Source organism: Pseudopodoces humilis, chromosome 2, assembly GCF_049639895.1.
Source record: "Pseudopodoces humilis isolate 2021_Gansu_Grassland_sample_001 chromosome 2, ASM4963989v1, whole genome shotgun sequence".
Classification (NCBI taxonomy): domain Eukaryota; kingdom Metazoa; phylum Chordata; class Aves; order Passeriformes; family Paridae; genus Pseudopodoces; species Pseudopodoces humilis.
This window is the reverse complement of record NC_142201.1, coordinates 75,460,965-75,522,659: the sequence shown is the minus strand read 5'-3', so window position 1 is coordinate 75,522,659 and position 61,695 is coordinate 75,460,965. Positions and strand designations below refer to the sequence as shown.

General features: G+C 38.3%; 1 protein-coding gene across 1 annotated transcript; it reads right to left on the bottom strand.

Moving 5' to 3' along the window:
• Positions 1–11,804: 11,804 nt before the first annotated feature.
• Positions 11,805–44,296, bottom strand: PGR (progesterone receptor). Its single transcript, XM_005516205.3, has 9 exons — positions 44,247–44,296; positions 42,673–44,058; positions 41,282–41,433; positions 30,245–30,361; positions 23,357–23,659; positions 21,833–21,977; positions 18,449–18,579; positions 15,241–15,398; positions 11,805–13,805 (listed from the first exon to the last, which is right to left on the bottom strand). Exons 2-9 carry the CDS (start codon positions 43,830–43,832, stop codon positions 13,650–13,652), a joined length of 2,322 nt encoding a protein of 773 aa, XP_005516262.1. The 5' UTR covers positions 43,833–44,058; positions 44,247–44,296; the 3' UTR covers positions 11,805–13,649.
• Positions 44,297–61,695: the final 17,399 nt, after the last annotated feature.

Genomic DNA, 61,695 nt, shown 5'->3' with positions numbered 1-61,695 from the left:
AGCGGGTGGGTGGGCTCATGGGAGGGCCTTCCACAGCTCCATTCCAACAGCACTGCCAGCTGGGGCAAGAAGTGAGTGCAGTGGCCTCTGCAAGTACCCTTGCATGCCCTCCCCAGCATCTCTCCAAGTCCCCTTGCATGCCCTCCCCAGCATCTCTCCAAGTCCCCTTGCATGCCCTCCCCAGCACCTCTCCAAGACTTTTTGCCTCGGTTTTTACAGCCCTCAGGCTGGAGTTACAGCTGTGCCCCAGGCAGAGGGAGATGTGAGGTGGCCTGCCTTGCCTTTTACCTGAAGGAACTCACCAGAAACTCAGGAGACTTTAATATCCCTGAAACAATCAGGCTTTGTTGTGATGCAGACTAAAAATCCTGTGTTTCTTAAACAAGATCAAACCAGCCAGCTGATAAAGTTTCCCTGTTCCCTGTGCTTGGGTTTGGACAGTGCAGAGCGCTGCAGGCTGCCAGCTGCCAGCTCCTGCCCCGGGCACACTCAGGCTGCTGTGGCTCCTGCCTGCCAGCCCTGGGCTGGGCAGCTCCTGGCAGCCTCCTTCTGTGCGGGCACTGTGCCCACAGCTCTGCCCAGGGCACGTCAGGGACAGACAAATAAAACATCAAAACCGCGGCTGTAAGTAAAAATGAGATTGTTGAGAAGCTCAGCAGCACGGACCAGATGGAGAGAGTTTTTCCCTTTTGATGCTTTCTAACAACTGCTCTGAGGTGAAGCCTGTATTTCATAGATCTGCCTGCTTGAGGATTTAAGAGATGTGGACTCTGCTTTCAGAGCTGAGCAAAACATCACCTGCAGCCTGCAGTCACCAAACAGTCTGGCATCTTGATGTGATCCTGGTGTCCTGGTCTGGATGGGGCCAGGGAGAAGGCAAGGCTCCCCTTGGGACCAAGGCATGCAGTTGAGCTGGCAAAGCCCCTTCTTGCTGTATTAATTCTGCTGGAAAAGCCTGAGAAGTAGAGGGGCTGCAGCAAGGAGTTAGAGCTGAGCTGTGTCCTGTAGGTGTAGAGAGCCATCCCTGGGGTGCGGTGTGGAACAATAGCAGTGGAAACTCACCATCACTCCCGGGTGCCAGCGGGGCTTTCGGGAATAAGGGAAGCACAGCGCCAGATGCCCTGAGGCACCTTCCCTGCTGCTCTTTGTGCCTGTGCCTGTATCAGCACTGCCACTGCTCCCTCTGGGACCAGCACTAGGGACTGCATTCCCCTCCACTCCTGCTGGAGGCCACAAAAGTAGGAGTGGTAGGAGCTGCCACAAATGCTTGGCTCAGCTCTGTGAGTAGGTACAAGAGGAAATGGAGAATATCTGCATTTTGATAGTTCATCAAAAATGACAGCTCATTACTGATTTTATGTTAAAGATCTGAAATAAAATGGTTGTGTTTTCTGTTGGTGTTTTCTTTCTGCTTTTTTTCCATGTGGATAAAGGCTTCTTGGCTTTAGATCCCTTGATCTGCAGGAGTGAATGCACACTACTTTAGGGTCTAGACTAAGCTCTAAAATAGTTCTCATCACTCATTTTCAGTGTCCCATTTTGCTTGGCATCAGGGAATAACTAAGTTTGTTTGGGGTTTTTCTTAGGGTTTTTTTTTCTTTATTTCTGGGAAACTTCTGTCTGACAGGCCATATTTTGACATTTCAGTGAGCATTTAAATGTAAAAAGACTTAGATTGCCATTGAATCAACACAATTGTGTTGAATTTCCACATTAACTCCAAATTTAAAATTCCCAAGGGATGAGGCATCTGTGCTTCTTACCAAAAAGGCTGAAGACACATTTCATTATTTGGTTGCATTAAAGCACCTTACAGGGCATGATTCTCATGTGTTTGGAAAAATTTGTCTTTTTCAATGTTGACTATGGAGAAAGTGATGTGTGGAATTGCTTTGGTATAGAATGTGTACTGAGATGAGCCAGGCTGGCCACAGCCTCCTGCCTAAAAAGGAGAAACTTCAGTGACCCAAGGAAACAGCGTAGGTGTAAACTGAGCAGGTGGCAAAGTCAGTTCAGGTGCCAGTTCAGGACATTTTCTCATTAGTTTGGCATGATGGATTCCTTCAAAACCGGCCTTTCTAACACAAACACTGCTTACTAAACATGGTAAATAAGGTATCTGCATTTTCATGTTTTAAAGTTTTATTTCATGTTTGTAAAACTTTTCCCATGTCATTTGGATTAATCACTGATACAGAAACAAAGTACTGAAAGATATTCTTGGCTTCTTTTGCAATGGTTGGCTTCTTTTCTATTGTATTTATGGCAACAAGCTCAAAAGCTGAACTAACCTAGAGCAAGTGCCTTTGCCAAAGATCACGGTGTGCTTTTTTAATGTAAACATGCAGGGATTCATGGGAACATTGAGTGACCTCCACAGCCAGTACAGAAAGGAGTCTTAATTCACTTGAAAGTACTTTGGTAATTGGAATACATCTTTCTGCCAGTATAATTGAGGAACTGATTAGTTAGACCCAGGACAGGTGTATTTCATTTAAAATTACTGTTAATGGCTCTTGGGTGCCCTTAGTAGGGATTAGAGTCCCATCTGAATGAAAAACATCAGCGATTTAGTTTTGTTGATGGTCATTGCTTTTGTATTCCTACCAAAAAAAGAACAAAAAACCCCAAACACATGCAAAGGGAAGCATGCAGCACATCTGGATTTGGGGTATTTTCAAAACAAGGTTTGCAGTGCTGTGCTTTGGCTACAGCAGCCACGAGATCCATCCCCAGAAGCAGGTGGGGGGCTGGGAGGGTGGGGGCTCAGCCCTTGGTGGGCTCGGGGCAGGGTGGGGTATGGGAGGTGCCCAACACATCACAGCGCAGCAGAGCTTGGAGCAGGAGCAATGGGCTCCTGGCCAAGCTCATTGGGGATCTCCATGTTCCAGCATGGTACTCATGGCACTCATGGCACTCTGTACACTCGGGGCAGCCCTGGGGAAACACTGGCACTCAGCACAAGCAGGCAAGACAGCTGCACACAGGGGAGACCCGTGAGAAGCCTTTCAGAGGACAATTCCCAAACCCGGGTAGAAGCGGGATAGGAAACCTGAGCTTGACCAGTCCATGGAGTGTTCCTCCAAATAAATTAACTGGCATGCAGGATACAACTGCTTCCTAGAATACAGCACATTCTGTTTGCAAGGGCCTCACAAGAAGGTAACAAGGGTTAGGGTTTCAGTGCACCTGAGCTGGGAGGCTGAGCACAAAGTGCTGGAAGCAGAGACTGTGAAAGCAGTGACAACTGTGAGTCCTGAACTATCACAAAAAAGTCAGGATGCCTCTCAGCAGGGAAAATCCACAAGAAGAAAAGACATAAACCACACTGGGGGGCCATGGGGCACCCTCCAGGCAAATCTAAAGGAAGCAGGTAGATAGGAGACATCTCAGAGACATTTAGGTGCAAACAAATTGTGCTGGGTGGCTGCTATGTAAATATATCCTTACATAAAACCTCATCTTAAATTGTCATTTTAAGTTTGTTATTTCCTACTGTTGCTGTTGGTCAAAGGATGCTTTTGTTTGGTCCTGTGAAGTGCTGTTTCTTTTCTGTAATTAGGAAAAATTGCCTGCCTTGGATGGGAAAAATGGCCATTCCACACAATATCCTGCTCCTCAGACCTTCCCTGGGAAACCTGCAATGAATGCCATAGGAGTGTGTCACCAGCTTCCAGCTGTGATTTGTGACATTGTTTTGTTTCCAGATGGGCCCTTCTCCCTTCCCTCCCCATCCCCCTGAAGTTCAGACCATAAAAAACAAACTAGCACAATTATTTTTACCCTCAGAGCAACACAGAACCAAGTCTGCCCCAGCCAAATCCTTGCTTTAATATTTTTTTCCTCATCTTTGTTTAAATGATGCCTTGAAATATTTCCTAAATGAACTGGGAAACCAAATGTAAGCATGATCATAATAATGATATCTGTAAGCACATCAGCATGAGAAACTCAGGTGAATATTGTGTCTTTGTTTTAGTTAATTAGCTCTGCTGGATAGCTTATATCCAGAGATAAAATCAAGACAGAGTGTTTATCATGGTGACATTTGTGTGAATCTCTCACAAATTTGCGCGAATTTCTTCTGCCTCTCCTGATGGTAGAGGGAACAAAGAGAGCTCTTCACTTTTCACTTTCCCTGGCACACATTTGGGTCAGCCTTCCCTGCAGGAACATCTGAGTGGAACAGTGGTAACACCAAACGCAGTGCAGCTCACAGGGGGTGATTTAGGACTGGATCTCCTCAGAGCATCACCTCAGCCTTGGCTCAGCTTGGTGCCTTCTCCACTGTTGCAGCACCTTCATTACTGACACACAGGAAAGCAAATGATGGTTTTATCTGAATTCCTGCATGGCAGGGTCTCTGACAGCACTTATTTCTTTCATTTAGATAATCACAAAATACCAGCGCTGCCTTCCCTGTGAGCAGCCAGTGATTACTGCTTAACTCATTAGTATGTTTAAGAGGAAGCTCACCTGTGCTTTGCAGAGATGAGTCAGGCTCAAGAGCATCTGCATCATTATGGAGCCTGAGGTGTCACAATAAAAAAAAATTATCTCATTTAGGGGGACTGTTATCTGCTAAAGGTTAAAGCAAAACCTTCTACTTCAAAGGGTTTAGACAGCCTATGTCAAATAATGAGTAACTTTATTTGATTCTTTATACCCTTCTATGTCTGTTACAAAGAACAAAACCTCAAGCTATCCTTGAGCAAAAGAGGTGTGCATTGAGACTGAATTGGGACAGAGCAGAGATAGATACATAGATAGATACATAGATATAGATATATATAGATACATATATGCACACACAAAGCCATTCCACTCAACCCCGAGGAACGTCATTGTGTAAATAAATAATTGGGGCCTAAATAAAGGTACCAATGCAGATGTGCTCAACTGAATGCATATTTACTTACGACCACATTCTTTAACTTTGACACCTTGAAGTTCAAGTGTCTCAAAGACTTAAAGATTATTTTCTTCTGTGTGCTAGCTGCTAATAGAATTTCCACTTAAAAGAGATTAATGTATTTTTGTAGTGACTAAATGCCTTCCCCAGTTGTTTTATACTGCACGGAATGCTTTAAATTAATTAGGAGAATGATTCATCTGTATGGTAAGTCCCAGCCCTGTCAAACTGCTTGTGATGTGTATGTGGAGCATTGGTAACATCCAATATATCAATTCACAAGAACGAGGACGTTCAGAAATGAAACTGCAACATCACCTTCAAGGTGTTCTGCATTATGTGGAAACGATGTCCATAAGTATTGCCATTGTTGGCATGACTAATCCTTCTCTGAGGGCATACTAACACTGCAGCACATCCTTAGAAAGGGGTGGCATCTAAACTAGCAGTCCAGGTTTTTGTCAGTATTTCCTCAGAACAGGAAAGGAGAGGCCTGGTCTCTCTGTTGGTGGAGGACACGTGGTGTTTCCCAGCCATTCTGCCTGTGCCCCTCACCAGGCTGCGGGTCCCACTCCTTGCCTGTTGCACACCACGTCAGAAGGCAATGGGGTGGGAAGTGGAACATGTTAAGGATGAGGAAAGGATCACCTGAGCACTGGAGAGAGTTCCTTAAAAGCCAGAGGTGATGTGCCCTGTTGGTGCAGCCAAGGGACAGCCGCACCAGTCCAGGGCAATGACCAGTGACAAGTTCTTCTCCCCCATGATTGAGGATCCCAGGGTGGATGGATGGTGGATGGATGCATCCTGCACTGTGCTGCATCTTGCAATTCAGAGGGTAGATCTTGGTGTGGGCACGGTAATGAATGCAGCCACCTCCTCTGTGAAGTCTGGGAACAATTTATTCTGAAACCCTGGCTTTTAAATAGTTACAAATAAATGATTACCCAAAGTGTAGGTTGCTGTTAATGGTGTCTCAGGTGTATTCTTGCTGATCTGGACCAGCAGTGCTGTGCCAGCACCTCTACTCCCACAGTGCCACGGCCTCTGCTCCCACATCAGCACCTCTTGCTAGTGCTGCTATGCACAGACCTTCTGCACTGCAGGCCAGGCTTTTTAATAAACTTTCCCTTTGTATGTGTTTATGCCAGCAGATCAGGAATGCATTGTAACTTATTTTGATGCTTCTATAGGCTGGCAGTTTGACCATTGCAGTTTTGATTAAAGTAACGACCTTCCATGTAAGAATAAATATATATATAAATAACTAAATAGGGTTTTGTAAGGTATTGTGTCCTGTCTTGTAGAGGGTTTGAATTGCAAACAAAATGGGAAACAGTTCTGCCCCCCCACCCTACCCCATCCCAGCCATATGGGTTTGAACTCAGTAAATAATGTGTATTATCTCTAACCTGGAGCTGCCAAAGTACTCCCCCCAAAATCAGCCTCCCAGCAGCTGCTCTGTAGGACTGCAGCACAAGTGGCTCCACCAGCCTCGTGCTGGCAGCTGCAGCCCTGTGTCCAGTGACAGCAATGCCATTCTGCAGCTCTATCTTCAATCTAGTGGATTTTGGTACATCTACTGGTAGCTGAAGAGTTAAGCACTTCTCTTACTACTAGAAGCAAGTACATCACCATTTTATTGGACATGACACAATGTAGCTAAACAACACCTTTGCAAAAATACTTGAAGCTATTATTTCAGATATACAAATATAGAGATGAAAGCTCCTCTTCTCAAGAGGAAAGTACAGAAATCTTATACAAGCCTTTTTTTTCCAAAAATAAAAACCATAGTAACAAAGCATAAATTATGTCTATCATGATCCTGAATGTTAAATACAGAGAAATATGAATATCAGTCCAAAGGTGTCTCAAAGTTAAGGATTATTTGTCTTTCTACAGAATTTTTCCATTGAGGATTACAGTCTACAAAGTGTTAATGTATTACACATCCAAGTAACCCATCAGGAAAAGAAGGTGTATTGAAGGAATAAGTATTCCTTATAGGAATGAGGGGAGGATAAATGTTACACATATATGGGAACAGGAATTTAGAGGCTGTAAGAAATTCAGAAACTTAAACAGATCATGCACTGCAGGAGTGCCCAGCTTTGGGCTGTGCTTTTTTCTGTCATGTAGTTTTTCTTAAAATTAATGTCTGTCTTGAGGGAAGGCTTTAAGGATACTTGAAGTGAAAAACTTAATGAAGTAATATTTTCAACATTTCAGATGTTTGGAGTTTTATTTTTGTTTTCTTTTTTTTATGTCAGATTTGTGCAAATTTTTGGCTGTGGGCAGCCAAATAGACACATGACCTGTATTTTGAAGCTTGAGAAAGGGGAGCAGTTTCTGTCTGCTGTACAGTTTTTACCCAGTAAAACCTAAGTTGGCTGTAGCCATCATTAGGAACTGCTTGTAACAGCAACTGCGTGTGGGATTGTGTAAAATAATTGTAAGAAGTGAACTGGCCAGTGCAGTGTGACTGTATTGTAAGCTGAGCTTTAGGATACAAAACATCCAAATTTTTAAGTGAAAAACCATGTCATCCTCAGCTGACCAATGCTTGATGTGAGGTGATGACAGTCCCAAAGGATGATATTCCCATCCATTGTGTGTAATGCCCCACAGGTGGACTGAGCCCGTCCTGACAGCATTCATGTCAGAGTTTTTCTATTTAACAGTGGTAAATCTTTTGTCAAGTGTATTTTTCTTTGTCTACAACAGAGTAAGCTTACATGGGCCATCAAAATCCATGTTTCATTCTTAGGTATGTTGCTGGAATCTGGAGAAATGATTGGGAACAAATTAATTGCAGGTGGCCAGGTGTTTCTTTTTCAAATACTCTCAGTAAGGCCACATCCACACCTTTGTGAATTCATACTGCCATGCACATGCTGGTTTGGTGCTTCCCTTATTCATGCTTCATATAGCCAAGAAAGGCCTGCCAGAATAAATCAGTTTCTTTGAGCAGCACCACGATGAGAACATTGTTCTCAGCTGGAGATATCATAGATTAGAATCTCAGACTGGACATCACTCTACAACACAGGTATGAAGTGTAAGAGCATTGCTATATTCCCATCCAGCATATGAAAAAGAGGCCTCTGAGAGAACTGTACATCCCTGGAGTGAGCAGCTTATGGTGATGTTCATATAAATCTCACCTGTATAACGCAAAGGTCTCTGTACTTCTCTGCCCAGTTATTTCTGATGCGATGTCAAAGGCGCTTATTTATAGTCACTACCAGCTTTTCATCCAATCGAGCCCCTTGTTTGAGGCTCACTGATGCAGTGTTCTTATTTCCTGACAATGATTTATTTCTTTTTTCTTCCTTCACAAAGCAAAAGGAGATTTTAGGCATGAACTGGCAGGGTAGGTATTTGAATTGAGTGTGGGAAAATGCAATAGAGTGAGACTATTTAAATGACACTGTGAGAACTTCCTCACTGATATACCTGAATGCTAAATTAGTGGAACTATTGTACCCATAGAGGTGGAAAGGTAACCTAGTCTTCATGGTCAGAAAAACATGATCTATGACTAAAAGGCTCATGATGGTATTTTTATAATGAGCCCACCCCACACTGGTAAGAAATTGCAATGTTGCCAGTTTTAAAGGATATCCTGGAATTAAATGAAAGCTCACCACTGCTTGATGTCCTCTATATATGCTTTAATTGCCTCATACAGAGCACTGTGGCTCAATCCAAGGAAAAAAAAATCCTAAATGTGAGCAAAAATGTACATCAAGGGAACAACACTGCTCATTTATTTCAAGTTATGCAACTGCTGCATTAATTCCAACAGCACTTAAAGACTATTTTCTGATGGTTATTTATTTTCTCTTTAAGGTAAACAGACTGATAAATTTTACCTTAGTTATTAATATCCATGCAGTCACTTTTTACTGCATGTTTCTGTCCAAGCATTTGAGAAGCTGCAGTACCATTCTTTATGCAAATAATGTCAATCTAATAAATTAATAGCATTCATTGAAAAAAAAACACATAAATTTTAAACCAAAAAATACCTAGAATATTCAAGTATGTTTTTTTTCCTTTTCATCTTCCAAGGGAAAAAGAGAACTAAGCTAAAAGCAAATCTCTGCTCAAGTCAGGTCACCATGACACAAAGCAGTACAAACCAATAAATCCAGCAAGGATGACAGTCCAGCCTGGCAGTATGCTCATAGGCTTCCGAGCTGTGGAAAGTTGGGAGGCCTTTGGATATTAGTTCTGTGGCTGCAAGCTGACTTCTCGGAAGGAAAGAAAGGTCATCCTGCCACAAACAGCATGTAAGGCAAGAAATGTGGCTTGGAGTTGCACTGCATGGGTGGAGTGCAGCCCCATCCTCTCCTGCTCTGCAGATAAACCAGACTTAAGTTTGTGCAGGGAGGAGAGGACAGGAAGGAAGGATCCCTGCAGGGTGCCTGCTGTTCATGCTACCAACACATCACTGATATCTGGGATGAATATTTGGGTGTAGGTAGCAACACAGGAAAGCAGCTCACCTTCCCAATAAAGGTAATGGAGAGAGACCTAATACTCAAAAAGAAAGAAAAAAGAAGGTACTAACAAAGCATTGACTGTCAGAAAATACAAATCTAGGTCTCACTTTCACTGTTGCACATATAGCACGAGAAAGCATAACTGCAGTGCAGCTGAGGAAACAGCTGCAGATCAGAAATTGTTATGTGTGTTTATTATGCACACTTATAACCAGGCCATTCCAAAGTGCTATGAAATCAACTGAAAGCTTCTCAGACCACATGTCCCTCTGTCATGGACTAGGTATTAAGGAACCCACATCCCCCCATCCCTAAAGGCTGGTCCCAGCTGTAGATACAGCTGAGATCTTTGAAAACATGAGCCAAGTGTTTGATCTTTTGTGTTTCTAGGACCACAGTGAGCACAACTGCGGAGCAGCTCGTAGACAAAGAGAACAGCTTGCCAGGGTTGGAGGTCTCAGCTCTCCAAATACAGGTGAGCTGCCCTGCCAGGCACTTCAACCTCCAAAACATTATTTAAAAACTATAAATATGATACCTGTGCAGAACTGAATCACATCAAGCAGAGCTCAAAGAAAGCAGATGACTCCATGGGTCGGTTTGTTTGCTTCACTGAAGCACCAATAGAAGGTAATGATGAAGGGCTTTGGTCAAAATTACCTCAGCTGTACAGAACAGGAGAGGCTTAGCTTCAGGCACAGCCTGCATTATTCAGTGTATGAAGAACTTTTAGTGATAGCTCAAAACAAAAGCCTGTAGAAGATGACTGGCAAGCTTTCTAATTAATACAACAGGTTTCATACCTTTTTAGACCTATTTGTGAATCTCAGGTCAAAAATGCTTTGCACTTAAAAACGTATTAAAGGACAGAAGCACACACAACTATAAAACCTAGCACTCAGTAAAAAAATCAAGTAATGGCTCTCTGAACACTGCTGCAGAGTTGAAAATCATAGTAGACAGTGGAAGGAAGAAATCAGGTGTATGGATGGGTGTCCATAGAATCAGAATCATTTCATTTGGAAAAGACCTGCCAAGATCATTGAGTCCAAGCTTTGACTGATCTCCACCCTGTCAGTTAAACCAGAGAAGTAAGTCCAATCATTTCTTGAACACTTCCAGGGATGATAACTTCATCTCTTCTCTGGACAGCCCCTTGCAACGCTTAACCACCCTTTCAATGAAGAAATTCTTCCTGATACCCAACTTGAACTTCCTCTAGAACAGCTTGAGGTCATGTCCTCTCCTCCTGTCAGCTGTCACCTGGGAGAAGAGGTCAATCCCGCCCCCATCCCCCCAGCTGCACCCTCCTTTCAGGCAGTTCCAGAGAGTGATGAGGTTCCCCCTGAGGCTCCTTTTCTCCAGGCTAAACACCCCCAGCTCCCTCAGCTGCTCCTCACAGCACTTGTGCCCCAGAGCCTTCCCCAGCTCCGCTGCCCTTCTCTGGACACGCTCCAGCCCCTCAATGTCTTTCTTGCACTGAGGGGCCCAGAACTGAGCACAGCATTTGAGGTGTGGCCTCAGCAGTGCCGAGTCCAGGGGGACGGTCACTGCCCTGCTCCTGCTGGCCACACCACTGCTGATCCAGGCCAGGGTGCCATCGGCCTTCTTGGGCACTTGGGCACTGCTGGATCATGTTCAGCTGCTGTCACCAGCACCCCCAGGTTCTTTTCTGCTGTTCATTGTGTCTATGTAACCCAGAGTAAATGACAATATCAAAATGGACACCAAAGGCTATTTTATAATCTGGGCTTATAGCTGGAAAATTTTTTGAACTTCAGACAATCACATAATGATCACAGGACTTTCAGATTCTTATAGTAGACACAATTACTCAATCATTCTGTCATGTGTAGTGAATTCATCATGGTCATGAACTTTTGGGGTTTTTTTCTGTGAGTTAGAGGTCTTTTAGAAATACAATTTGAGAATGTTTTTAATCTTTGTTATCTATTCCCAAAAGGTATCTTTTCTTCCTTTTTGACTATGCCTTTGAGGCAAATATAGCACATTTCAGACTAATCTGCCATGTTTATGGGACACGGTGACATGTCAGCCACTTAGGGATTGAGTAAAAGGCAGATGTAGGCAGATCCATGCATTCCTAAGGCAAACATACTGCCTGCTCTGTCTTTTAATTTCAGAATTAGGGTGATGAGAAGTAATTTTTAGTGTGGGAAGTTTCTGTTATCAGTTTAATCTAAACAGTAACATAGATGGTCTGCTTACTCAGTGGTAAATCATGTGGCAATACTTCAGTTCCAAAAGAATGCATGGAAATACTGCTGTTCCATGAAAATGGAATGGTTGAAATGGAATTTTTTTACTGAGTATCACATTTACTGAATGCAAACACAAAATAAAGAAAACAAAACTTCAAGATGTAGAAATAAAGAATTTTGTGCTATTTATTAAAACATAATTGCTTTAAGGATCACAGTTAAAAGTCAAACTGTACTGAATATGAAAGACATTCTTTTCCTGGGCAGTTAGAAATGACAAACTAGTCAACTAACACAAAAGTCTGTCTATACCACTTTATCTAGGGTCACACATTTGCACCAGCTCTAGTGGGTTTTGCACTACTATATGGGGATCTCAAAAATGCTTTTATTCCCAGTTGTAATACAGATTATTCTTTTTGGCTTTAGGAAATTATGACCCATAAGGACACCTTTAGACATTCCTGTACTTTTGCCCACAGTTTTTTCAAGAACCAAGATGTAATTTTTATCAACAAGCTACATCACTTACACTTTTAATGAAGGGCACCCTGATTTAGCCGGGGGAACTGAGCCTGCATCCCAGGGGCCTTTGTTCATGTGACAAGGATATGTCTGTATAGACAAGCTACACACCACCAGCAGGACACAGTCACACAATGGAGGCATCTAGCAAGTCATGGGCAAAAGCAAAAGCATAAGGCCAGAAGTAACCAAATAAGACTCATCATTTCCTATGTTTACGTATCATTTCTAATGACTGGCAAAATTTGTCATATTTTAATAGACTCATAAATTCTTCTCAATGTTTTTCTATTTCTCTTTTGTTTGAATAAATCTACAATTAACTGCCTTAAATGCATGAGTTGTTTCATAACCATATCAAAGGAACAAATAACACCACATTATAAATTTTCAGCTGAATATTAATTTTTATGGTAAAAACACATCATTCTTCTTGAATGTATAAAGCTATTTGAGTCCAAGTCTCTTTTTACAATTACCCCATGTATAATGCCATGCTTTTAAAATAGAAAACATGTAGCTCCATTAAATCGTACTGAAATGAGTCTGATGTGCATCAAAATGTTTGCAGTCATATTTTCCATTTCTTTTTGCATCTAATCTCACTGTAATTTGATGCTAATGGCTGATTGAGTGTTCAGCATTGGAATTCAAAACATTAAGATTATTAAGAGATGGAGCCAGTGAAAACATCTCTATTTAAAGCTTCTTAAATACAGAATGTAAGAGTTGATGAATTTAAGATTACAACAAAGTGACTTAGCTTCAGTAAGTGATGAACTTTTAAGGAAAAACAACACAAACCAAAGCTTAGTGTGTTTGCATACACATTATTTCAGGTGTAATACACACTGAAATTTTCCTAAACTTTCTGATTTTTGAAGAAGCGTTCCACTGGATGCTGGAGAAAACAGTATGCTGGACTTAACAGTTTCAATGCAACATGACCACAGATGAGAGTCTGAATGTATACTGTGTGCCTAGCACTTTAGTTACTCATGATGGCATTGCAGTAATAAACAGTAAAATATCCATAAGAAAATGTGGGCAATGTTTATGCTAATTCCTCCAAAATCTTACACTATGCACATGCCCACATGTACCCATGCACACAATGTACTAAAATTAAAATTTTGCACTGTGTCATACCAGAAAGTCGAGTGTGCAATGTGTAAGAAAAATGTATAACTGTTGTTAGAAATCTGGAAAGTCTATTCATTGTCATTCATATGCATATCTAAAAAGCAGCTTAGACAAGTTTACAAAACATTTCTCATGACTGTTGTGATTTTTGCAGTTAAGGAATCAGGAACTCACAATATGTACATCAAGCTTGAATGGCTTGTGTATGTTACAGGTATAAAGCAGTCAGCAGGGTAAGCATGTCAAATATGCTGAAGTCCTGACATTGCAAAATCTTGACTAAAATACACAAACAAAAAATGACCCAGGTATCATCTCTATGATAAGAGAAAAGACATTTCACTTCTTGTGAAAGAGAAGAGGTTTCACCATCCCTGCTAGAATCTTGGGTAGCTGGGCAGCAATCACCTCTGACATCATCTCGGGGAATTCAACGCTCAGTGCACGGGACTGGAGAAATGTGTTCAAGCAGAAGAGATGGAGCTGTTTCACCAGCTGGATTTGATAAAATACAAACATGATCAATCAGGCTAACAGTAATGCAGCCACATAAACATGCTGTCAATCTCTTATACATTCATCAGCTGACATCATTCTATACCTTACCCTGTCCTTTCTTGAATCAATAATGAGGGTACTTGTCAGACCCTATTAATGGCAAAAAACATACATATAGCTATGGCATGTCAAATAAAACCACTGCTTCACTAATATTACAAAGTATCACCCTCACTCATGACATACTCAACCAACAACAACAACTACTTGACAAGCTTTCAACCTTTCATCTTACTCTCACATTCAAGTGTGTGCTTTGGTCACTACCTACTATTTAAACCCTGCACTGAGAGACAGCATTGACTACTTACCTATGAGCTTTGCCACAATTTTCATGATGATCATATCCATGTATGCTGCAAACACTGAACTCCACAGACTCTCATCCCTTGAAAGCAATTGCTCAACATGTGACTATTAATCTCTTCTAGGCTCTCTGAGAGGTTCCAATTTTTATTTCAGACCAGTGACCATTATATTGTCAAATATCATACAATTTCTGCTACCCTAGGCTTTAACTTCAACCAATGTCTCCAGTGTGATGATTTTTCTTTTCCTGGTATCTCCCATCACTATATCAGCCTGAGCTGAAACAGGACTTGAATGAAGATACTCCCCATGCACTAAACATCACTTTGCTACTTTGCAGCAAGCCTCTCTCCCTCTTTCTCCCTCTTTTTCTCCCTCACAGATTGTTTTATTCTGTCTGTGCATTTGAAAGGAAGAGACTGAATTAAAATAAAATGCTGATTTGCTGAGTTCTGAAGAATACAAAGATGCAAAGATCCTATCCACCTTGAACTCCCTGGGAGATCCTTACAACCAACATTGAGCTCATAAGTGCCCAGGGCTTGGTATCCAGAATTCTCAAAGATTTCTCAATTCCCAAACACAGACAGATACTGAAAAAGTGGCATAAAATATACACATAAAACCAGTTGAACTAAGGTTGCAAAGCCAATCTTGGTTGCCTAGCACTAATTTTTAGTAGTCTGACTTTGCAACTTGAACTGCCTATTCCTCACGCTATTTTCCTGAACAATTACACACATGCTCACACACACATATACACCACCCCTACCAAAGCCCACAACTGTACCAGTTATGTTACACTAAAAATGAAACAAAATGGTAGCATGTTTCACAAATACTTCGATATTGTATACCATAAAATATATGCATGACACACATACTGATGCTGAATATATAGCTATCTATTCACACAAATATACGCAATAAAGGAATTTTGTTTGGTTTTTTTTCTGTTGTTTAGCAATGCTGACTATTCCTTTCCATAAAATGACTTTTAAGAAATACCTTAACAAGTTCCTTCTCTACATAAAGAGCAGAATCCATTAACAAATAAACTTACATCATGCATGGAATCCATCAGTTTTGTAAGTTGATAGAAACGCTGTGAGTTGGCCACAACGCCTTTCTGGCGCAAACCAATTGCCTTCACCAGTTCTCTGATGTAACTTGTTCTCATCTCATCAAATTGGCTTTGACTTCTTAGACCTTCCAAAGGAACTAAAAAAAAAAAAAAAAGAAAAACCAGTTGGGCTACGATTTACTCTGAAGGCAATGACATTTAAAGTACAGGAAAAATATACAGTATTTCATGCTGCACAATGCGATGCATTATTATGTGCCAGGTTTTTCTTCCCATTCACAAGTTACTCCAAAAACAGTGATACAATTAATTAAAAGGATACACCAGGAGCATTCAGTTCATTTTGCTAATTGCCTATATCTAGAAATATCCCTAAGCTTCAGTTACATGTGTTTGCTGGGAAAAAAAAAAATAGGGTTAAAAGAACCTCTCCCGCCTTTGAGGAAATACGTTACTGATTCATGTTTACACTGCTGAGGGTCTGCCGTCTTCACAGCAAATCTGTGGTAGAGAGATCTAGCTGGAGTGCTTCAAAAAGGAGTCAAGGAATGAACTAACAGCTCTAAAGCAGTGCAGACAGTAAAACTGCCAGGGCTCAGGCCTCCTGTTTGAATCTCTTTTACTTAACAGATCAGAGTCTTAAAGGTGAACAGCTTTTTTAAAAAAAAATATCAAGGAGAAGAAATTGGTTGAACTCCCTCTTCTCTTAAAGGTCAGGTGTGAGAATCAAAATGAGGACATGGAGAGAACACTGAGAAAAGAACCATTTAGTGGCTGCTAGTGATAAGTGTCATGGAAAAAGAATACCTTAATTTTCAAAGCCTGGATTATCCTGAACATTTCTTATAGCAGGTTTATAGAGAACTAAGGAATGTTTTCATATGAAGTGTCTCTGATGGAGTTTAGGGTTAGATGGAAGCTATCCTTGACTCACATCTCTAAACCAGCAATGAAGTCTTTATATTTCCCCTGCAAATTAATTTTAAAGGTATCTTCCATCAATGAATGGCCTTTTTCCTCTGAATTCTGCAAAAACACAGTCACATTCCTGCCTAACGACAAGGAGTTCATCTATTCAAGCTGTTCCCTTCCCCTGAGCATATCTCAAGAATGAGGATGCTTTTATTCAGTGGCACACACTGAGCCAAAATCTTATGCAATGAGACTTAGAAATTCCTTTAAATCAGAACTCTGGAAAGCACTACATTTAAGCCTCAGCCAACTCAAAGGAAAAACTGTAAAATCAAATATAATGTTAAAACTTAGGCTGGGGGTTCATTCAGAATTAGAAATGTATTGAGACTGACGCTCAGTTTAATTCAAATTATCATTTCTTTGGAATTATCTAAAAAAGTCAAAACCAGTTCATCTAAATAATAAATTGAACAGAAGACACAATGAGAGACTAAAGGATTAGACTTGATTTACTGTTAGTATACAAAAGCCTGAAATGGCTGTACTTTCACATTTGAAGAGGATTAAGATGAATATCATGACTAAAATAAAAGTAGTCTTAAAAAAATACAATGAGGTTAAAACATTAACAATGTTGTTTAGAACAACAATGAGGTTATATGGCTTTTTGAAAATACTTTTGTGAAATTATATTTATACAGTACCAAACGTTTACTAAATGTCTCAGCAACAACTGTTAGGTGTGTTCCTTTTCCCAAAGATCAGACAAATTGTATTTTTCCTATAAGACAATAAATGCAGGAGAGAACAAAAGGCAAAACTCATCAGAACAGGTAGAAATACTTTCTTTTTTTAAAATAGTAATTTCTTGTATACACATAAACATATCAACTTAAAGAATAGCTTCTGAGTGCAATGCAGATAATAAAGAAAGGTAACTGGATGAATTCTGTTAGATTGATGCACTCAGAAATGAGAGGGATTGGACCAACCATCATAATGTTTTTTTGAATTTGATATGAACTTTCTGGAATAGAGATAGCTGAAATATCACAAATTTCTCTAACTGAAATTTCAGAATATAGTCAAGGGAGTTTATTTGTGATGAAAACAAGGTGGAAAACATTTAAAATAGGAATACTTTCACATTCTAACAAAGCAACTGGAGTTATATCAGACAGGGATTTTTATCCACATTACCTTTACTGCTTTTGCAGAGTGAATTGTATTTCACTATTCTTTTAGTAATTCCCATGTTCATATGACCTAAATTTAATCTTTTTCAACTTTTCTCTGCTGAGACCAGGGGTTTTTCTGAGAATGGGTTTATGCAAATACCAGACAAGTACAAATTGAGAGTGACTAAATTTTGATTCCCTATCAATTACTTAAACTTTGTAAAACCAAGAAGCAGGTCATGCAGGATTTGCACATCTCTCCTCTTACTCCATTGTGTGTTGAGAACCAAACTTTTACATTCTTTCAACTGTATTTTTCAAAAGTGCTTATTCTCATTTCTAACAGCATCTGTATAACTTTAAAACTTTCTATCTGGGGATTCATAACTAATAATTATGGACTCAGCAGATGCAAATTTTAGTATTTCAGAGAAGATTTTGGAAGTTCACCATTTCCTATGTAAAGTGCAATGCAGCTGTAAGCTGCATTCTTTAAAAGATGCGTATGACTAAGTGACCATGGATTTTGTTTCCAAAGAAACAAATCAAAGAAAAACATTTTCATTTGTTTATATCTGTGCTAAACTTCACCTATTTATAACTATAAAAAGTTGGATAAATGCAAGCATTGTTTGTCATGTTCACTTCCCTAATTCTTTTGAGCAAACATGTTTTAAGATCTTGGTCGAGATAAAGCTCTCAGTCCTGATAATTTGGTAAATATTTTTAAATATATTCTAATACTTTCAGTTGTTTTGGTTTCGTTAGGTTTTTTTAAATCTGCGTAGAGTCACTTGAACTGATGTTACCAGGCAGAAATACTGCACAGTTGTTCTGAAAATGTGTAACACAATATACCCATACGTCAAAAAGGATCCAACATTTCCCTAGTACCTTTATACACAATGAAACCAACAATGAATCACAAATTTTTTGTTCTTTATAAACATTAGAAAAAAATATATTTTAGTCTTAGAATACTAAGATTCCATCTAGGACATTCCCATCTGTTAAGCCAGAGAGCTAAGTGACTGTCAAGTTAAACAACACAGTTCAAAACTCTTTTAGTAGTTACAAAGAAATAAAGAACCTACTTGTGTTGAGAAGTAACAGTGCTTTCATACATAGGAACTCTTCTTGGCTAACTTGAAGTCTGACAAATTCCTGTGGGAGTTGCCACATGGACAGACACAGGGAATAGAACGATGATTCTTTCATCCTCTGTCTTACACCCAGAAAAGGTAAAAAAAATAAATTAAAAAACATGAAAAAGATAAAGAATGGCTCCAGTACTAACTCCTTGAAAGAAAGCTCTTGTTAGCAGATCATCACATTACAAGAATTAAAGACAAGCTTATACACATAAATAATTTCCTGGTTTTTTGCTCCTATGCTAGTTTTTTATTGCAATGAATATGCTACTATTTCGGATGTTTAAACTGTTACTGCTGTCCAGAAGAAATACCCAAACTATCAAAGATGAATGCTAACGACCAAAAATAAGGGGAATTTATTAATTAAAAATACCCTAGTGATTAATGTGAAATGGCTACCTTATTTTTTAAGTCCATAGATCGTTGTATCTCCATAAAGATTTCAAAGCATAGAACTGAAGATAAATCTGAAACTCTGTAGAAAACTTGTATCAAAATAATCTGTAGCAACTCTAGCCTGGTACTTCTAGGAGCAATGATATTATTTTGTAGCATGTTATGTCTTTAAAGAAATTATTAAAATCTCACATGCTGAATAAACAGAGACGTTAACACAACGTTTCCTAAAATCCCACAGAAGTAGCCAGAACAAATTACACAGGAAATACATAAAACTGTGGGGGTTTTTTCAGCACTTCTATACCACTTTTCCCTTTGCAATTTTGGTATATTGAGTATATATTAATGCATATACTTATTAGGAGAGTAATTTTCAACTGAAATTACTGCAATGGTAGCATTACAAAGTTTCTAATCTAAACTGAATTCACTGCACATTAACCTGATGATCCAGTAACTTGGACTGACTTTAAAAGGTTGCATCCCAATCCAGATTAATTCAATACAATAACAGGAAGATTAAATTTTGCTCCCCCGCCTGCTAGGGGGTTCAGATTAGCATTCCAACCTGATTTCAGACAGTAACCTCAGCAATCAAAACAGAAGATATTTTCCATTTTAAAAAGACTTTTTCAATGCATTGAAGTCTTGTCATTAAAGGTGTTACTGTTATCTTGAATGAAAATTATTTCAATGTTGTTCAATGTCTGATATCTTGTACCAGCTCTTAAATGACATAAACATAGAAATTTAATCTTTTAGACATGAATGGACTTGTTTCTACATCTACTTTAAATCTCTTTTTCTATTACCTTTTTGGTAGCATGTCTTCCTAATTATTATCTATCAAGAGCAATAGAAGCTTTCAGGGTTAGCAGTTTAAATGCTGTTCTTACTCAAATTTTCAGACACTGCAAAATAAAAGTAAATCCTTGTAGGGAGTTAATACTAAGAAATCTTTGTCAAAATAGCACTACTGGCTTTCTTGGTTTGAAATTGATGCTACCAAACACGTCCTTCATGAGAAGTGTAACGACTCAGTTCACTAAATGATGGACTGGCTATGACAAGCTTTGGATTGTGGTTTCATGGTAATGATGAAACAACTAAGGTGTGTGTTGCCCCTGCAGAAGAAATTTCCATTATCTCTTTTTACCTCTGGGCACACACTCCTGTGATTCTGGCATTAGTGCCTGCACTCCCACATGGTGAGTCATGTCAGGGATCACCTCTACCTGCTAATGAATGGGTTAGTTACCTCTCAGGCATATAAACTCCTTATTCATTTGATAGTGCAGCCAGAGAGTGTTTGGTGCAACTTAGCTAAAGTCATGAGGATGCACGACCAGGACAGATAACTTTATTGGCAGTGCTCAGCAGTTATCTTTTCTTAAAGTGAACCTGAAAGAACAAGCTTAGACATCATCGTAGACAGCGAAGTTGTTTACATTTTACTGATCTAAAATCTAACTGATTTCCAATAAATAGTTGCAGCAATGATTCAGTGCATCAGTTACTTCTTATACCTCTTTGTTTGTAACATCTCTAGTATGACCCTGAAGTGAGAAGTATGTTATCAGCACCCAGCACAGATGATCTTGAGGTGACAATAAGAAGCTGAGGGATTATAATCAGGGTTCATAAATCTCAACACCATTCCCAAAGAAAGTACTTAAAGTCTCCTTCACAAGGTGCCAGCAGTGGTCCAGAAGTGGAGTGATACTCCAAGACATGAAATTACTGCATAAAGCCATCTCACTCTGTGTTTCTTCTAAATGTAACCATAAAATGTACCAGACTATGCTGGGACAACAATACAGTTAGAAATTCTTTCAACCTCATCACTTCTAAGTACTTTAATTTGTACAGCACAATTAATAAAAAAGGGAGAGGAAAGAATTAATTATGCAACAACTTCACAGTGATTTACAATCATCTGGAAGAGAAAAGGTCAGGAGCTATAAGGTCAGTTCTACTATCTTCTATAAAGAACTTAACTGGGAGGATCTTGCACGTCTATAGATTTCAAAATCAGATGTTTATAACTGCAAATCTACCTCTAAATCCTTACACAGTATGTCTTACACATCTGTTTTTCTTTTAGTTTGCTTCATAGCAGTTGTTTTAGTATTTTAAGGAAAAAAAAAAAAAAACCAGAGAAAAATGTATTAAGGAAAAATAAATATAGGAATTAAATAATGTTTTACTGCTCCTGGCAACCCTCCATGTACTACAACCAAAGAACATAAAATTACGAGTCTGACAATATTAATTTGCAGAGCTAGAAAACTGACAAAGACTGAAATGACAATTATCTAAATTAAACAGCATAGTGAAGGAAAATCCAAGACAAAAAGACCCTCCCCTCCTCTGCAGAAAAGAGTAGTCTCATATAATTTTTCTTTGATACTGAAATTCCTACTTGGTGAATATTTTTTTTTGCAATTTCCTAACAACAAATGTAATTTTCTAACAAGAAATGCATATTAGAAGATCATTTTTATCAGAAAATGTCAAAACTGAGCCTTTAGATGATAGGTGAACTGTTTGCAAAAACCACCCAAACAAAAAAACAATGAAAAAACCCACACTCAGTTCCATTTTGTAAACATTCACTCATGAGTTATTCAGAGGAATTAAAGGAAATCTTCTGACAACATAATTATTATTTATTGTTGTTTTTTTTCTCTTAGATAATTAAAATACTATTTGAACTGCTTTTGCTTGACCATGCACACAGAATTGTTGGGGTTCTCACAAAACTCCACCCAAAGTCACTGAACTTTGATATGGTTGGAGGACTTGGCTGTTAGTTTTGAAACAGAACAAGTAATGAATGAAATCTTGACCCTAATGGAGTCACAATTCCACTGGCACAAAGAAGTTCAAAGTGTTATTCATATAACACAAGAGCGTTGTACTTACTCATTTAGAATCAGATCTGGTGCAAAATACAACATCTGACCACTGACATGTTTGTATGATCTCCACCCCATTGCAAAAACCATCAGACTCATCCAGGAATACTGGATGAGGGTTATCTGATCATCAATATGCAAATTCCGAAAACCTGAAAATGAAATTAAAGATAAAATTCTTCATCATTCTCATTTAGACAGCAGCTAAGTAGGTGTTTTGAGATTACAAATCTGAGCTATCAAATTCAGAACACCTATAAAGACAAGCAGTTTTGGGGATGTAGCTCTCTGATGCTTGGGTATTAACTGCCTGTCTTACCTTGATAGTTAACCTCTTGCCTTTTTGTTCTCATCCAGTATTTCGAAATGTTCACACCAAAATTTATTTTAGCAAAAATTACTGTTTCAGAGGATATGAATGCATCTCTTTTTCCTTCAGTAAAAATATGACAGTCTGTAACATGATCACTGTAACCAACTCACAGTTAATGTCGATAGCTTGAATACCAGTGCTCTTAACGTAAGATGCTGCTGTCACACAAAAGCATCTATATACGAGTATCTTTCTTATCTCTAAAGAGAACTGTATTCAGTTGTGTGCTTGTGTTTGATAACTTTTGCTGTTTGATAAATTTAAAGATTTTCACAAATTATCTGAGTGAAATGAACAGCTTCCTGCCACTGAAAGCAGTGCTCCTGTTCTTCACATGTTCCTGTTACCGCCTTCAAACAAGCTTTGGCACTCATGCTCCTCCTCAATGAACTGGTTCAGCTCATGAAGACACCAGAAAAACACAGAGGGCTAACAAAAATGGTTTCTATTCTTCTCATTTAGTGAGATGAATCAATTCACTCAAAAGGTCTGGTAAGTGCCAACTGCAATGAGAGCAGTGATTGAGACTACTGTTTCCTGCAGCAGCAAAGTGTCAAACTGAGCTCACATTAAACAATATTTTCCAGACTTTCTGCTCAATATATTGATTTCCATGCATTCCAGGATGACCATGATGATTTCTATCACCATACAGAACACATTCATACATAACATGGATTCTTTATTTTTTTTTTAAATCCAGCAGTGGATCCTCATAACTACAGTTAATTCTCATTACCAGTCTGTCTGTGTGCTGCTTAGTCCTAATTGGTATTATTTATAAAAAAATTTCTTTGTTGCTTTCAAAAATTCATTTTAGTAATAAGAAGAATAAAGAATAAGCAGTTATACAACCTTTTTACTTCAAATTAATAAATAATAGAGTAAGTGGGGCTGGGGTAGAAAGGCTGTTATAACAACCACATACAGGAATTCTCTGAGCTCCTGTGCTTTCTTGGAGTGAATCTAAATATTTAGATGGATTCTTTCAAATGTGCTTTCCTATTAAAATATTTGATTCGTTATCTGATAAGCAAAAGCTTAATAATTTTGGAATTTGTAAAAATTAACAGGCAGTCAATAATATTCTCCTTAGACTGCTCCTCCCATGAAATATTTGCTTAACTACAATTCACTTCATATAAGAAATGATATTACCTGGTAGTAATTTAGACCACTTGACTACACAAAGAAGTTGCCTCTCACAAAGATGATTCAGACTGGTCAGCAAGGAACTTGGTGTTTCGGGTTTTGTATTGTCATAACCAGCATAGACAACTTCTGGCTCAATGCCTCGTAAAACACTTATCATTGGGGGAACAAACTGTATTTCTTGATTTGGAGAAAAGGACAGCCTTTGGGTTAGAGACTGGCTTTCATCTTGAAGGGCTGCTGGCTGCTGGAGTGCAACATCTAACGTTCTCACAACCTTAATTTTGTTAAATTTTTTCAATTTTCGACCTGAAAAAGAAAATTGTTGATCTGTTACAAAGAATTAACCAGTAACATTACTATTTTCCACTAGTGTTGGATCACACTTTTAATCTATACAAGGAAACTAGAACTGTCTTCAGAATAAGTTTTCTATTTTTTGATTATTATGTAATTGAAAAATAATAATGGAAAAAATCTTAAGAGCTTCTCCCTTTGTATCCTACTCCCTTCACTAGAGGATGAACAGCACCCGCCCATTAAAATTATTGCCGTAAATTCTAGGTTACAGTAACCTCATAAACTGTTTTCTGGTTCAATTCCCACTGTTCTGTCATATGCCAACAGCTAAGCCAGCTGGCTCTACAATTCGGTTTCTATTTAACGTAAATTAAAGATACTGCTTCTTTAACTCCCTAATATTCAAAACCAAAAATGTTAGTAAGTAACTACTACACACAGAAACTGCTTTCCTCCAGTTTCCTAAAAGCATTTCAGTCTCATGGCTGAATCTTATTTTGATGAAGGGATGAGTGAAAGACCAACAAATATTGTAAAACCACATCAATGCTTAAAAAATATTTCACTTCCTAAAGCATAATTTCCCTTTTTCAGTATTTTGATTGTTATTTCTGTACTGCAGTGGTATGAACCATCCTAACTAAAACAAATTAATGGCTGAACTGCCTTCCAAAAATAAGCACAGCTACACGTTGTATGGCTATGGAAATATACAAGTTTAGGTAGAAATTCTTCAAATTTCTTTCATGGAAACAGTCTGGCAGTGCACCCTACAGACAGAGAAAATCAAACCTTTAGAGGTTCAAAGATATATAACACACAGTGACATATTACTGGTTTCAATTATAAGGCAAATCCATACAGAGGTGACTACATGGAACACATTTGCTTTAAATAGATCCACAAAGATGATGAAAACCCTAGTGTTCTAGATCTTTAGTTCTGCCAAAGACGTTTGTCTTAGGGAAAAAAGGATCAAAAAATGCAATAAACATACTGATATTTATGGTCTGATTTACATGACAGGGGGAGATGGCAAAAACAGTAACACTCATCATGCAATGACATTCAGGGGTCATATTCCCACTAACTTAACTGCAGGCTTAATTAGTTTAGTATCATGTGCTCCAAAAATCATATACTCATTTTATCACTTGTGATAAGAATAAAAATATTTCTGATTAGAGATTTCTTAGTAAAGAACCAAATACAAAGTTACATATAATGTTACAGCTGAACCAAGAAAAAAAAAGTTAAACAAGAGCCCACAAAAGAATAGACAATTTATTATGCCAAAAGACCTAGAGCAAATTTTTATCATAACAAACCTATACATAGCCATAGACATGTTGGGATTTTCCCACTAAGTATTGTATAAGTAGGAAGGAAAACAGAAGTAACAATGCATTTGATAGTTCATAAATAATGATTTCAAGTATTTTCACAAATAATGGCTTCAGATACTTTTACAGTTCAGAGAACAATAAAGAAAGAAACCAAACAGAATTCTTATCACATGGAAATGTTAGTAGTTAATAAGTACCCATGTTTCCAAGTGACTAAACGTATCTGAATTAATGTCACACTGGTTTGCAGAACTTCTTATGTGTTTATTGCTAATTATGTTGCTTAACAGCCACCAGTAAAACAACTCCACTTGTTACCTATCCACTGGAGAGGTGACTATTAATAACTCACAGCAAACTTTCACATCTACAACAAGGAGACCATGTCAAATTAATAAAAATTCTTAAGAACATAAGGAAAACAACAGAGATTTGACAATAGCTTAGTTTATCATATGCTGTTTACAAAACAGGTAAGTTAGCAATGCAAGATAAATAAATGTCTCCATTTAGTCCCATAATGGGTAAGTAATACCAATCCACTCTGACAACTACTTTTCTTAATCCTATAACCTGTCTGTGCATATTTATACAGTACATACTTTTTCTGTAACATTTTAATTTTCTTTTAAGATAGCTAACAATTCAAGCAGTTTCTTAGTACTCACTGTACCCCTACCCTTGATTACTATGAATAGCATCTTTATAGTGTTTGTGTTCTACATGTACCTAGAAAACATAAAAAATATAAAATATATTTATTCTCACTATCAGATATATTATTTTTGTCCTCACTACTTAATTATGTATTTTACTATTTTTTAACTAGGTGTAAAGAATCATATAGACAATCAGACGTTACTGATGGTAGACACTTTATAGTAAAAGGGCTGGGTTTCTAGTACAAGTCTAATATCTCACTACCCTTCTCTTTACCCTAACGAGGTGAAAAGCATCAATGATGTATTATTCTTGACAGAACACTATGGCTCTTACTTTAAGGTCACTATGCTCTTGCTCTTTGTGTAGAAAAACAAGCCGTGTACACCTTCGGGGGGTGTATACAAAGAGAAAGCAGCAAAGCAGAAGTAACACATCTTGGTTTTAATAAAACCTTTGATCCTACCTCAGAAAATATTACCTGGTAAATTAAATCACCTTTTTCTGCATGTAATCACTGCACTGTGGACTGAAAGCCGACTGAAATAACGAGAGCACAGTAGCTTAGCAATACAGCTGAACAAGGAATCTGCAATAATCAACCTGGGAAAATTACAGATTCACTCATAATAAATAAGAGAGTTGAGTACTTGTTTATTCCAGGACCTGATCCAGCTACCTGCTATCCTATTATGTTTAAGATTAGAAAAGGGGTAGATTAATGTCTCAGGTTATGAGGTTATAAAACCCAAAGATAATTAACACTTTCACAGGGAATGACAATTATGGTACAATGAAATGCATGTTTTTATTGATATTTTCCTTCTATACATTAAGAAAGAAAAAAGTCCACATAGGGAAATAAATTACTGATGCTATTTGTTACTATTCTATAATTTACTTACAACTGATATACAATTTCTTTTAGAAAAATTCAGGGGTTTGAAATTGCTTTGAATTTAGGGTTGAAAACTAGAACAATTGTCCATGTAATAAAATATTACATTCTTATCTATATGGTTGAATAGGTGTACTTCTCTAAGAAGTAAGTTTAATTTAATAATATAGTACTTTTTGGAATCTTATCATTAATATCCTGTAAAATCTTAGTGCTTCTCATGTTAATTAAGCAAAATAGTAGGTCTTCATTTAAATCGAGGCCAGCATCAAGAAACTAGGTATCAGGGGTAAAAGAACAAAAATATCTCTCTGTAAATTCTAAACAGCAGAAATCAGAAACCGCACAAAAAAAAACTTGACTTATACAGGCTGTAAACACAAGAAGAGATTTTAAGAATTGCTGATTCTCATTCATTTAAAATACTCAAGGATTTCTCTAAGTATGTAATTTGTTCCAAAAACTGGAAATTCGTGTATGGACATTCATCAGAGAATCAAAGAATTCCAGGATGGGATGAACCTCAAGGACTATCCAATCTTCCTTGGAAAAAGCACAGTCTAGACAAGATGACCCAGCACCTTGTCCAGATGAATCTTAAAAGTGTTCAACACTGGGGAGTCCATCACTTCTCTTCCAGGATAATGCCAATGGCTTATTTTCCTCACTGTGGAATATTTTCCTCTTGTGTCTAATCAGAATCTCTCTAGGAGTAACTTGTACTAATTATTCCTTGTCTTTTCCATGTGACTGCTTGTAAAGAGGGTATTTCCATCTTTGCAGTCACCCTTTAAATAGTGGAACACGTGATAAGGTGTCCCCTAGGCCTATTTTTCTCAAGGCTGAACAAACCCAGTTCACAGTCAGAGAATCACAGAATCATTTAGGTTGGAAAAGACCTCCAAGACCATTAAGTCCAAACTTTGGTGCATCACCACTTTGGCAACTAGAGCACTGAGTGACACATCCAGCCTTTCTTTAAACACCTTCAGGGGTGGTGACTCCATCACCTCTCTGGGCAGCCCATTCCAAAGTTTAACAATCCTGTCTGTGAAGAATTTCTTCCTGATGTCCAAGCTGAAATTCCCTTGGCACAGTTTGAGACTATGTCCTATCATCCTCTCATCTTAGGGAACTGTAGTTCCCTAGAAAAGATGCCAACCCCCATCTTCCTACACCTTCCTTTCAGGGAGTTGTAGAGGGTAAGAAGGTTGTTCCTGAGGCTCCTTTTCTCCAGGCTAAACACCCCCAGCTCCCTCAGCTGCTCCTCACAGCACTTGTGCCCCAGAGCCTTCCCCAGCTCCGCTGCCCTTCTCTGGACACGCTCCAGCCCCTCAATGTCTTTCTTGCACTGAGGGGCCCAGAACTGAGCACAGCATTTGAGGTGTGGCCTCAGCAGTGCCGAGTCCAGGGGGACGGTCACTGCCCTGCTCCTGCTGGCCACACCACTACTGATCCAGGCCAGGATGCCATCGGCCTTCTTGGCCTCCTGGGCACACCCTGCATCATGTTTAGCCTTTCCTCACACAGCAGGCTTCCCAGCCCTTTGATCACTGATGTCTTTGGGAATATTATCTAAGCCCTGTAACACTCCATATATGAATCATACTGTGTTGATCAGCACATCAAGTCACGATTAGGAAATATTGCTCACATGATACAACAAAGGAGTTAGAAATAGCAGACAAGCAAAAGGAAGAAGGGTAACAATAACCATAAAAAGAGGATTATGGTTAACAGCCTATCTTGAGATTTTGTTTGCAGTCTGTATTTTAAATCCTTATTTACAAATAGTCTCACTCCAGTCTTCCTCATTTTTGGCCTACATCTGTCTTCTTTCAGTACTAAGCATTCTATTTCAGCCTTCATAAAACAATAAGCTTGTTACTATGCAGAACAATGCTGAAACAAAAGGACTAGACAATGATAGTGAGTCATCTCACATTCTTCTGCTTGTTGAAACTGCTGCCTGTGATGTTGAAACACAGAGTTTAGTTATTGGTGTTACCCAGGGTATCACAAATGAAAATTCAGGCTAGATTGTCATCAAACTGTTAGTTGTTCAAAATTCACAGGCAGGAATGAATTTTTATCTGTATTAATTTACACCCATTAGAATCATAAAATGGTTTGGATTGGAAGGGATCTAAAGATCATCTAGTCTAAGTCACCTGCCTTAGGCAGGTATATATTTTAGAGGTCAAAATTGATCAAACCTTGCATGTTCCCCCAAATTTTAAATGCCAGGCACTACATCTGCCAACTCCTCTTCCTGAATCTTCATTCTTACTCTGTATTTTCCACAGCCTGCTCAGGACCTCTGCCACCTTGGCTTTCTCCTCTTCCAAAACTTGGCAAACAAGGTTCTGCCTTCTTAGTAATACTGTTTCCCTACTGCACTGCTACTCCAGTTTTAAAACACCACTTCAATCTGAGAAGGATCCAAAGAACATGTTCTCCTTTTGTCCCCCTCCTCTCAGCCCAGAGGCACCAACGTGCTTGTCAGCTCCATTTATTTTTTTTTATCTGAGAGGTGGCACTGACTGACCATGTAAGAATGACACAATGGCTCTGTGTGTGTGTGTGTTTGCAGAATGCTCCAGCTCCATGGAGCTCACATTCAGCTTACAGGAGCTGGAAACATAGAGCTGTGCAATCAAACTATCAGCCTGAAAACTATATATGTTTTAAATTATCAATGAATGCTGATCAGCAGGATAATGAACTTATGCACAGTATATAGTGCCAGCTCTTCCTTCATGGATAAAAAACAATACTGAAATGTGGGGGAAAGAATGTAAGGTTGAGCAGAGGAGAGAGACAGACAGAGATTTGATGGGATAAAATTGACTAGACTGGAAATAAAGCAGGTTCTTCTCCTTCCCTTTCTTTTTTTAAACTACCTTTAGGAACATATTCTTTCCATCATTTTTATATGGCCATTTTCTTATAATCTTAACCACATATTTTCAAGCTTTGTGCTGATCCAAAATATGAAAAAAATAAAAAAGAGAGCAAAAATAAGCTGTAATAATCATTCCTGCCTGTAAGCACAGTAAAACTTGCCATGTGACTACCTGATTTTATACCTCGAAATCTGTACCTGTTTCCAAAGGCACAGTGCTCAATTTAACGTAATGGTACGTAAAAAACCCTAAATCTGTTACAGGAAGAACTAATGCAAAGATGTGATTTCCCAGCACCTAGTATGCAAAGCCTGCCATATTGGTGCAACCACTGCCTGGCCCTCTCTGGTGGAACAGAAGGATACAATTTTGTTGACATGTACTCAAAGCAATGATGCAGGGTATAACAGGAATTAGAAGGGGATAGCAATGATTCCTGATTCTAGTGTCAATTTCAATTTGTTTATTTTTTACCTAAATCAAATTACCTGATCCAAAATTATTAATAAATGCACACCAAAGACACAATTCCGTTCTCCTCCCCTCCAAGAAAATGAATGTAAGGGTACACAGTGATTCCTACAGAAAGGTGTTTTGTCAGGGTTTCCAAATTCATTAAAGAAAAATTCTAAGAAATTATAAAACATTAGGTAATTCTTCCAAAAATAACTTTTGAATGAGGTTTTTCTTTTACAGTACCAAAATAATGTTGTTTAACCCCGACAGACTGAAGGTAGTGTACTTGACTGCCTATTTTTATAAATCCATTTGAAAAACAGCTCACCTCCCAGAACCATACCAGCTTGACAGCACTTCCTCAAGCGACACGCTGGGCAGTTCTTCCTACGGATTTTATCGACTATGCAGTCATTTCTTCCAGCACATAAATAGTTGTGCTGACCTGCAGGCAAGAGAAAAACAGGATTAATACTATGCTTTCTAACATGACAAAATTATTTCTGTGTATAAATGTTTCAAAATAACTGAAGATTCAAAAATCTTGAACCATTAAAGAACTCCTTCATTTATGTTAACCTTTGACCAAACATGTTATTATTTGAATATAATGTTTTATTTGGTCTGTTTAAGGGCGAAACTCCGCATTTATGAAATTTCAAAATTATTAGCAGGCAGCACGAACTGCTTAATAATTTAACAATATTTCCTAAGTAAATCAAGCATGAGGACAAACCAATTGTTTCTTTAAAACTTACTTTTCTTTGAAGTTATTCATCCTGTTTGCAAAGAACTTAAGTAAATTTTGCTTGGATTGATGTGGAGTTTCTGACAGCAAACAGAATGAAGAAGTTCGGGTAGTGCAGAAAGAAAGTCTTTTAAGCAAAGTAAATGACCCCTGATGGAGAAGCAGTTCTGTACTAAACTTGCTGAAATACCAGCTGACCAGGTGCAGTCAACACAGCCAAAAAGGACAAATAGAAGGAGATTGTAACTTTGTGGTTTAGGTTAGCTCAATTCACTGTTTAACTCTGAATGATACTGTTAGAAAGAGCCGGTCATTAGTGTATTGAAATGGAGTCCTTTCAATTAAATTAGCTTTCAGCAAAGCAAAAGATCAAATGGAATATTGTGAATATGGACCTCCAAACATAACAGAACTCAGTACCAAACCATTTAAATTTTCACTGATTTCTAGATCTAGAAAAGAGTTTCTGCTGAACCATGTGAAACAATGCATTTGTTTCTGTGCTAATACTTTTAGAGATAAATAAATTACTTCTTAACCATAACTTTAAAAGAACCTGTTTGGTTTTAGTGACAGAAACACAATTGTTGGAAAAAAATTTTCATAACAATTTCTTTTTTTTTTTTTTTAGAAAACTACAGGTAAACAAAAACGATTACCTCACACATTGCCTGGCAACAAAAAATCCTTAGCAATGTTCTAATCAGAAGAAATTCTCAGTTACTTTGTACCAGTAATTCTAAGCCTGGACTCCTCCATACAGGGAACATTACCAAAAGTAGATGAATGAATAAAAATCTGACTTGCTATTGGCAGCAGACCAGTAAGCAAAAGACTTACTTTGAACAATTCTTCCTTGGGATTATTTGCGTTTTTAACTCGTCTTTCTTTGCCTTTATAAGCTACAAAAAGCATTCAGTCTTTTGATTAGCAACAACAAATTTAGAATTCTGTTAGTTTAATTAAAATCCATGAGTATTATCTCAGCTCTTTGGCATTCTAATGTTTTAATACACAGCTAATTTACAAAGGAATGCTGAAGTATAGTTAAAGTTTTCTTTGTGTTTGTCTTGTTTTGGGGTTTTCTTTGGTCCCCTGAGATTTCTTCTGGACCTCTTTTCCAGGGAATCTGCTAAGTCTACACAAGATGGTCTGAATACATATAAACCTTGTCCTGCTTATTATAAATCTAAGACTGAACATTTTTGACATTTACAAAACAAATCATAATTGAATCACAGTCATGTAAACTACACTTCCATGTTCATATGTTCTGAAGCTTCAGGTTGGACAGGATTAAACAGACTCTGCCAGAAATGAAATGTTACTAGAATTTAGGCACAGTAAAATTTGCTTAAAAGCCAAAACCCTGCCAACCCAATTCTCTCAGGGGATTATGGTGACAAAAACTCAGGCACATCTTGATGCTTCCTGCTAACAACTTCGTTATTTTAAAGACTTTTAAGAAACTACAGTCATATCTTGCACTTGACTTACACCTTCACATGAGTTTTCCATTGCACTCATCTCCACCCCACCTCTCCCTGAGACCTTCTGTCCCAAAGTATATTCCACTCATTTTGATTCAGCTGGAACTTATTTAGAAAACATTTCTAAATTTTAAGTAAGTTTCAAGTATTTTTGTTATTTTCCAGTTTCATCAGCAAAGGATTTTTTTTAAATTACAGTGATCTGTGTGGATTTACTCTCAATAGATAAATCTGAGTGTACGTTGCCATTTGAAATCACTTCTAACATTGTGCAAAGCTGGGTCCTGAGGAACTGTTATTTGCTTGACATTAATATTTTATGAGCAGCAGCCATCTGAAAGAAAAATTGTGTAAAAAAATGAACACATGCCAGATATTTGCCTAATTTCAAAAGTAAAGGGCAATATTCAGTTAGATGAAGATGTTTGGAAGGTTTTCCTGGAATGATAAAATATGCATCTGAAAATGTATTTGGTACAGTTCAGTCTTCAGGATTACCTAGATTTGAACTAATTTTCTTCAATACTTGAGCATTGCAATTATACCAAATGCATGTACTAATGAAGTACCCAAAACCCCCATCATGATAAAATCACCATTCAATTTGTAGCTTGATATTCAGCATCTTTCCTACAACAACTGTCATTATAATCAGGAAAACCAAAAATGAAACAAACAAGCAAACAGAATACTCAGGAAAAAAAAAAAAACAGGATAGCAGTATTTTAGTTGCTAGAATATGAGTTTGAAATTAAGGTTGCTATTAACATTTTTTACAAAAATATGAACCTGGGAACTTTCTGGCAATTGGCCCATATTCAGAAAACTTCACCCACTGTTAACATTCCTATGCATGTTTATTTTTCACTGTTTTTTGAAAGTGCACATTGAGGGTCACTCTCAATTTATTGGCTCGTGACCAGCTTGACGGAGAAAACACAGAGATGATTTTATCTGCCACTTAAATGTTCCAGATTCTTGTAGGATAGTTTTTTTTAAACTTCCATCAAATTCCATTAGTGTTAGCAAAGCTGCAAGTTCTAATGTAAGCAGGCAAACACAATTTCAAGTCTTGTAATGACTACTGCTATACTGGGAGGTTTTTAATCCAAACAGTGCTGGAAGTAGCACATACAATATCATGACAAAAATCTGACTTCTGGAAGCTAAGAGAACAGACTAGGCTAGACCCTAGATAGTGGAAAACCTGACTTATTGGAGTAAATACGGGGTAAACCTTACCCTGAACATGCTCTGACAAGACAGGTTTTCCACAGCTGGGCAAACAGTCTGGCCTAGTTCATCCTCAGTAAAATGGGAAGTAAAATTCTATTGAATTTAGCCCAGATCTAAATGTAACACTCTTCTATTTACACTTTCAAACCGTAAAACAGCAAATGTGGGCTGAATTTACCTCTCATTATGTGTTTTTTTTAGTCTTGAAGAACTAGGAATCTACACTACAGTCTCCATGCCCCTGTATGCCATCCCATGCTATTAGTCTCCAAGATTCCAGATAATGTTGTTGGGGTTGTTCTTTTTTCATTTAAATCTGTTTTTATTTCTGTGTGTTTTCTCTAAAAATAGAAAAAGTCCCTGAAGTGAGACTTCTGACTCTAACTACTTACCCAGAACCCACATCCATCACAGACTTTACCATTCATTATCTTTTGATAAAGATGTACATTTCCCACTTGGGCCATTGAAGTAAAATTCTCACTTCCAGTTCTTAAGTAGGTGTTGTGACTTCCACTCTGTAGCCTATATCAGTATAAAGAAAGACCTGCTATTGATGCAAGTCTGCTCCTCAGCAAAGAATTAAGGATTCAGTGGACCAAAGAGGACAAAGAGTGGAAAGCAGAGGAACTTGTGAATGTGTTCCATCCTGGAATCTAACTGAAATAATGAAGAATTTCTTTCTTCATAATAATATATTTCATAGTGAAAGCAATAAAAATGATTGTTTATAACATCCTTGACTGACTCTTTCCTCCTCTTGCATACTGATCTCAAAATCTTTCCATCTTTGGCTGTGAATCCTGCAACCCTATTGTCTTTTTTCCTTCCAAAATCACTCCCCCAAAGAGCAACCACCAAAGAGAATATAATTTTTAAATTATATCTACAAAACAGAACAATTAAATGTAGTTATCTTGTTTTCACTCACTTCTAGACAGAGTCAAAAGTTACAATACTGCTTTTTAATATTTTTTTAAATTTTCCTGTCTGTTCCACCATTTCTAACAAGAAAAAGACAGAAAACAAAATTAAAACCACAGAAAACCAAAATGAAACAAGATTAACTCATAATTCATGGCAACTATAATGAACTGCAAGATTAGGAATACTGTTTCATATTGATTTTCAGTTGGTTTGCCTAGACTGTTTACCACTGCAACACCTTGAAACGTATAAAGTCTTGGAGTCTAAATACAGGAACTGACAATAGTAAAAGCTTTCCACAGCTAATACTCTTTCAGGAGGATACGGTAGATTCTACAAGTCACTATTTCCAGTTCTTTTTATGGTATTTTGTCACAATTGTTCCTTGGTCACAATTTTTAAGTAATTAACTACATCAGGGATATAAATATGTAAAATAATGGAAATGCCAGCATATTTGTCAACAGGGGGTCTGTTTCTTACAAATACAAAACATGGGATTTGAACACAAAACCTACTTTAAAAACACACCAACTATCTCAGAGGTGCATAGCATTGAAGTATCAGTTGTTCTCCTTTTAATCCTTGAGTGTTATATTCTTCTATCAAGATAAGACTCTTTCTACTTGCATTTCAGTCATCCTATCATTCTGGTTCTAGTGGAATTATCACAGCACATTGCCATAATAAGTTTTTTCATGTATATTTTCCTTATATTCCTTGACTTGTCCTGCAACTGAACCAGTGGGACAGGTGCATTCACTACATGAGCAATAAAGGTGGAAAAAAACCTAGAAATATTGGTAGGAGAAAAAAAGCAATGTGCAAAACCCCAGACATTACTGCCTCTTAATTGAAACACCTTAGATTAATTTGATTCTATTTGATTAATTAGATTCTAAAATGTAGACATCTATCAAAACACTAGTGATGTATTGGTGGTACATCATGAATACTGTGGAACAAACACACAATTTAAGATGAGGGACATCATCAAACCCAAATCTACTTTTAGCAGAAAACAGTTTTACTATAAATACTTACACTTAACATACTTTTGTGATATAATATACAAATAATCTAATACTTAAAATAAGTACAATTTTTATATGTGAAATAATTTAATTATATCTATAATACCTTTTTTAATATATATATTACTTAATATGAAATTAATATTTTATACACTTACCATATTTCTTTTATATATTACAGACCTATATTAGCTACCTTGGTGATGTGGGTAGGATTCATATTACCACATGCAGACAGTGCACATGGTCACTGACACTCCTCTATGCTCAGTGCTGAGAAATAGTTACTGTTAGTAGTACTAGTAAATAGTACTGCTATTTTCATTGCAACTACATATTAGAAATGTCAGTGAATTTCTTCCTAAAGTTTCTTGTTTCTCTCCATTCACCATAAAATGAACTTAAGCAGGTCAAGTTTCTCAAACTGTGCACATAGGAAGTTAGAACAGGGTATTGCAAGCCTGAGCAGTCAGTTGCTGGTGCTCTTTAAAACAAGCAGTTTTGCACTACCTGAAATAGCTTCTAAACCACCTGAAAAGATGTTTAAGATAATATACTATGCTGTTTCTAAAACACTAAGTAAAAGTTAAACTAAAAATTTTAGTAACTGACATTCCTGCAGCTGATTATGTACTAAAGCATGTCTATTAGGAAAACAGTGGTAAAGTCACAGTTAGAGCAGTAGGAAGCCCAGCATCAGCATACCAAAAAAGCCAAAGCACCAGAATAAATGACACCTCAGCTCACTTCACTTGCTGTGCCTCATATAAACCAATTCATCACATTGCTGTTTGTCAAACTGCTGGACAACAAATCCTTTTGAAGTCACAAGTACAATGAAGATACGATATTATGTATCAATGCAGATTTTCTTCTCCTTTTCATGATGTAAATTCTTCGAACTCACAAAAGTGACATTTTCTATCTGTATTTTAGGCTCCTCCTCACTAAAGCAGTTTTTTACATTTGAATTTGAAAATACACTTAAGCTTACTGTACTTTAACACATTTTGGCCATGTGCAAAACAAAAGAACTTCAATAACATCAAATCTGTTATACCGAGTGAAAAGCCTTTTTAATCTCTCAACTTGCCATGTGTATGTTTTCCATGTTTGCATGTTTTCTACTTTATGAACATTTCATCACCATCAGGTTTACAGTACATGTGTACCAAATTCTGATCTCAAGATACAGACTGGAAAGTCGTATTGAAAATTAGAAAATCCTTCAGAGTTAGGAGAAAAAGGAACTTTTAACAACTGTTTCATCAAGCCCACAGCTAAAAGGGTCTCTTCAGTATTATTGCTGCCTGTTTTCAAAGAGGATTTTCTACTAGTGGTTGACATTTTTTTAAATACTTGGCATGCTTTATTTTAGGTTCTTTAGCTATGGAAAAGCACAACTGTTTAGACAAGCAGTCTTCCTTATGCACATATTGCACTACACACACAGTGAATCACACTGCCATCATAACTGAATGACATCTTATAACTCTGATAAGTTTATCAAAAAGTTTGGTTGAAGTTGTGATCAACCTTCTTACTGTGTAGGTGCAGTTCACCATCAATTACTCCATGGACCCTCTCTAAATACAGGCAGTGAAAACCCTCATGGAAATCCTACTTTCTGCCAGTTTACCAAATTCAGGCCTCAGAGAGTAGAAAAGTTGAGCCTTGGTCAGTTAAAAGTTATGTGCTAAATATGCTTGAGCTTGTTCCCTGATCTCATCGATGCAACAGAGTTGCTACCCAGACCTTAAAGCACATATTAAAACTAGACAAAAGTTATACAATCATTTGGTCAAGTTTGTAACACGTTCCCAGGTATTTAAACAAACCAAGAGTCAGCTTCTGACCGATCTGCTGTAATATGTATTCATGTTGGTCTCAGACTCTGGGTTTGGGCAACTACTTTTCCTTAGATATTAATAATATAAATAAAGTGCAAATATAAACAGAGAACAAAAAAATAAGAAATGAGGCTTTATTATAGGAAAAACAGCGCTTGAATTTTTTTGCAGGATTTAGATAATTTAAAATTTTCATTAGTAAAACCACTGCAAAAGAGACACTTTCAACAGGAAAGCAATATAATGCAGGCTACCAAGAAATCCTGTGTTAGCAATAGTGTAACTCCAGACTGTGTAACCCAAAACTGAACACTGGGTTCCTGTTCAGAGACAGACATTTTACCATGGTGTTCCACAAGCATTTTTATCATATCTACACGGCATGGTTTTACATGAAGGAATCTTAATAAGACATCACTAATGACTGTTGGGCAATTTAGTCCTAGAGAAGTAAAAGTTCATTTCTTGATCTTCATTCTTCTCATGCCCTGTTAGAAATATTCACCTCCATGTTTTGCTATTATGATAGAGATATACTGGTAGCACTTATATAGTGCCTGATCATCAACAGCAATTTACTTTGCAAATATAGTAATTCTACATATTTGAAAGCATTTTGCATATTATTTCTGAATTTTTTTGATTTCTATCTCCAAAATGCTCATCACTCTCATCTCACTGACAGGAACAGCATTACCCCATCAGGACAGTGAATCCAGTTTTGTCATTTCAAATTTCTTTACTGAATATAAATAGCAGTAACTTTCATTGTTTTCATAATGCTCAAAGGAGATCTTTAAAGCATTTTTTAAAACTCTTGTCATTTCGTTGTACATTAAGAGAATCTACAGACTACTAGCTATTAGCAAGGCTCCAACAGAAAACTTCTAAATGCAAATAAATGATGACTAGGAAAAAAACAACCCAGTATCTTTGTCCCTTCTCTCCTATTCACTTGCAGTACTAACTTTTTTACATATCTGCTATACTACAGGTTCCCAAAGAAAGGACTTGCATTTTTGTTTAACCTGCTTCAAGATGGTGCCAAGAGAAAAAAAAAAAGTTTATTATATTAACACCAACCTTTTCTTCATAAATATACATATATGTAGATAGTCACATATAGGGAACCAAGAACCCTAAAGACAGAAAGTATCTACAAAGTCATACCTTATCTTACAATTCAGTGCCAAGAGACATTCTCTTATGTAATCTTTGTGAACCTCCCACAACTCCAACTCCTTGTTAAAGTATGTAGTACTTACATTCAAATGTATGATTAAATCATAATTAGTATATGCAGTTTTAAATGATTGTTCAGGCTGGGTATTGTAAATAATCTCTGTTTTTGTTTTAAAAAGATTGGATATGGAAAAAAAAAGAATTTTTCTGGATAACATAGGAGTCCATTTTATTAAAATGGAAGTGTTTAACCAATAAAGTATTTTCCTCACACCTGGGAAAGTAAAATAAATGGTGTATGAATTTCTGTGAAATTTCACAATTTCTGTGAAAAAAATTACAAAAAATACATAAGCCGTTTGATTTAAAACGGCAACTACATCTCAGATTACAGAAAAAATTAAAACAGAAAATAGACATTTTCCAACAAATGTAATGCTACTATATTAAGTACTTTTTTATGTATGTAAAAAAAATCATAACATACAAAAAAAAATCTCAAGATAGAGAAAATCCATGAAATAGCAAAAGTCAGCTATTTTAAATCATGTTTTAATTTCTCATAAAGATCAATTTTGTATGAAAAGCAGAGTTTTGACCAGGAAATTTTACTCACAGAATTTAACACTGTATTTGTATGAATTATTATTAAAAAAACCCCTATCTCTGTAGTAGAACTAAAAATTTTAAAAGGTAAATAATTCCTTTACACTCAGAGAAATGATGGGCAGGGGAGTCATTACATGGAAGAAATATGTCTCAAATTTATATGATTGCCAGTGAATTTTAAACACTATTTTCTATTGCATTTAAAATACAAATACTCTGTTTCTTCTTACAGAGGAGCAATTTTCCAGCATTATTTCTGATATGATATTTTTTTTAAAAGTCCATATAAAAATAAAAAATATAAAAAAAATTAAAGTCCATATAAAATTAAATATCTATCAATATATTGGATTATTTCAGTGCTGATAATTTTATAGTACACTGCAGTGAAAATAAGAAGTCCATCAGTCCATCTCTAAGGAATCCCCTGCAGTCTTGCACTTTCTACACAAAATCAGGTACAACTGTATTTGTTCATTTTGCCAATGGCCACACTGCTCATTGCCTGACATTGCTTCTCATCACATCAAATAACCTGTATCTTTTCTGGGTACAGTCAGGTTTCTGATATACATTCTTGAATATTTTCGAAAATCCTTACTAGAAAACCCAAACACACTTCCTCAACAGACTCTCAGCCTGTGGCTTAATTTAAAAACTAAAATTATGAAGTTTCTATGTAAAACCTAAGACTTTTGTTTATGCAACAGCATTGACCTCTCATTTGTCCCTAAATAAGTCTATATTCTTATTCTCTGGTAAGACTCTGCAAATATAGACTTTGAACAGTCTGAAAACAGCTTTAAGATGTTCCTTTTATTGTTATACTCCCTCTTAACATTTTTCATTTAAATAATTCTGCTGAACAGTAATATATGTTTTTGAGCAGGTTCATCTACTGCAAAGAGAACTGGGAACTAAATTAAAAAAGAGATTAAATCAAAAAGTAAAATTTATTTTAAAATATGGTACTCATAAATTACACTACACTTAGTATTAAAACTTCAGCTCCCTGACCTTTTTAAAAAAATATTTGGCTGATTTAGTAAAACATAGCAAAAAAATGTAAAGCCAAACTAAGAAACCAACTAACAATCAGTGAAATTTAAATATTTTCCTGCAAGTTACTTAAGAGTTTTGCAGCCTAACACAAACATCTCTAGTAGTTTTCTCATGGAAACCCCCTGAGAGCATTAGAGAAAATGAGGCACAAATTTTGTTAGAAGTTCAAAAGTTCACTTAGACCACCAGGACCACTTTGCAAATATTTAATGTTAAAGGAAGAACATGAGCATATACTTAAAGTAGAAAGTATCAGCACAGTGAAAAAATCTAATTATATTATTATGCTAAGCTTTTACTTTACTAATATTCCCCTTTTCATTTGGAGAGAGATAAACTCTATAAAGCAGAAAAACCAATGTATCACAACAAGAAAATACAAGATGCAGGGTTTTTTTTTTATTTTACGGAATCCTATCCATTTGAACAATGATTTTGTTAAATATATGGAACAGAAATTTGAATATCCTAGTTCTGGCAGCATCAGATAAAAATCAAAACAGGAGACAAAGCCTAAAAAGAAGAAGGGTTTGTTTTACTCCTCAATCTGTTGAACCACATAAAACAGTCTGCTCTTTTATTTGTAATCAAAATCTCAGTGGATAAGGCATATAATATAATCCAAAATGGAAAAATAAACATATGTACTGCTACTGTTTCATTAAACTCGCAGCTTGACTTTGCAATCTAACAACTATTTGGAAAAAGTCAAACACTATTATTATTATGACTTGAAATAGTTTAGTGAAATTTTAAATACTTCCATAACTCCCAGGAAGCCAAAACTCTGCAACTTGACAGCAAGAAAAATGTCATGATTTCAAAAAGAGAACAAAGCCAAAATAATTTTTTATCTGCCTATCATTAGTTCATACCCATATTTTCCTTTGAACACCATTTATACTTTTTTAAAACAAGTTGTGTAATGCACAAAATTTTTATTTAACTCTGCCTACCTGGAAAGATTAACTGATGAACAGAAAATATTAAATAGCAAAAAAGTAAAGTAAAACAAATAATACTAGAAAAATCAGTTAAGCAAGAACTTTGTCAATATCCACTGTAATATTTAAACAGAGTTGATAAAAAAAAAAAAAATTCACTACAGTGATAACATTTATAGAAATGAGCAATAAATAAACCTAGTGTCTAGAAGAACAATGTGTCTAGGAACCTAGGCATGATATAATAAACCTAGTGTCTAGGAACAATGGCATGATATAGTACCTTCCATTGCCCTTTTAAAGAAGACTTTACAACTTCCACAGGTAAGTACTCCATAGTGGCAACCTGAAGCCTCATCACCGCAGATGAGACAAATCTTCTGGGGTAGTGATTCGAAACTGAACTGAGAACTTTGGCTGGTTTCTGTATCTGGCCTTGGGAAGAAAAAGAATTAAAATAAATGAAAGACCTGGTTTTGTACAGTTAACTACTTACCTGTATTAATAAGCTTTATATTAAAAACTTCATTTTAAAATTAGTAATCAAGACACAGAAGGACATGAAAAACCTAAAGCATGATTACCTTTCTGCTTAATGGTTTGTCTCTACTATGGTAATACAGGAAAGCATTGCAAAAAAAAATGCATAACGTTATATTTTAAACCATTTAGCAAAAAGGGTACCATCTAGACAATCTCTTAAAATGTTCATCTTCCTCAGAACAACTCTTGTGACTGGAGTCATAGTGATGATTTTCTTTTCCCTGTACAGAGACAGAATCAGATATATGTCAATTGAATTTCAAAGGCCTCTCTCATATGGGAAATAGGAAATTTCATTTCAACTAGAAAAATCTTTAACAATCAGTTTTCCACCCCCCATTCAGCCGCATGGTTCTCAGCAGTAACTAAGTCTGATGGGGATATCAAGGATAGTTCCTATTTGTTTGCAAGAAAAGGCAGGTAACCTAATCTAGGTAACCACTGCATTTACTAAAATAAAGGATTTCCATTGAAACTGTAACATTGCATGCACCTGTTGTTGCGTTTATTTCTATGTAATGCACAGCTGGGCATGACAGTACTCCATTTCATTCTAGCAAACCAATATACAAGTGTTTCAGTTTCCTTTTTCGTGTGAAATCAACCGCTTTTTGTGGGTGGGGTTTTTTGGGGGGCTGTTTGTTGGTCTGGGGTTTTTTTCAACAAATTTTTGGAAAACATTTAGGTATTGATGAATACGGTATCGCTGAAAGAGAGGACAAGCTAGAAAACCTGCACGGCCTCCCCGGGGCAGGGCAGTGGTTCGGACATCGGCTGGCCCTCAAGTCCCGCAGCGGTAACAAACCAACATCCCTGGAGCGGCATCGTGCCCCAAGCCGCGAGGTGCCGGCTGCGGAGCCGGGACACCGCGGCGTGCTCGGGCAGCGCAGGGAATGCCAACGGGGCTGTGGGCACTACCTAAAAGCCCAAAAAGGCCCTCGCCGAGAGAAACTTCGCTCGTCCTTTCCTCAGCATCCCCTTAATATCCCCGCGAGGTGCGCACCGCTCGGCTCGCCCGCCCCTCCGGAGAAGGAGGATGAGGAGGATGACGAGGAGGCGAGGAGCTCTCCCGCAGCGCAGCGCGACCCCCGGTCCCGTCCCTCAGCGAGCGCCGCGCCGCCCCCGCCTTACCGCGCGTAGCCGAGGTAGGGCGGGCAGAGCTGGGGCAGGCCCTCCTTGAGCACGGCGGCCGGGAAGCCCAGCGGCTGGTGCCCGTTCAGCCCCAGGGCCGGGTAGAGCCCCGGCGGCGCGGCCGAGGTGGAAGGCAGGCTGTCGGGCGGCGCCGCCGGCCCGAAGGCGCTGGCCAGCAGGGTGGGCTCCGCCTTGTAGAGGACGCACTCCAGCGAGGGCTCCTGCCCGGCCCGCGGAGCCTGCGGGTAGTCGTGGCAGCCTGCCGCGGGGCTGGCCCTGCCGCCCGGGTAGCGGGAGGCGAGGCCGAGACCCTCCTCCTTGATCTTCATTACGGGCTGGACGTCGCCGTAGGCGAAGGGCCCGTCCTTGGCGTCGGGCGGCGGGAAGCCGTAAGCCGGTAGGTACGGGCCGGGGGGCGAGCAGCGCGGCCCCGCGCCGCCCTCGTACTCCGCCCCGTCCAGCAGCTGCCGCGTGCGCGAGGCCAGGAAGGCCGAGTTGAGCGGCAGCAGCGGTACGTGCAGGTATTCCTGCCCCGGGTCCCCCGCCCGGGACCCGCCGGGCAGCGCCCCGACACCGGGGGCATCGCCCTTGGGCGCCGCGGCGGGACCCTCCGCGCCGGCCCCCGGCCCCGCCGGCCGCGGCTTTGAGGCGGGGACCAGAGCGTCGCCGGGCGGCCAGAGCGCGGCGGGCCGCGGCGGTGGCTGCGAGGGGCCCGGGGCGGCTTCGGCCACCTTCTGCGAGGGGCCGCTGCTCATCGGGCCGTCGGGCGCCGCCTCCGGCTCGAAGAAGGACCAGGGTGCCGCGGGCACGGTGGAGCTGGCATGAGCCGCGGGCGCCAGGAAGGTGTCCAGGACGGTGTCCAGGGAGTCCTTGGCCGAGAGGGAGCCGCTCCCTGGCTGGTAAGAGAGGGAGTCCCGGCCGTCCTCCTGCTCCAGATGCTGCTGTGGCTCTTCCTCCTCCTCCTCCCCTTCCTCCTCCTCCTCCTCCTCTTCGTCCTCCTCCTCGTCGCTGCTCTTGGGGTAAAGCAGCCCGTCTAGGGAGATGTCGATGGACGCCGCTTCCTCGCGGAAGGGATCTCTGCCGGGCTGACCCTGGAGCAGGACCGCCCCGTCTGTGGCAGGCGGAGGCGCTCTGGGCTCCTTGGCTTTCACCTCGGTCATGCTGGCCCGGGGCAGCGATGGACGCCGGCGAGTCTTCGGCAGCGACAGAGTGCGGGCAGCCGAGCAGCGACGGGGTGCGAGCAGCCGGACGGCTCTTCACATCCTGGACGTGCCCGCTGTGCCGATGGCGCGGGTCCTGCTCACATGGTGCTGCTCTCCTGGGGACAGCTCTGCCCCGGCCCCGGCCGCCGGAACGGGGGAGACTCGGAGCCGGGGGCGGTGCAGCCTGGATGGGGGGAAACGATGGGAGCGTGTGTGGGAGGCGTGCAGGAAAGCAGGGTGCTGCCGGGCTCCGGCGGCGGCGGACAGGCTGACTCCGTGCTCCGCTCGTCCCCCGACTGCTTCCCACCGCTCCACGCCCCCTCGCCCGTCCCTCCCTCCCCGCCCCTCTTCGCCTCCAGCCCCGTCCCTTACCGAGGGTCTGCGCTGCGGGGCGCGGGCTGGCGCCTCCCGGTCCCACCGCTCCGCGCTGCCTCTGGGAACCGCTGCTCCTCCAGCGGCACTTCCATCGGCTCCTCCTCCGCTCCGCCTGTCCCGCTCCCATCACTCGCCGTGCCCGCATCCCTTTCCCATCGCATCCGGTACCCCGTGCCTTAAGACAGCGCATTTTGACTTCTCTTGATCGTGTCCCTGTCTTCTCTTGCCTTTCCCCCACCTCTTGTGCCGGTGCTCCGTCCTCTTGCTTCACCATCCCAAGAAGCGCAGCTCTTCACTGAGCAGAGGACACAAGCCTCTGGTTAGGTCGCTGCTTTGGAGAGCAGAAGGAAAGCCAAACTTTATCTATTTGAAGTGACGGCTCCCTTTTGTCTGCTTTTTACTGTCTCCTTCAGATGTTAAATGTTTCGTGATTAAACTCGTGTTCCAAAATCCCTCCTGATACAAGATCCGTTTTCCAGTAGCAAGGCAACCAAGGCGTTGTAAAGCTCTTTACCTGACATTCCAGGAAATCAAAGCATCCTTTACACCAACGTAAAGCACAACGTCTTTTCTGCAAAAGATTTGGAAAGTGGGCCATTCGTTGCTTCTAAATTTTAATTACTTTTCACTGACTTTATCAGGGAAATGAGAGGACATTTAAAAAGCCTGGCCAGCCTGCATATAGCAGGTTGCAACTCAGCCCAGGTTAGTTCTGACCAAGAAACTGTCACCAGCTAATTGCTGGCATTTTGTGTAAAATGCTGGCTTTGGGGTATAACCCATTCAGCTCAACAAGGCAGCTATTAACGTGAGGAAAGAAAAAAAAAAAACCAGAAAATCAATGCAACCTTTAGTATACATTTCATTATACAGAAACCGCAGGAAAGAAACTTGCGTTGAAAGATACAGAACATAAATTGGTGTATGAGTAGTCCTCCTGACTTCACAAAGAATATTTTTTGATAAATAAAGTGTTAGTTAAATGTTTGGTTATGCCCTGTAGGTGTAACATGCTTTTCGGAAAGAAAACAGCTTTCTTTCCAAAAAAAATGTGATCACCACAAAATAGTTGCTTTTGTTGTTTTACTTTCCAAACATCTTCAGGTTGAAAAGGACAACTTCTCAGGGAGAGAAACATAACTGCTGGAAATCATTTCAATTTTATGAAATCATATAAGGCAAGTTTATAGAAACAGTGGTTTCACATACCCTTATTCAATGTGGTGTGTGTACTTTCTACATTTTTCTTGTCAAAATGCTACTGGCTTATAGACTGCTTTGGGGCTTTTCTTTTTTATTCCTTTAAGAATAAATAGAACAATTTTTATTTTTTTTTTTTGTATTAAAAGGAATTGTGGCAATGTGATAATCAGTAGCATTTTAAAACTCAGATGTTATTGTGGGCCCCTCTATAAACATTTAGGAAATTCAACAGAATGATGCACTTTCAAGTATACTTGCTGAGTATAGGAATTTTTCTTGAACAGCAGCGTTTCACTCTGTTGATGTTGCATGGGAAAGAACTGCGATGTTTTCACAAAACCTATCAGTAGAACCAATGTTAGAATTATTTAAGAGGTGCTATCCAGTTCTGTAATAACATGACATGAAAATAACTTGAAGTGATTCAAAATGAGTTTCAGTTTTTCATGCTACAAAATTTCTCCCTTCTCCCACCCCTGCCTTTTCTCAGAAGAGAGAGAAGTTCATCTACAGTACTGTTCATTTCCATGCTCATTTTGGTTTTCCTCCTGATGTTGCATGTTTAGTCAGCTGGTTGTCATGCCCTTTTATTGTCAATGCCTTGCTTTCTCATTTCCACTTCCCCATGTGCAAACAGCATTCATGGCCTGCATTTTTACAAAAACGTGCTCCAAAGCCATGTTTCCTTACAGTGACTTCCCCCCTTTCTACTGCTTCTTGACTTGAAGAGGTCAAGAAGACCTCAAAGAGCCACTGGTGGCCTGAGTAGAAGGTCCTGAAAGGAAAGCAGCACTGAGCAGTTTCCACTCACTGCAGCTCATGACTTGTCCATTAAAATTCTACACTAACAAGGCCAAGACTGTAAACACCTACATATTTACCAGAAATAGAAATGTTTACTACTTTCATTATTTTTCTAAATGTTAGCAGTTAAATATTGTCGAGGTTTTCTGCTGTGCTTCCTAATTTCATTTTTATGACCTGACAAATATTTTAATGGTAACAGTAATTGTGCTGAGTTGTCATTGCTTAAGGAAAATATTATGGGGTTCTTTATCTTTAATACGTTTATTGGACCTAAGTGACTGGACTTGAATTTATATTGGCTTCACATGATTTCTATGAACTTTCACTGGAAACTAGCTATTTTCTTTACATTACTTTTCCATAACCCTTGTGCCCATCCCTGGAAGTGTTCAAGATTAATAGTGGGGGTTTGAGCAATGTGATCTAGTGAAAGGTGTCCCTGCCCTCAAGAGGGGATTAGAATTAAGGTGGTCTTTAAGGTCCCTTCCAGCCCAAGGTTTTCTGCGATTCATTTGTTTCTTTTTCACTTAGATTTTCTCAGATCATTTGGCAGCTTTCCCTGATAGTGCTATGGTACCACCAGTTCTTCAATAAGAACATTTCAAAGTATGCCCTGTCAATTTTTTTTTTTACTCTACTGTTGTAATTTCTTAATTTTCATTTCTTCACCTTGTTTTTATATCAATCAACATTAAAGAAAAACAGGTTTCATATGGTGTGTCTACAGCTACTTTTAATTTGCAATTTGCCATTAAAATTGAAACTGATAGTTTCAATTCAGACCTAAAAATGTCAATTTTTTACATTCAGCAATACTTTACTGAATAGAAAATTTTCAAAGAGCAAACATTATGAAAATTCTTGTATTTTCGTTTTTCATTAATTTTCAATTTTGGCCTATTTTGAACCCGAAAGTAAAACATTGGAGAGTTTGATTGCATTTTTTAAAATTATGTCTGAATGTGAAAATATATCTGAGAGCTCAAATAAGTCGTCGATTTTCTTGCTCTGTTCAAGAACTGTGGACGAGTAAAAGCTGCACTGAACATAATTTCTCATCTGTCTTGCTTTTCAGCACAATTCTTGTATAAAATGTCAACAAGAATAGCAAGAGAATTGTACTGAGAACTCCCACTGTAATGCTCTAGCTTTGTACTTAATTTTTTAAGTAGTTCCTGAGCATTTGTTTGACCATTCAGCCATTCAACAGTACACTTTGAAGCAGTAAAAACTTTTGATAGACCCTTTGAAATATTTCTAATGGTTTTGGCTTAAATAAAAAGACAGTGTTGTGTGAGAAACAAGACAAGTACACAGCTTCCTCAAACAGTACAAATATCAAAATCAGACTTTTTCTATTATGACTTCTTCTTTAAAAAATCTTGAAGTACGGGCTAAAGTTCAAAAATATCTAAGCTACTTTACTCACACTAAAGTGTTCCATTTGTATGTCAAGATTGCTCCATATAAACAGTGAGTGAGCTAATGTTTAAATCCAGAAAAAGACAGATTGATTACACTGAATTAATGTCTTAGTCCATACAGACTTTTCTTACAACATTGTTTTGCAGAGCCTGTTGGAGAACAGAACCTAGAAGTTAAAAATACTGGTTTCCTTCTTTCCAGTTAATCAATGGGTAACAATTTTTTACTATCATTATCATTTAGGATGTAGTACAACCAAAAATGTGATTCACTTATTATAAACAGAGAGAAGCAGAGACTATTTCCAACAGTTTATGAACTCATGGTCAAAACTAAAAAGCAGCTTCCATAAGGAGAGACTTAGAGGGTTTTGCTTCTATCACAGAAGTAACATTTTTATTTAGGAAAAAAGAGACCTCTGTAGCTGCTTGAAAAGCCCCACATTTCAGCATGTAGTGTAGACAATGAAAACATAGTACTGTCATGCAAATAACAGCACATTCTTGTAATGTACCAATTTTTGGAGACATGTCTTTCCATGGTTGAATCCTTATTCTGTAAAAATTTAGACCCCCCCCAGTTAGTAGGCTGAATTTTACTTACATTAGGGTGGCAGCAGACATTAAATATGCACTTCTCAGAGATCATGATTTAGGAGTAGCAGCTAAGTCATGGAAGCACTCAGCATCAGGAATATGATTTGATGGTAACTGTTCACATCTGAACCTGGTGATTAGGCTTCTACAGTCAGAGTCATAGATGTCTGTAAGGACCATTTTTCTGGAGCTCTTCAGTCACTTTTTTGTCTTATTAAAGACATAAAGGACTTCTTTGATCTGAAGCACTCAAAGAGCCATGATTTTTGGCAGTGCAGTGTCGATGCCTAAATGAAAAGGTATGAATAGAGTCCTAAATCCTTAAAATGCAGTATCAATGTGCTCTACTACATTGTTTAAAATCATAGTTTCAGAAACTGCGCTGTAAGCATACTTTCATTTCCTCTAAGCAAGGGCATGCCACACTGTAATTAATCCCTGTGGTCTGTTATCAGGTGCTTTGTTAGCTTAAGCTAAACCATCAGATTTACTAAAAGCTATCAAAACTATTGGTTTACTAAATGCAAGGGTGTATTGAAACATACTGTAAGTGCAAAAGGGATTGGCAAACAGCAAGGTATGTGGCAAAGAAGGTAAGCAATAGAGTTGTAAAAGGAGATGAGGGAGAGAAAGCTAATCACAATGCATGTTACATAATTTTTTGCTCTCAGGTGCTAAAGTTCCCACAGGGATAATAGCAATATGGGAGGTGCAGTGGGCTGTGAGACACTTTTATCTTTATGAATTGTCTAAAGGGAGGAAACAGATCAGTATTGAGTTACAGTCACAAAAGTGGTAGCTGGTTCTGCTACAGGAGTCATTTATTTATTGTTCTGTGTCTGTTTATGTTTTGGCTAATGCTCACTGAAATGCAAAATATAATACACTTGTAGCTGAGCAAATAAGCAGGAGCATGAGAAGTGAAAAAAAGATAAAAAGAGAAAAGAAGCTTTCTGCTTTTATGTTTCACAGAGAATGTTATTGCTTGCTGGAGGACATTCTAAAAACTTTCTCAAATATTTTGTCAACGAATGCATCACCTTGAGGTATCAAAGGGCACATGCTACACTTCCTTCAAGGCCTAGCTGGGGGACTTTTACCCAAAACTGGTCCAACTTCAGAAAAAAGAAATAAAGGCTGCTTTACATAAAATATGATATTCAATTTTCTGTATATATGAAATACATATTTTATATAAACATGTTAAGTGGCTGTATAAAGATGATTGAACCCAGTGCTGCTGGGTGGAACAAGATGACATTATGGTACTCCCAGCAGTATAATATTTGGGATGTTGCAGCGAGTCTTGTTTACTGGCTGGAGAGTAGGAACCTTCAACCAGTGATATTAAACAGCTGTTAGCATCTCTGAAATTCAGAAAGAAGCAGACAGTAGATCTTCAGAAGTATTAAAACTAATATCCTGATTGAATTGTGCATCCTAAGTAATCATAGAAAAAAAGGTAACAACTGGATAAGACCTTAGAAAGTACTCGTTTGGTGATCCAAATTCATGTGAAAATGCTTTTTAACACAGAGAAAAAAGAGGGTTGAACATAACTATGGTACTTTCTTCAGAGTCCAAAAGCTGAATATAATAAAAGAGATCTTGAAGTTGAGTCACACTGTAAGTGGAAGCAGGAATAATTTTCTTTTGCTTTGGTGCAGCCTTTGCTGCCAACTTTAATTTTGTAAGAGACATCCTTCCTATGTAAATTCAAGGTATCTTAGCAAGGATTAATTTTCCATCAACTTATTATATTTCCAAGCTTTTCTTCCTGTTTCTGTTTACAGTCTAATTGCCCATCAGGAACTTGGTTGCCCCATGAAATTTCAACACTGACTCTTCAGCCTTGAAATATTCACAACCTGCTCTGAATTATCAGTTTTTCATAACCACTTGTTAAAGGCAAGGTGTGGCAATGTAGTGTTTTTCCATAATTTGCAGAGAGCAAGGGTAAATGCAGGTTCCAGCACCTGTAGAAGAATAACCCCAGGCACCAGCCCAGGCTGGGGCTGACCTGCTGGGGAGCAGCTCTGCAGAGAAGGACCTGGGGGTCCTGGTGGACCACCACAAGCTGTCCCTGAGCCAGCAGTGTCCCCGTGGCTCAGAAGGCCAGAGGGATCCTGGGGTGCCTTAGGAAGGGCAGAGCCAGCAGGTCAGGGGAGGTGATCCTGCCCCTCTGGTCAGCCCTTGTGGGGCACATCTGGAGTGCTGTGTCCAGGTCTGGGCTCCTCAGTACACGGAGCTCCAGGAGCAGGTCTAGTGGACAGTGAAAAAGATGATGAGGGGTCCAGAGCATCTCCCTTACAAGGACGGGCTGAGGGAGCTGGGCCTGTTTGGCCTCAAGAAGAGACACTTGAGAAGGAACCTCATCAATGTATACAAGTATCTGAAGGGAGGGTGCCAAGAGGATGGATCAGGCTGTTTTCAGTGGTATCAAACAACAGGACAAGAGGCAACAGGCAGAAACAGATGCACAGAAGTTCCACCTGAATGAGAGGAAGAACTTCTCTACTCTGCAGGTGACTGTGCCCTAGAAGAGTTTGACCAGAGAGGTTGTGAAGTCTCCCTCATGAGATAATCAATAATCATCTGGACTCAATCCTGTGCCACGTGCTCCAGGATGGCCCTGCTTGAGCAAGGAGGTTGGATGCCCCACTGTGGTCCTTTCCAACTTGACTCATTCTGTTATTCTGTGAAAAATGTAACTGTGTGGTGAAGAATAAATGCAATGTACAAGGATTATCTGTGAAGGTGTCCGCTTGTTTGGCAATTCTGGGTAGAAATGCTAAAATGCAAAGGAAGGTGCCCTGTTATGTTAAAATTAAGCAAAGCAAAAGAATTAAGCAAAAGAAAGTCAGAAGTCCTTCACCTTTTGAAAGGTTCATTTCTATCCTGAAGCTGTATAACAGCAAAACCTACTCCAAGTATCTCCAATGGTTTGTGAATCAGCCATGTTGTGAATTAAAAAACTGGAATACTAGACTCTGAATTTTGTATCAGATACTTGAATGCTATCAATCAACATAGCTAAAAGAGATCCAGTGAAGGAACTAGCTTAAAAACTTACAAGGGACCAATATTCTTTATTTCTCCCAGTTCAAAAGTTCCCTTAAAGTGTGTTACTGGAGGGTAATAAATACCAAGTCATTGTTTCCTAAGAAGCCTAGAGGACTGTTACATTTTTTGAGTCTGGATACTTGTCTAAATAGTAAACTGCTGTCAAAGTGTCAGACAAATCCAGTACTGCACATCTGACTGACTGAAAAGGGATAACTTGTTCCAAATTCATGGGAAAAGAAGCATGACTGAATCAAGAGCAGAAAAGTATTGTCAATAAACCCACAAGTGGAGATTTGTCATGCAAACATTGTACTTAAACCTCATCAGATTTTATTTTATTACTCATTCTTGAAAAAAAAAAGAGCTAGATTTAAGCCACAAGCCTGCTAGGCACTGATTTGGATTTGGAATGTTAAACAGCAGGAAGTGAAGATCTACCCCTGGAGGATCATGATTGCTCCATTTCTTAAATGAATCAGAGAAAATTAAATTTCATCACTAAAATTTAACATTATTACATGCCATTTATAAATTAATCAATAGTGAAACTTGCCTGGAATATGAAAAATAAGATTCACCGCTTTGATTAAATGGGATCTTCTATAAGGTGTGAAAGCTGTCTAAACTAAACTGGAATAAATCCTGGGCTGATTACTTAAGCAGAGTAAAAGCTTCAAGTTATACGACGTATTTTCATGTTCACCCAAAATGACAATTTGCAGATGAGTCCCTTAACTAGACGTGGAAAGATGTAAGAGAGACATGGTTCCCTGTGTTTTTTGCTAACTCCAAAGAAGCAAATTTATTCATGTCAGTAAAGGGCACAGACTTTCTGGTGCTGATTTTGGCAAGCTCTGGATAAAATATCCCTTTGTCAAACAGTCTTTTTAGTTCTGTTTTTACTGGTAATTGATAGTGCTGTGTTCATCCCTAGAGGTGTCTGTCACTGATCAGAGGCTCCAGTTCAATGTTAAGTATTTAACAGAAAAAACAGTGTCTTTAAAACCTCTCACAGAAAATGATATTAAGTTAAAGTCATCTAAACAAAAGACAAATGTTAAGATCATAGTGCAGTTTGTTCTAGAAATAGACATTCATGTCAGGAAGATGTTCACTTAATACCACCCTAGAGGAAGATAGAGGCTTCTTACAGCTGTTAATCACTCTCCTCTAAAATTAATCTCAAAATAAACTGCCTTAGAAATTCTGACCATAACACATCTTGCAGGGATATTGTAGGGCGTGATTTTCTCTTGACTTCTGCTATCCTTAGGCTAGAAAATGATAGCTACATTTTCACTTTGGAGGGCCAGTGCACACACTGGAAAATCCCCTAGATTAGGGAAATCTAAAACTAAAACTAAAACTCAAACTAAAAAAAATTGCATACAGTGCTGCTAACTGTGGGGCTCTTTGCCATGAAATTAAAAAAAAATACTATCACTGCTCATGGAAAAGTAGATCAGTGAGGTAGGAACAAGGTTACCGAAGTGGTGGCAGCTGGTGACAGGAGGGGTGAAGCGATGCATGGGAAGGAGAAGATCTGGCGGTAACACCAATGCCATGGTTACATTTTGGATACTTGTGGGAGTTTCTCCTGCAGAGACAGAAGCCTGGCTGGCTTTGTTTTATCATAATCTCTTCATCCTACGCTTTTTCATAACTTATTCTCAACAAAGCTCCTGTTAAACCAGAACATCTAGACTTCCACAACATTTCTGACGAGTAGACTTCCACAAATCTGCTAATGTTAGCCTAGAAATCTGAACAGAGAGATTAGATAGAAATGCAGTATGAAATAGCATGCAAGTCCAGTTTTTAATAGAATACAATCAATAAATGAGTAGGACACTTGTTCCAAGCTATTGGAAGTCACCAGCAAAAAACTGGAGGAGAATAAATAATTTAGATATAAAAATGTTCTTGCATTTTATATAGTTTTATAAATTATATATTATACAAACATGTCTATTATAAATGTTAATATACAATTAATAGTAAATTATATTAATGGATTAAAGTCCCCCAAATTATTACTATGGATTTAAGGAATATTTTTAATATCCTTATTCTACCCAACGATGTCCAAACTATCACTCCTCTCAGTGCTAAGAGAAAATTTTTCTCTTTGGCCCAAAGACAGAATATATGAGTGATATACATGAGTGATAATGGGTTTGTTAAAATCTACCAGCAAAACAGAGACCATTTCAGGTTAAAACTATATATCGAGCTTTTCTTATTTGAATTCATATCAGTATATGGCATATTTCTTATATCAGGAAATGGCAGATTTTCTTTTGGTTTTTACCTCTAGCTTTTATTGCATGAACATTCTGCCAGGAGTTGTATTTGCTCAATCCCTTTAGCATGTTTGCTTTCTCACTTAATCCTCTTTCTCCGGTCTTTCAAAACACAGTGCTCTAGTCCTGATTTTTAAGTGATGAAAAATGATCAACAGTGTATTTGGGTGAAGGTACTCTATCACAAGAAATGGAAAATAAAAAGCCTGATGAGAGACTGATGCATTTGGTATGACAGTTATCAGAAATTATCTGTATTCAAGAAAATGAATGTTGTGATTTCCAGGTTAATGCATAATGTTTACAAAATAGTTTATTTTTTCATATATCTTGTTATATTCATCCTTTTACAAAGCAATAGGGAAAAGGAATATGATAAAAACCACCACTTCTGATCCTCAAGGAAATCTGAATTGGAGCCACAGCTCTGTGTTTTAGGTATCATTATGAAATCAAAGCAAAAGCAGTTTTTGAGTAAGCAAATAATAAATGCAAGTTCAATCTTAAACCAGAAAGTGATCCTGACATATTTAGATGCTTCTTGTAGACTGATAAATTCATCATGGTATCTGTTATGTCTGTTACTAATGCAGGACCTCTCAGAAAGGTTTCTGTCTCTGGTATAAGCCTCAGCCAGTAAATGTTCCAAAGCATTAGCAGTTGTTCTGAAAGGATATGAAGAATGTTCCATTTCACCAGAACATTTAAAAGCTTTCAAATAGAACAGAATGCAATTACCCAAATAAGAATCAGGTCACAGCTCTAGAACTGCTGCCCTGACCCATAAAAAAGCAGCAGTTGTTATCTTTTTTAAATGATGACTGATATTAAGGATATGATTTAGTGACTCAGTAGATATCTAGACTGTGCAGAAGGCACCTGAACAGAAGTATCAAAAGTAATTTTTCAGGAAAGAATTAAAAATATTAATTAGTTCTGACAGTTGATTTTTATATATTTATCACTCTGAAGCCTTGTACAATCAAGAATGCAAGAATTATGAGGACAAGAAGCATGTCATCAAGATGTAATTTAGCCTACCATACCAATAAGGAAATGCAACAAAGGAAGCAGACTAAGTTTTTCCTTGTTATTCTTCCAATCTAGTGATGGCTCAGTGTAGTCTGAGTTTTGAACTTACAATATTCAGTGACAATTGGGAAGTGACAATAGTTTTTTCTTAGACTGAACATGTCATTTTAAAAAGTTAAGAAATTAATCTCACTGAAACTGAACTTTCTTATCGAGGACAATCGTCTCAAAGTTAACCTGAACAGAATCACCCAAACCTTGGTTGGAGGCTGTATATGCCTTTTGATTTTAAGTGTTTCATAGTGTAAAGCCTTTGTTACAGCTTTACATTCCCACCTCATTAGGAGAGGTGGGAAAGCAGCCTGCTGGTTATGGAAACAGCTCATAGACAAGTGATGATGTGGCAGGGGTCACAATACATGTTGAAAAAATAGATGTACTGGAATGGAAATTATTTTTCTTCCTTTTTGAATTATTGTACAGGTGTATTATTCTAATCCTAAAAATTCCTATGCATTTTATTTCTCATAAGGGAAAAAAAAAGAACAAAAAAGGGGAAAAAAAAAGCCCTGGCAACAGATCTGAAATATTTTAATATAACATATTGAGTGTTGAGAGTGTAGACTGAGATAGAGGAAACTCCTGCTCAAGTTACAGAACCAGGAATATTCAATAAGAAACATCTATTTATTGAAGTAATAAGTAGAAATGTACTCCGTCTGTCTGTCCTGAACAAACTGGAAAAACTTTCTAAATGTCTTTGACCTTTTCATGTGAAAAGACCCATCACAACTCTTGTTCCAGTTTACCTGGGCAGGGATAAATATTTAATAAAAAACAGGAAGATGCTTTGATTAACTGAAACCAAACCCAAAGCTACACAAAACAAAACAAAAACTGTGACTGCCATGGTCCTCATGGAATATACTGCCCCTGGAGCAAGGAAAGCCAGCATCACCTTGGGCTGTATGAGAGTGCAGCCAGTGGGTACAGGAAATCACCCTTCCACTTCCCTGTATCTCCACTCATGGAATACATCTGGAATGCTGTTCCCAGTCTGGCCTCACCAGTAAAAGTAAGACATGGGTGTGCTGGAGTGAGACTCATGAAGGTCACCAGCAGTCAGGGACTGAGCTGGTGTTCAGAGCACTGAACTTACAAGAAGAGACTGAGCAAGTCATGGCTGTTCAGCCTGAAAAAGAGAATCCAAGGGGTAAATCTTATTGCTGTCTACAATTACCTGATCAGAGGATGTCAAAGAGTTAGACTCCTTTTGGAAGAGAGGAACCTGAAAAATTCCAATTAGATTCTGGTATTTTTTAAATACCAGAATATTTTCTCTGAGACCCAGTGTGTTTTTCCTTAGAGGTGTTCAAAATTCAACTGGACAGCTTGAGGACTTTGGATTAGGCAGCCTCCTAAATTATTCTGTGATCTTGTGGTTCTTAACTGAGGGAGCAGAGAACCTACAAGGAGATGCCTATATGATACACTTGAACTAAATTTAAATTAAAATGTGTTTAAATTAAAGTACATTTTTATTTAAAGGGATTTTATTGTGTGAGTGTATAGAGTATATTTAATTTAATACAATTATTTATGCCACATATACAGCTATATAATCTAGGATGAGTAAAATGCAATACACTCCAAGTGCAACAGCATCACATTGATGGAGAATTTGTTACTCTTCACTATATAAGATTTGTGTAATGCCATCACACTTCTGTTACCTCAGCTGACACGTTTCGTGCTAAGTCCACAGCACAGACCACAGCATCCAAATTATCAGATAGAGGGAAATGCATCATGCTGTGAAAAGTTGATCAGCTGATCAGCCAAGATACACCTAACCTGTGGGACCCAGAATAATCTTCCAGGCTTTTTGTGCACTCTAAATACATCCTGAGGTCATGTCAGGATGAAACTGTGTACCATGACTCAACTGTACCTTTCTTGCTGGAAGAAACAGCAACAGCAGGGTGGACAGAGAGGGAGCCACAGTAAGACTCAGAAACCAGGACTAGCAAACATTCCATGGCAGGTTTTGATGCAGTGCGAGAAACTAAAGTCATGCCTAGGCTTCCTGGTGATTTTGGGATTTAAGGACAGTGTGCAAAGTTGTAAAATAACCACAGAAACATTATTTAACATTAAAGTTTTATCAAGGTGGTTATGTTTAATCATGGGGAAGTGTAATAATAATGGTGCAGTGTTCTGATGTAGAAATCTGTTCCTGATATTTTCACAACAGTATCTGCTGGTTCAGCCTCATTATTTGTCATTCTGTATGTCCCAAGTTAGTCTAGTGCCTCCTTCATTGAGTCTATACTCAATGATTCTCACCTGAGCATGTCTGCAAACATGCAGCATTTATATACATTTGTGTATTTGTAAATATTAATTTTTTGTTTGCTTTTGTGTCTTTGAAACTAGTCAGTGGCTATAGGAGATTATGACTGCTCCTTTGATTCCATCATCCACAAAAAAGTAAGAAAAACTGAGTGCTTCTTTTCATTCAAAAATATTTCCAAGTGAAAAATCAAATAAGAAGTAAATTTTCAATAATACATGTCATATACTAGTTTTCTAGAAAAAAATCAGCATTCTATTTTCTGTCAAAATATATTATACAAGGGTTAAGGTATATCTAAGAGAGGAGGGAAGACAGAACTCAAGATGTCAAAGGGAAACAGATCCATCCATACAAACCAGAAAGATCCTATTCTTTATGACATGAAAATGGATATTTCTCAGTTAAATTCTTCTGTCTGTGTCTGGCTATTTGGCTGAACCCAAGAGCTGTGGTTGCACTCACTATTGTCCAAACTCTGTGAGCCATCCAGATGTTGAAGATTCTTTTTCTGGGAGAATGAGACCTACTGATAATATTAATGGAGCTGATTTTCCTGCCTTTCTGAATAAGAAAAAGATGATAAGACTTTGACTGAAAAAAGGAGGGGCAAGAAAGTTCACACCTCTTTCCTTTTCCAGGATGGAAAAGTGCCGGGAAAGTAACAAATTAAAATTCTGTAATTATGGGAAGAATTTAGCCACCAAATTAATTAATAAAATTCTGATTGGTGAATCTGGGAGTTTACAGAATTATTTATGGCTATAAATTATCCAGGGTGGTTTTCCTCCTTTTCTTTTTTCTCTTCCTTGTTTTTCTTTTTAAAAGTTACACTGACAATTCTGAGAAATCCACTAAAAAGGTATCTTAAATATTAGATTGAAATATTCAATCAAGAAACAGATGTTTGGGCAATGAACTGATTATTTCTGAATAATAAGACTTTTTCATAAATAGATTCTCAGTCTTTTAAAACTATTATTACCTTTTAAATTTGATCTTTATAAATTGCTCACAAAGTGAAGAAATATTATATGAATGTTTTCCTTTTTAATGCTAATATTAGACAGCTTTTGTGGCTTAACAGGCAATTTAGTTCCCCTTTCCCTTCCCTTGCCAAAGGAAATAGTTAGAATTTTTTTCCTCTTTTGTTTCTTCTTTGTACAGATGACTTGATCTTGCTGTTGCACACTTTGCTCAGTCAAGTTCTGCATTAGAGAACTGAGCTGCTTTTAGCTTTCAAGGGCACATGACAGAAGCCACTGAGAAAAAACTATTTTTTTCACAGACTGAGACAGCGCATATAGGAGGTTGGTAGATGTATTACAGAACTGGATGTGTTTTCTCCTTTATAAAATCTTAACTTACCTGTAAAGACTTTATTGCTGACAGTAAAGAAAAATAAGGGCAGTATTAAGTTTTATGCAAACTGCTTCACCTCAGTTGTGTCCATAAGACAGCTTAGTTCTGAGATCTACTGTCTGGGCCTCAGTTCCCATGTAGCCATGAAGACCTCTTCTTGCTAGAGATTTGGTCAAAATACACCCTAAAGTAATATGCCAAACTCTTCAATTTTCCAAAGTGTGTAGTATCAGGTAATGCACATCATCTTTCAAAATTCCTCACATATATATCTTGTGCACTGTGAGACCTTCCAAAGCCTCCATATTAAATGCTTTTGCAATCTGCTATTGCCTTTATTTTGTTAGCCCTGAAAAATAACCTGGTTAGAGCTGCAGAAAAAAGTCATAAAACAAAAAAATTAAATTATGCTCACAGTAGAAACAGTGGAAGTCATCAGCTCACATCAGCTATAGCTGGTTTTCCAGTCTGTCCATGTGTGTGTAATTATGAGAGTTTGAAGGTGTTTTACATATTGACAAGATAAAATGAGCCTGTCACATTTTCTGTTTTTGAATCTGAGAAAGCTAGATTGGGAGTCATTATTTATTTTTTTTTTCCATTTGTGTATCTGACCAAAATCTTCTGCTTTCAGGATCCTTTCCATAAGTCTCAGATGAGTCATATCCTCTCATCTGGTAAGTGTCATGACCTGGTTGTAAGTCCGTAATTGCACGGGTTCAAGTGTTAAAGAAACTGCTGTGTGGCAAAGCAAATATATCTGTTCTTTTCCTCATCTCTCATTTGTTGTAGAAAATTCAAGTAAAAGACACAGGGTTTGTGGTATGGCTTTGCTTTTGTGTTTATTTTTCATTATATTTATTTATATTAGTTATTTAGGGTTGATATTTTGCTTTTACTTTCTTTCTTTTTAAATGTATCACTAGTCTTTGCATATTGTGCAGTGTGCTGTGAGCAGCAGCTGGAATACTATACAGCCATCCATCAGATCCAAGGACAGGATGCTCAGCTCACTTGTTATTTATGGACGTGGCCAGGGGTGTAACACCAGGCAAATGCAATTCTCTGCCTCTGGGAGCAGCCTGGCTCTTCAGAAATACTACCAGTTCCATCATCATGAAGCCCAAGGCCATAAGGCCTCCCAAGACTTTTCTGGTCCCACAGAGGAGTTACATACAGCTTTGGCAATAGAGAAGAAAAGATGGGAAAGTAATGGAGCCAAGGGAGTAGGCCTTAGGGTTTCAGTACACGTAGACACCTGTCTTTCCTGGGTGTCAGCAGCATTAACTGGAAGCCTGTCTGCTTCTAATTCTTCAGATAACTGCCAGACTATGTGTGAGTCTGCAAATTAGTACTACACTCTAAAAAAAACAGGCTTCATCTAGTGTTCTTCAGTGTAAACAACATATTGAAATAAAGTCCTGATGTACTCAGCAGAACCTAATCAGAAAAAAATAACTTGGGTCATCTTGGCAGCCATCACTGTCTTCTTTTCAGTACTATTGGTATGAGTTGGATAGGCAGTGCTATTTTTATTACACCTGCACAAGCTGTAGTGATACCTCCATATGCTTATACACAATATGGACACACACGCAAAGAGGATGGTGCCTTTGTACATTTTCACCAACTAGAAAAATGATATGCCTTTGTCTTATTCATATGTGAAAAAAATAAAAAAGGTTCAGGTACCATTATGTTTTTGATGTAGACAACTTTAGGAGGCTGGACTTTTCTGGGGAACCTTCATTCACTGAAATCTGTGAGGTACTTCTTAAGTCAAAAGATGGAGTATTTGTTCAGCTGCTGTGTTTGAGGAGCTGTTTTCAGAGTTTCTTGACAGCAACTGTGTCTTCCAAAGCCTTTGGATCTGATAACACTAACAGAGATTGAATACGACAGGTAGATGAGAAATAAAGTTATAAATATTTTCAAGGTACATATTTGCAAGTAAAAGCAAGGCTGACTGCTGTGGAAGTGGGATAGGCAGTATGCATACAATGAAACATTCTGCTTTCTTAATGGAGCGTTGCACAGATAGAAATCAAATCACCCATTCCCACTTCCCTATTTTTATACCAGTCAGTCTGGGTCACTTATATTTTCACTCCATTTTGAGATGCAGAATGACACAAAGCATTCTGAGTGCTGTTAACCAGGTCATGCCTTCATCTACGAGTCTGCCAAAACATCAGTATCATGACTGGAAAATGTGAAAACGTGACTGGATTTTGTAGAAAGGAGAATAGGGACTGGAGAGTGTTTTGACATTAATACTAGTACTTATCAAAGATAGAAAACTCCTGCTATGAGCAAGTTTGCTGTGGGTGCTGTAATTCTTTCCTTTTTCTACCTTCTTTTGAGTGGGTGAAATTTTTTTTTCCTTTTCTTCTTTGTCTCTTACCTGATTTTCCAGGTGGTGCTTTTTTCCACTCAGACAGGCAGCCCTTTGCATCAGCATTCAGCAACTATCCCTGACTGCCTTAACTTCAGTGGAATTTTCAGGCACTAATAGTGATTTGCAAAACCTCAGGTATTCTGAGCAGGAAATGATAAGGAAAGTATATGAGAAGCATTTGAGAAAATGGATCATAAATCTCACTGGGCTCCAGATTCTCTTAATGACAGGGAATATTATTTTTTCCTTCTTTTTACAACAGAGAGATGAAAGAGAAATAGTAGGCACCAAGGTAAAAGCTGCAAGGTTTATGTTACTTAATGTTAGTAGGTATGTTGCTTTCTGTCTCTTCTATATATTTTTTTCTTTCCAGGTCAGCCCTTGGCATGCATCCTTTTGGGGCTGTGTCTGTTGATAAACATGAGTTACACACACTGCTCACAATTCACTGTTTTCTCCATTTCACAACAGCAACCACATATTATTCTATGTATTAGTGTTGTAACATAAGCAGACGGAGGTAGGTAGCATGGATGTTACTTGCAAACACAGAATCATAGAATAATTTGGGTTGAAGGAACCTTAAAGGTCACCCAGCCTAAACCCCCATGCCCTCAGCAGGGGTATCTTCAACTAGATCAGATTGCTCAGCATCTCATCTAATCCAAACTCTAATATTTCCTGGGATGGGAGCTTTCTCCTCTGGGCAACCTGTTCCAGTATTTTATTACCTTCATTGCAAAAAAAAAAAAAAAAAAAAAAAAAAAAAAAAAAAAAAATTAAAATAATTTAAAAAAATCTTTATATCTAGTTTGAATACACATAATATCTTGTTACTCATATTAAAAGAAGTGCCAGAAAAAAGACACCCCTTCTGCTGCTGGCTGCTGAGATGAATGGA

What these genes read in the sequence shown, in the direction of transcription:
- PGR (XM_005516205.3), bottom strand. Translation starts at nt 43,832, where the DNA reads ATGACCGAGGTGAAAGCCAAGGAGCCCAGAGCGCCTCCGCCTGCCACA. An exon ending in AGCTGGTATGGTTCTGGGAG is followed by an intron (nt 23,660 to 30,244) that starts GTGAGCTGTTTT and finishes TTTCTTTTTCAG; the next exon opens with GTCGAAAATTGAAAAAATTT. An exon ending in TGATGGATTCCATGCATGAT is followed by an intron (nt 13,806 to 15,240) that starts GTAAGTTTATTT and finishes TATCAAATCCAG; the next exon opens with CTGGTGAAACAGCTCCATCT.